Below are 71,774 nucleotides of genomic sequence, written 5' to 3' on the forward strand. Positions count from 1 at the left end.
AAGCGGCTCATTTGGGCTAGGCGAAGCCAGCACGGGGGGAGAGGTCAAGTACTTCTTGAAGTCTTCAAAGGCTTCTTGGGCTTCCGGGGTCCATGTGAAGTGGTCGGTCTTCTTCAGTAGCTTGAATAAGGGCATCCCTCGGAGGCCGAGTCGTTAAACGAATCGGCTGAGGGCCGCCATGCATCTGGCCATCTTCTGGACGTGTCAGAGCTCGCTAGGAGGCTTCATGTTTAGTATGGCCTAGACTTTCTCTGGGTTTGGCTCGATGCCTTGTCGGGATACGACGAAGCCAAGGAGCATGCCGGAGAAAACGCCAAACACACATTTCTCCGGGTTTAATTTCATCCTGTAGCGTCGGAGGTTGTTGAAGGTTTCCTCTAGGTCGTCTAGTAGGTCATCCTTTTTCCTCAACTTTATGACCACGTCGTCGACATATGCTTCCATGTTTCGCCCGATCTAGTCATGGAGGCAACCCTGGATAGTCCGTTGATAGGTTGCCCCTGTGTTTTTTAGACCGAATGGCATCGTGATGTAGCAGTATGCGCCAAATGGTGTGATGAAGGAGGTCTTCATCTGATCGGACTGTCTTAGGCTGATCTGATGGTAGCCCGAGTAGCAATCAAGGAAGCTAAGTAATGCACAGCCAGTCATCGAGTCTACGACTTGGTCGATGCGCGGTAGACCAAACGGATCCTTAGGGCATGCCTTGTTAAGGTCTGTGTAATCCACACACATTCGCCATTTGTTATTCTTCTTTTTGACTAAGACGGGGTTAGCCAACCAGTTGGTGTACTTGACTTCTTTGATGAAGCTAGCCGCAAGCAGTTTGGTTAACTCCTCCTTAATCGTGTCTTTCCTGTCTTGTGCGAAGCGGCGAAGGTGTTGCTTAACTGGCCTAGCGTCGTCTTTTACATTCAAGGAGTGCTCAATCACTTCCCTAGGGACTCCTGGCATATCAGACGGTTTCCAAGAAAAAATATCTTTATTATTTCGACGGAAAGTGATGAGCGCAAGTTCCTATTTAGAATCTAATTGAGTTCCTATAAACGTAAATTTAGACGAGTCGGCGGGGTCGAGAGCGATTTGCTTCTTCTCGTTGGAGGTGATCTTTGCCACCTTTTTAGATGGTAGATCGTCGTCCTCCATCTTGCGAGTCGAGGCTTCGTGTATGTACTCTCGGCCGGCTTGTTCTTCACTGTGTTGTGCAATCTCGCAGCTTTCCGCCTCGCAGCTGAAGGCCTGCTTGATGTCGCTGCGCAAGGTGATGACGCCATGTGGTTTGGGCATCTTGACCATGAGGTAGGTGTAGTGCGGGACTGCCATGAACTTCACCTGCGCAGGCCTGCCGATGCTGGCATAGTACGTCGTCTCGAAATCAGTGACTTCAAAGTAGATGTTCTCCGTCTGGTAGTTATCCTTTGTTCCAAAGGTAACCGGAAGAGTAATCTATCCGAGTGGTGTTGCTGATAGCCTGGGAATGACCCCGTGAAAGGACGCATTGCTTGGGCATAGCTCCGTCCTCGGGATCTTCATGTCGTCGAGCGTCTTGGCGATGAGGATGTTGAGGGCGGTCCCTCCGTTGGTGAGGACGCGCTTCGCCTTGAGGCTTTTGACGACCAGGGCTAGCACTAGTGGGTACCTGTCACGCCCAGAAATTTACACCAAATTTCTGAACAATAGCATGCATTAATCTCGGTACCTGTCACGCGCTTCTCTTGATCACTGCATTCCAAAAGATTCAGCTTCTTTTCGATTGCATGTAGCCAGTCATTTGCTTCCATCGGGTTGGTTGTGCTCGCAAACGTCGGTGGTCGAACTCGAAGAAACTCTGATAACCTTGACTGTGCTGGCGGTGGTCCTTGGTGTTGATTCTGCTGCTGATTCATCAAAAGCTGCATCACCTGTTGGTGTTGTTGTTGCATCTGTTGCATCATCATGGTCATCATCTGAGCCTGGTTGGCTAGAACTTGGGCAATCGTCGGGTCCTCTTGTTGCGGTTGTGGTGATCCATTGCGTGAACCTTCACGGTTTTCTTGACTTCCAGTTGCTCCATTGTTGTTGCGGTTACTGTTCCTTGTGTTCACCATCTGAGCAGACGGGGAGAACAAAGGGGAGGAGAAAATCAAAGGGGGTTTTCTTGAATTACTCGACTGTAATTTTCTGATCTTGATTAAAACACTTAGAAAGAGCACTCAACTCCTGGTGGTACAACCATAACGCCTCCACTTGCTATGGTGAACCGCTAACCCCAAAACAAACCTACACACACAAAAACTACCAAGCAACGACTAAAAGACGATGCTAGGGTAACGTCTACGGCTCGAAATGGCTGCGACGACTGAAGAAGCAACGGTTGACTCTTGAACGACTCCATCTTCAACTTGAGAGCGACGCTTGGAGTAGCGCAGACCTGACTCTTCACCTCTGGAAGAACTTGACTCTTCGGTCTTGACACTTGACCGGAAGGGGTTGCTGACGACTGCTGCGACGAAGGTACGGGCTCGTCGATGGGATGACACACATCTATAGCGAGATCAAGGTTTGAGAAGCAAGTATGCTCACTAAATTTTCAAAACCAAAAGACTCGACACCCTTTTTTTTTGCAAACGACTCAAATTTTGCAAAACCTAATGCATATGACAGAAGGCTCCTAGGGTTTCCATTTGGCTCATCCTACGGTCAAGATTGGCTCTGATACCAACTTGTCACGCCCAGAAATTTACACCAAATTTCTGAACAATAGCATGTATTAAATCTCGGTCTAGGCATCAGCCCGAGTACACACTATGACAAATCAATACACACTTCCACGACTTAAAAACAAGTAAAAACAATTATCTATCGAAATGCAGCGGAAAAGGAAAACAAACTAAACCATCTAATCTTCAGCTTCAGCTGGTGAAGATGGCTCCACACCACAGGCACTCTCGACGGCGGACTGAACCTTACTTCAACCTTCGGAACAACCTTCTTCTGACACAGGCTCTGGCACTTGCTCTGGTGGGGGAAAAATTAAGCAAGGCTGAGTACAAACCACCGTACTCAACAAGTAACACCCAAGAGAGGAAGAATAATGAATGCAACAGGGTATCAAGGATAGGCTAAGGTTAACTTGCACAAAAGCTGCAGTAATTTAGCAAAACAGTAGATAAAATAGACTGAAATAAAAGTAAAGTAAACAATTAAAATAACCATCCACTGTCCAACGTTACCCCACGTTGCAACAGGCCCAGACCGCTGTCGAACATTACACCACGTAGCGACAGGGTCAACCCTCCGCCCAACGTTAAACCACGTTGCGACAGACCCAAACCACTGCCAACGTTACACCACATTGCGCAGGGTCAAACCAGTTCCAAGATTAATAAAATTATTAAAGGGGTTCAACTAATCCCAGTGAATCTGTCAGTTCGCCCAATAACCGCGGGCATGGCTATTCGAATAGTTTTACTCTGCAGAGGTGTACAACTTTACCCACAAGATATGGCTGCCAAGCATGTTACCATGCCCCAACGTATCACCACGATACCTCAGTACGGAAACCATGATAAGACCTTTCACCTAACCCTCCCTAGACAATCGCACCACACTTCAGGTTTCACCCCCTCCTTTACACCAAGTCGGGCAGTCCCCTCTTGTGCCTTGGTAGATCCGGAAGCAGGAGAAGCTTTCGTTACACCACGATTGCCCGTCCATACTCCATCACGCCTACCCTTGCCTGGGTACGTCGAATAGGGACAAGCTAGATTACGAGTCTCACCGTTGCCCATTCTAGCTTGTGGTTAGTACGTGTAAGACCTTCAGGGTTTCCTGAGAACCGGTCCTTAATTGCCATGGGCACGACTCTCAAAACCATGCACCCACAGCCCACCATAAGCAATATTTTAGTTGTATTAATCCACCTCGGGAAATGAATAGTGATAACAACCATTGAAGGCGTACCAAAGTGCAACAATAATTAAATAATAATTGGTGAGCTAGTTGAACTAAGCATGGCTAAGCATTGACTAACCCTAAGTCTAGTCAAATTAACCCTGGGATGACAATAATAATGAATGGGGATCAACGGATATATTGGTAAATGCCCAATAGATAAATACAATAAATAGATTTGCATAAAACAATGCATGGTTGAATGTAAAAGCGGGGGATTTTATAAACATAGGTTCAATATGATCAAAGAAGGGTGCCACTTGCCTTGCTTAGACCCACGAGGAACTTCGGCGACGACTTCGGGAACGAACGGCGCTGCGACGGGGTCAAAACCTACGACAAACAAGGCAAAACAAACAAAACGGGCTAAAAAACTACTGAAACAGAGAAAGAAACTATTTTTAATGGATTCTTGACATTTTTCTGGATTTAATGAAACTTGAGTGGACCTAAACGGAGACTAGATGAATTACTTATGAATTTTAGAAGTTTTCTGGGTTTTTTAGCTAAACAGAAAAGTCCTAAATCAATTATTGCGCAATTAATGGGGCTGCTGACGTCAGCGGAGGAGAGAGGAAGCTGAAGGCTGACAGGTGGGGACCACCTGTCGGTGAGAGAGAGGGGAAATGGGCGGCTGACACGCGGGCCCGGGGAGGAGAGAGAGGAGGCGGCTGGCGGGGTGGCGACGGACGGGTGGGACCCGTCGGTCGGCGACCGTGGAACAGAGAGGAGGGGAGCGGGGTCTGGCCGGGAGAGGGAGAGGGGCGGCGACGTCCGACGGCGGTGGACGGCGACCGGCGGAGGACGGCGCCCGGCGACGAGCGGCGCGAACCGGCGGGCGGCGGCGAACGGCGACGGCAGCCGGGAAGCGGGAACAACGGCGTGCGAGCAGCGGCGGCGGGAGCGGTGGAGACGGCGAGGGCCGAGGAGAAAGGGGAGGTGGCGATGGCGATGACCGGCGGCACGAGGGCGTCGTCGTTGGCGACACCGACTGGCGACCGAAGGGCGACGACGGCGTCGGCGAGGAGGAGGCAGAGACCGCGGCGGGGCAGAGCGGAGGAGGGAGAGGGCGGCTGAGCGGCGGCGGAGTCGAGCGGAGCGGCCAAGTGGCAGCGATAGAGGAGAGGAGAGACGGCCTCGACGGCGGCGCGGGGCAGCGACGGTCGGCGACGGCACGACAGCAGAGCGGCGGTTGGTGGTCGGCGGAGGCGAAGGTGGTGGTGGGCGGAGGGGTGACGGCGACGCAAAGATGGCGATTGCGACGAAGTGGGGAGCGGCGGCGTGGAGACACGGCCGAGAGGGAGAGGGATCGGGGCGGCGCGGCGGTGAGTTAGCCAGCAGCGCGGCAGGCGGAGGAGCTCAGCGACGGTGTCGCGAGGGAGAGGGGGATGGGATGCGGCGTTCAGCCTGGGAGGCGGCGACGGCGCAGCAACGACGGCGTCGGCGACGACGTCGGGCGGCGACAAGCGGGCGGTGACGGTGACGACGGCGCGACGACGGCGACCGGTGTCCGACGACAGCGCGTGGCGCGCGACCGAGCGCGGCGCATGGCGACGACGACACAGCGGCACGGCGACGGCGGGCGGGCGCGGGAAGCGGCCATGCGGGAAGGCGCGGGTGGCGCGAGGATAGCGTGACAACGGCAGAGCTGAGCGACGGTCTGGCAGGGGCCGCCGGCGACTGGCGGAGTCTGACGACGACGGCGCGGGGGTGAGCTCGGAGGCGATAATGAGGGAAACGGGAGAGGGAGAGGGGAAACGCTCACCGGCGGCGACAAAGAAGGCGACGCGTCGGCGAGGGCGAGGCGGCGGTGATGACGCAGACGCGCGGCGGCTGGCGACGCGCGGCGACGAGATCGGCCGACGGCGTCGAGACGACGGGCACGGCGGCGGGAGGGACGAAGGGGCGGCGACGACGCTCGGCGACCACCGGTGGCGATGAGGGCCGGCGGAAGGTCGGCGAAGCCGAGGCGGAGGTGGTGACGCGGGTGGGCGGCGACGTCCAACGGCCGACGGGGAAATCGGCGGCTGACGGCGACGGAGGGGAGCTTCGGGCGGAGAGGGGAAAGTGGCGGCGGGGCGGCAGCGCGAGGATTTTATAGGTGGTGGCGCCGGCTAGGTCGGAGCGGCCGGTGGAGACCGAGTCGACGACGCGGCGAACTCGGCGGCGACGGTTGCGGCGGCGGCGCGAGCGGAGGACTCGGGGCGGCGGCGGACTCGGCTGGCGCGGCGCGACGCGGAGGCGGGGCGCCTGGTCGCTGACAGGTGGGCCCCACCTGTCAGTGGCGCGAGGGGAGGAGGGAGGCGAGACGGACTTCGCCGCGAGCGCGGGCGGGCGAGCGGGCGAGCTGGGCCGGGCGGCGGCCCAGGCGGAGGCGCGCGCGGGCGGAGGAGCGGAAGGCCGGCTCGGCTGGGCCGGCCGGGCGGGGAAAGGTGGGCCGGCTCGGCTGGGCCGGCCCGGGAAGGAGGAGAGGAAAAAGAAAAAGGAAAAAGAAAAGGAAGGGAGGAAAATTGGACTTCGGCCCAATTTGAGAAGGAAGGGAAAAAGAAAGGAAAAAGGAGGGAAAAAGGAAAACCCCACTTTTGCCGAGTTTTAAATTAATTTGTTTGGTCAAATTTTATTGTTCTGCAATTTGAATTTAAATCCGGTTAGTCGATTTGCGAGCCTTGATTTAATTGATTTAATTCCTTGTAGAGGGATTTTTCCTGAGTTAATTAAGCCAATTGTTATTTACGAATTTCTTTTACGATTTTAGGCTTGGGATAAAACTCCGGGCGTGACACTTCAACCTTGGGAACAACCTTCTGACTGAAACTCTGGCACTTACTCTAGTGGGGGAAAAAGTAAGCAAGGCTGAGTACAAACCACCGTACTCAACAAGTAACACCCAAGAGAGGAGAATAATGAATGCAATAGGGTGTCAAAGATAGGCTAAGGTTAAATTCCACAAAGCTGCAGTAATTTAGCAAAACAGTAGATAAAAAAATAGTCTGAAACAAAAGTAAAGTAAACATTTAAAATAACCATCCACTGTACAACGTTACACCATGTTGCAACAGGCCCAAACCACTGTCCAGCGTTACACCACACTGCAACAGGGTCAACCTTCTGTCCAACGTTAAACCACGTTGCGGCAGACCCAAACCACTGCCAACGTTACACCACGTTGCGCAGGGTCAAACCAGTACCAAGATTGATCAGGTTATTAATGGTTCAACTAATCCCATTGAATCTGTCAGTTCGCCCAATAACCGCGGGCACGGCTATTTGAATAGTTTTACTCTGTAGAGCTGTACAACTTTACCCACAAAACATGGCTCCCAAGCATGTTACCATGCGCTAACGTATCACCACGATACCTCAGTACGGAAACCATGATAAAACCTTTCACCTAACCCTCCCTAGACAATCGTACCACACTTCAGGTTTCACCCCCTCCTTTACACCAAGTCGGGCAGTCCCCTCTTGTGCCTTGGTGAATCCGAAAGCAGCAGAGGCTTTCGTTACACCACGATTGCCCGTCCATACTCCATCACGCTCACCCTTGCCTTGGTACGTCAAATAGGGACAAGCTAGATTACGAGTCTCACCATTGCCCATTCTGACTTGTGGTTAGTACGTGTAAGACTTTCAGGGTTTCCTGAGAACCGGTCCTTAATTGCCATGGGCACGACTCTCAAAACCATGCACCCACAGCCCACCATAAGCAATATTTTAGTTGTATTAATCCTCAACAGGATACTAATAATGATTACAACCATTAAAGGTCTATCAAAGTGTAACAATAATTAAATGATAATTGGTGAGCTAGTTGAACTAAGCATGGCTAAGCATTGCCTAACCCTAATTCTAGTCATATTAATCCTGGGATGTCAATAATAAAAGGGAATCAACGGATATATTGGTAAATGCCCAATAGATAAATACAATAAATAGGTTTGCATAAAACAATGCATGTTTGAATGTAAAAGCGGGGGATTTTATAATCATAGGTTCAATATGATCAAAGAAGGGTGAAACTTGCCTTGCTTAGACCCACGAGGAACTTCTGCGACGACTTCGAGAACGAACGGCTCTGCGACGGGGTCAAAACCTACGACAAAAAAGGCAAAACAAGCAAAACAAGCTATAAAACTACTGAAACAGAGAAAGAAACTATTTTTAATGGATTCTTGGTATTTTTCTGGATTTAATGATACTTGAATGGACCTAAACAGAGACTAGATGAATTACTTATGAGTTTTAGAAGTTTAACTTTGTTTTTAAACTAACCAGAAAACCTTAATGAATTATTGCGCAATTAATGGGGCTGCTGACGTCAGGGAGGAGAGAGGAGGCGACGCTGACGGGTGGGGTCCACCTGTCGGTGAGGGAGAGAGGGGAGGAGAGGCTGACGGGTGGGACCCGCCGGTCAGTGAGGGGAAACAGGGGAACGGGGAGGGAGGTTCGGCCGACGGTGGCGACCGGCGGGCGGCGGCAGCGGCGGCGCATGGTGACGGCGCACGGTGCTGCGGCGACTGCGCGATGACGCGACGACGACTGGCGGGCGACAACCGACGATGGCGCGCGTCCGGCGGCAACAAACGAGGGGCACCGCGGCGGTGCGACGAGGATACCGGCGACGGCGCACGGGACCGGAAGGTGACGACGAGCGTCGGCAGCAACGGCACGGCGGCCGCAAGGCGACAGCGACGACCGGCGAAGGCGCGGCGACAACGGGGTTGTGGCGCATTCGCCCGACGCCGATGTGGTGAAGGGAGGCTCGACGGTGACGACGCGGAAAGAGAGAGAGAGGAGAGGGGATGGCTCACCGACGACAACGGAGGGCGGCAGCAAGTTGACAAGGATGAGGCGGAGGTGGGGACGCGGACGAGCGGCGGCTTGTGACGTTCGGTGGCGAGATCGGCCGACGATGTCGAGACGACGGGGTACGGCGGCGGGAGGGACGAAGGGGGCGGCGACGATGCTTGGGTGCACACCGGCAGCGACGGAAGCCGGCGGGAGGTCAGCGAGGTCGAGGCGGCGGTGGCGACGCGGGTAGGCGGCGACGTCTGACGATGGCGGCGGAGATCGATCGGCAGCGGTGAGGAGGTCGGGCGAAGCGACGACCGGGTGGCGAGAGGATGCGCGGCGCTGGGGATACTCACCGGCGACGACAGGGGCGGCAACCAGTCGGCGACGGCGAGGCGGAGGTGGTGACAGTGCTCCGCGGTGACGACCGGTGGCGAGACGCGAGATCGATCGGCGGCAGAGGACGGGGCAGCACGGCGGCGGCGATTGCTTCGGGCGGAAAAGGTGAGCGGCGGCGCGGCGGCAGTGAGGATTTACAGCGCGGGGCGGCGGTTGTGGAGTCCACGGCGCGCACGCGTGTGGCTTGCGGCGGCCGGGTCGGACACGGTGATAGCGGCGGCGGCGGGCGGCGTCCGGCTCGGACTCGGCCAGCGCGGGAAGGCAGCACGGACTTCGCGCGGCGTGGGCGCGGGCGCTGGCGCGGGTGCTGGGCCGAGCGGCTGGCGGCCCAGGCGGACGGGAGGGCGCGCGGGAGGGGCGGCCGGTCGGCTGGGCTGACCGAGCGGGGAAATGGGCCGGCTCGGCTGGGCCAGCCCTGGAAGGAGGAGAGGAAAAAGAAAAAGGAAAAGGAAAAGGAAGGGGAGGAAAATTGGACTTCGGCCCAATTTGAGAAGGAAGGGAAAAAGAAAAGAAAAAGGAGGGAAAAAGGAAAACCCCACTTTTGCCGAATTTTAAATTAATTTGTTTGGTCAAATTTTATACTTCTGTAATTTGAGTTTAAATCCAGTTAATCGATTTGTGAACCTCGATTTAATTAAATTAATTCCTTTAGAGGGATTTTTCCTGAGTTAATTAAGCCAATTATTATTTACGAATTTCTTTTAAGAATTTAGGCTTGGGATAAACTCAGGGCATGACAGTACCGCCCCGGGTGAGCCACTCGGTCAGGATGATCCGAGCGGGTGAAAGTGATCGGCACCTCCGACCACCGTAGGTACTGGGGGATGTCCACCGCTATGGTGTTGATCTCCCTTGATTCGAGCTTCTGCTTCTGCTTGGACTCGTATGCGAGCGGGCCACCAAAGATATGGTTTAGCTCGGCTTGCGGGTCCTGGAAGTCGGCATCGTCTTTCTTGTCGGTGGGCTTCATCTTGCTCTGCCCGGCAGCCCCCGACTAGCTTTTGGCTAACTGTTCTGCGTAGTGACACATCAAAAAGCAATCATTGGCCAGGTGGGAGGACTTCAGATGGTAGGGGCACTTGCTATTCATGACCTTGTCATGGCCAGACATCTTGGGGCGTTGGATCGGTTGTCGGTCTGCGATGACGACCAGCTCCTCGGGATTACGTTTCCATGAGTCTGAGTCCTTGTGCTCCTTCTATTTTCCTTTGCCCGACGGCTGTCCTTTCTCTTCGTGCTTATCTCCCCGTGATGCGGACACCGCATCGGTGGCCGCTGCGTAGGAGTTAGCCATGTCGAAAAGATCTTTGACGATGGTCGGCTCTTTTCTGGTAAATTTTGCGATGAATGGTTCATCACGCACCCCCTTTTGAAATGCGACGATGACCACGTCATCTTTTATGTCGGGGATGAAACTGCGGACCTCTGAGAACCGTTTGATGTAGGCCCGTAGGGATTCGCCTTTCCTCTGTTCGACTTGGTACAAGTCGTACTTGGTCCTTGGCCTTTCGTACGTGCCTTGGAAATTGGCGATGAATCGGTCGCGAAGCTCCGCCCATGAGTCAATGGACCGTTTGGGGAGCCCCGACAACCAATGTCCAGCCGAATCATCCAAGGCTACCGGTAGGTAGTTGGCCATGGCTTTCGTGTCGCCTCCTACTGCCCGGATGGCCATGGAGTATACCGTGAGCCATGCTTTCAGGTTGGTAGAGCCGCCATATTTCTTAATGCCAGTGGGCTTGAAACCAGTCAGCCAAGTCAACTGACTTAAGTTCTTAGTGAAGGCCGGAACACCATCTATCATGTCTATGTCAGAGCTCTCGGGTGACCGATGCCTAGACGCCTGGCTATGACTTCGGTGATCCTGGTCGTGGTGACGGTCCTCCCGACGTCGGTGTTCGAGCTTTCGGCGGAGGTCGACAGAATTTTCCTGATTGAGACGCCGCTTCTCAGCCCTGAGCTCCTAGCGTTGCCAATCTAGTCGACGAATCTCGTCGTCGATGCGGCGTTGCCTTTCGACGGAGTCTCTCCTCCGAAAGTGTCGGCGCACTCTGCTTTTGCTATGCGGCCTAGAACCAGTCGGCTGCTGGGAGACGTTCGCCCGAGACATAGGAGATCTGGACGACTGAGCCTCCGAACGAGCGACTGGGGTACCTGTCGTGCGCTGGAGGGAGTGCTGGATTGCAGCTGTTGTCACCATGGCCTTGACCTTGTTTATGGTTTCCACCACATGAAGGTCTGGCTCTGGGAGCTGTTGGATGATGTCGCCGACTAGATCGGCCACTGCGCAGATGTTCTGCTGGGGTGTCTTGAAGACGTCGTGTCCGTCGACCTGGGTCTGGAGGAGATCACGCTGCATCTTGCGAGATTGGATTCGCAGCGCGGCGTGAGAGTGTGTTGCTTGTCATTCCTTTTCTTCCTACTCCTTGCGTTCCTTCTCTTCCTCGAGTCGGCGCTCTTCTGCTAGTCGGGCCGCCTCCTCCTCTTGCCGTCTGGCTACAGAAGAAGGCGATGTCGGCTTGCTAGGGGCGAAGACCTCTTGGGGTGGCAAGAAACTTCTAGTGCTACTCCGAGTCTCGGAGGCATTGCCTAGAGGAGTCAGCGCCGCCTCGAGATTGGTTTCGACCTCCATCGGTATCGCGCCTCGGCTGGCCTGTCGGTCCGAGCTAGGGGAGAGCATCTCGGTGTCATGTGACCTAGATTGAATCTAAGTTTGACCCAATGCCTCCTTATTGGGCTCAAACCGGCAGACCTTCTCGTTAGAGTCGGAGGAGCTCGAGTCGGTGTATGACAATGCACTAAACTGGTCGATATGAAGACGGATGCCGCCGAACTTGAAGGTCGAGCCCAGCGGGAACTTCCTCTTCATGATGTTCGAGTTGAAGTCCATCGAACTTCGCTGAAAAGAGATTTAGATCAAAAAAAGAGAAAAGATAGCGCACCCCCTACCTGGCACGCCAATTGTCGACGATCGGTGTCGGCAATAAACTTATAGGGTGGCTACCAAGCTCGGAATTCGATGGTTAAGATGAAGAGGGAGACGATTTACCTAGGTTCAGGCTCTCGACTTGGTGAGATAATACCTTACTCCTGCTTGGCGATTGTATTCCTCAGATGGATTTCCCTTGCCCTCAAGGGGGGCACCCCGTACCCCTTATATAGCGGGGGAAGGGTTAAAGATATGATAGAGTCCTAATCTAATAAGACTAAGATCTATCCTAATTTGGTTACGGCTTGGGTCTAAAGTACACGGCATGCAATCCGGTACGCACCAGACTCCTAGCGGATACCATACAGATATAATCTCCTTCCTATTTGGTACCCCATTGACCGTATGTATTTGTATAGTCTCCTGATACCCCCGGTATAGGTATCCCACAGTAAGCGTTTTTAGAAAAATATGAAATTACATGTCCTAAAAGGATAGCAGCCTTGTAAGCATTTTCAGATAAATAGACCATGACAACCCCGCCGCACCCCCGTCCTCCACAACCCCACCGAGTCAACAGACAGAACCCATCCAAGGCATAGAGGCGGGCTAGGCAGTTCAACCCCTGACGATGATGTCAGTGCTATAGGCTCAAGATGACCTAGCTCTAGAGACGGTCCTGGCAGGTCGTCCGTCGACATCGACGGCCACTGAACAACTCGAACCTCAAGGTAAATTGTAGAACAAATTTGCAACACATGATAAATTTGCAACACCAACTTCCTGTCTATGTTGCAGATGCGCCACAGGAACAATAGACCTCGATGTCGAGGGGAACTAGTACAAGTAGGTCGAGTAGAAACCCTCAGACACAAAATAAATGGCTGACCATAGTGCAGGTCATAAGGGAGGTCGATGCTAGTGGTAGGCCGACCGCGTCGAGAGTGTGATAGGAAGATGGTCTAACTTCTGCGGACTGGCGCCACGTGACAATTTCGGCATCCTACATAAGGATATCGGGAAGGTCTCAGAAGCAGAGAAGGAGCGAGCTTGGATGGCGATGGAGAAATGGTTCACAATTCTGGATGAAGCAAAAGACAGGCTTAAGCGGAAGGCAATCTAGAAGATGGGTAAAGCTTGGAAGAATTGGAAGTCCAAGCTCCTAAACGAGTATGTCATCCCGTCCACCAATCGTACACCATTAGTCGAGTATCCTCAAATTACGGATACAGTGTGGGAGCAATTCTGCCAAATGAAGAACACCGACAATGTTTAAGGAGTCAAGAGAGGCACATCGCCGACTACAACAACGAAATAGCAACCGCATCATCTGGGCACGGCCGGCTACATCGGCAAGGAGCAGATATGGGCCCAAGAAAATGCAGCCGCTGCAGCTGCGAATGTTCCTACCCCGTTCTCGGACATTCCAGAACTAAGAGCTCGCAATTGGGCAAGGGCAAGGGGTAAGGTCAACCCCGACGGCTCCATCACATTTGAGAACAAAAGTGATGCCGTCATCTATCAAGACTTGGTAGGATCACACCTTAGCCTAAGTAATTACCATTTGTACATGGTTAATGATTCTAAAAACCTTTCTCATTTTTTTCTAGTTGAATTTGGTTGCTGACAAGCCTTAGAGAGCGAGGTAGAGTCTGCGTCGAAGATGCGCGAGGATGACATTCTAACAAAGGCGCTCGAAACCAAAGAACATCCTTGCCGGATGCGGGGAATCGGCGTTGACGTGCCCTGGAAGCATGGCCTGCCACAGTACAGCTCGCAATACAGGAAACGAAAAGTCTCCAAGGAAGAGGGACGCTCGTTTAAAGGCTGAGCTTAAGGTGGAGGTTATTGAAGAACTGAAGGCAAGCATGGACGCCAAGGTAGAAGAAAGGCTTAAACAAGTCCTGGCCGACATGAACATAACCCAAGGCACACCACAAGCTGTTCATCCAACTCGCCAGGCACATCATGACGCGAGCCCTATCCCTAGTAGGAGCAGTTGTGCATCCACGGAGGTGCCGGCCCTAGGTCTCCATGTCGCAGCACTAGCGGCAGTGGACAATATAGAGGTAATGTGCCCTATTGTTAGAGCAAATGTACTCCAACACCTTTGCACGTTCAAATATTAATTGCAAACTTTGCAAATGCAGAACGTAGCGCAATGTGCCCTACTAGTGAGGGTGCACCCAACTTTTGCTCCGGAAGTCACTGGGGGCATGGCTTTCAAACCCTCGGTAACAGAAAAGTTCCATGGCGCAACCATGCTATCTGGGTATGCCAAGGTGTCCATCGATTCAGTAAAAGATAATTGGTCAGCCTATCCACTGACTGTGCCCCCCAACGATGAAATCATGACTTTTGGCGATGCGTGCAAGACATTCATATAGTGGCCGAAGGAAGACATAGTTGTCAAGATGACTCCTTGTCCAAGTCGACCTACAGAGCTCACACCTCCCAAGTCTCCCAAGTCAAAGCTTTCTATCAAGGCTCCGCGTGGACCGACAATGTCGTTACCGCATTCACCGGATGCACCTGATATGGATTTGAGAGATATTACTAAAAACATGGCTCCGATCAGGACCACAAGAAAGGGCAATAGCTCCCCACCAGTTGTCAAGGGACCACAGAAACATGACTGCGTGGACGCTAAAGGCAAGGGGAAGGTCGAGGAGTCGATGCCGGCACCCAAAAGGGGGAAGGCTGCAACTTCAGCGGGGGACACCAAATCGAGGAAAGTCCAGAAGGCGCTAGCCCAATTTGAATTGGGCAAGCCATTGGTGGACGACCATCTGTTAGTCATGATGGGCATTGCTTGCAGAGAGCTACATAAACAATACATGGAGCTAAACAATGCCAAGCGGAAAATGAGGAACTCATCAATAGTAGGACATCACGACCACCAGCCTTTCCTATCGGCGCCCGCCTATATAACTATTGGCTTTGATGACCTCTTCGACTTGTTCAGGATTCGGAAGTTGGACACAGGTCTTCTAAAATGCTACTTCTTTTAAGTGCAAAAGTTACTCCTTCTGATATTAATGAAGTATGTCCTACTTAAGTTAGTGCTAATATGTACATGATTTAAGGTTGTATTGGATCAAGAGTCGTTGCCTTGGTAACCAGGGTGGGTTCCTTAATCCATCGATGATCAACGAGGTTAATTTACGGCAATGCTTCAACGACGTAGTTGAATATGTCAACAGTTGTTTATGGGCCCACCAAGACAAGGAGTACATCATATGCGCACACAACCAACAGTAAGAACCCAATACCATCCGTGTATATCAATTCTGAAGTTACGGTTCTTAGTGCTAACACTAGCTAACCACCCTGCAGGCAACATTGGATTCTCCTAGTTATCATACCTAAATGGAGTAGGGTCGTCTATCTTAACTCCAATAAGGCCAAAGAGTATGATTTCACTGAAATTGTCACGCCCGCAGTTTTGTCCTAAGCCTAAAATCGTAAAAAGAAATTCGTAAATAACAATTGGCTTAATTAACTCATGAAGAATCCCTCTAAAAGAAATTAACTCAATTAAATCAAGGCTCGCAAATCGACTAACTGGATTTAAATTCAAATTACAGAAGTATAAAATTTGGCCAAACAAATTAATTTAAAATTCGGCAAAAGTGGGGTTTTCCTTTTTCCCTCCTTTTTCCCTTCCTTCTCAAATTGGGCCGAAGTCCAATTTTACTCCCTTCCTTTTCTTTTTCCTTTTTCTTTTTCTTTTCCTTCCTTCCCGAGCCGGCCCATTTCCCCTCGGCCGGCCCAGCCGACCGGCTTCGGCCTCCTCCCCGCGCGCGCTCCGCCTGGGCCGCTGCCTCGGCCCAGCTCGCCGCTCGCCCGCGCCGCGAAGTCCGTCGCCGCTCCCACCTCCCTCGCGCCACTGACAGGTGGGGCCCACCTGTCAGCGACCGCCTCCCCGCCTCCACGCCAGCCCGCGCCGCGCCGCGCCGAGTCCGAGTCCGCGCCGCCGCCGCAACCGCCGCCGCCGAGACCGCGTCGCGCCCGACTCGGTCTCCAACCTCCGCCCGCCCTAGCCGGCCCCGCCACCCTGTAAATTCCGAGCCGCCACGCGCCGTTGCCCACTTTCCGCCTCCGCCCGAGCCGCCGCCGCGCTGTCGTCGTTCGCCGCCGCCGGTAGATCTCGTCGCTAGCCGCTGGTCGTCGCCGTCCAGCTCGATCTCGCCAACTCGCCCGCGTGTTCGCCGCCGCCGGTGAGAGTCCCCTTCCTCCCCCCTCTCTCTCTCCCCCTTCCCGGCCATGCATCGCCGAGCCGCATGCCGTCGCCGGACGGGTGCAGAGCTCGTCCTCGCCGCCACTCGCTGCAGTCGTTGTCGCCTACACGACGCCGTCGTCAAGCCGCCGCCGCCCGTGGCCGTCCGCACCCGCGCTCTGTCACACCCCAACCCTAGGAACCCCCCCTAGGTCGGGCCTGTGCTCTAGGACATCAAGACTTCCCTCACACAACCAACACCCATGTCTTTTCTGCGCAATTTGTCCTCACCCAAATGACTCACCCAAATGACTTCCCGGTCGGTCACCCATCCCAAGATTGCTCCAGGCCAAGCACACTTAACCTTGGAGTTCTCTTGAGATAAGCTTCCGAAAAAGAAGTTACAAAGTATCTATCAAATCCTATTAAGGCTTGGGCTAGGATGTTACATACACCCACCCTCAAAGGACCCGACGTCCCCGTCGGTCCAACATACCCACACTTGGCCAAACAACCAGGAACGTTCCCCTCTTGGCCATGTCCGTGTGTCCAGGTCCGGCCCATGTGCCATGCCGTGTCCCCGCAGGGCCCACGCGCCATGCGCAACATGCCCGCGCCCCTGCGCCCACACGCGCCCGCCCACACGCGCCCGTGAAACCGCGAGGGTCGGCTCTGATACCATTCGCTGTGGACACCCCAAGTATTATAACATCCAATGTCCAACATGACTATCACATACTATTGGAGGAGTGAGATCCACACACGCATAAATAGCCACTCGTCCTCAATGTGTCCATGATCACGGTTGACAACCTTCTGTTATAATAATCGGAATGCCGAGTAGTGAGCGCAAGACATAACCGTAAGGTAGTTTGCCAGTCTACTCCGTCATATGCCCATCAACCACTCGAAGGTAGCGACTAAAAGCATACCCCAGTGACTCGATCCAAACCGCTATCTCCGATTATCTCAAGCGATCAAAACCCGTTACTCATGCTTAGCTAGTCCCCAGGAATGCGACTAGCCTCACATTTTCATCGTAAGCAATTAATAGTCATAACAGTACCATATCATGGATAATAAGTGGCAAGGTACATGATACAACATAGGGTCCAAGGTCCCAACATACACAGAAGGAGTAGCAGCGGAAGACTCAAATAAAGCTCATAAGCATAAAACGAAAGCCGGCGGTGCCACAACCCCACAAGGGCAAACCAACCGGGCAAGAGCCAAGCTGCAAGAGAAGGGATCACTCACTGCCCTCGCCACCCCCGGCAGAGCAGTGACCACACAAGAAGCACAACTCATACCCGGAATCCTCACCTGAAATTGCAGACACCGGATTAAGTACAAGATTGTACTCGCAAGTCTTACCCAAAACTATATATAAAAGGAGAGAGGAGTATGCAAGGTTTACCTTAACCTAAGCCATCTAGGTTGCATAAAGCCAATTTTATTGAGCAAATAACAGTAAAAGTGGTTAAGTAATAGTAAATATAACATCATTTTAACTTATTGACAGCAAGTATACAATTCTGAAATGCATAAGCAAAAGAGTCCAAACGGCGCTCTCACCAACAACAAGGGACTACCCAAGTCCACACCATCATGGCACAGCATGCCAACACCACCATCAAACACAAACTCATCCATATTAATCCACACTTGATGCTAACATAACTGACTAACACATCAAGCAATGTCCATAACCGAGGACGCGGCTATTCGAATAGATTATACTCTGATCAGAGGTGTACAACTGTACCCACATGAAATGAACAAGGATCAAAAGCTACACACCCCGTCGAGTGCGGTACGCGAGTGATACAAGCTCATTACATGTCTTTCCTAATCCCACCCCAACCACCTATACCACGCCGGGGTTCCCGACGACTTAGTCACGTGCCTGTGTGGTGTGACCAAGGCGGGCGCACCACGCGGGAGGCACCCCCGGCCAACATAGGCACCCGAGGCCCTCCAAAGGGCTACCTGCCCTCACGTCTCTCCAACGTGGTATAAATAATCACAGTAGAGCTACTAAAGAACAAGCCGGTCCCAAATAAGGCATGTGGTAAGTACGAAGGGTGCTTGAATAGATGTCAAAATGTTCGGTCCTTAACGACCCAGACGGGGCTACTTGCATCAGGGGAAACCAACCTTCCTTCATCACCCTACCACCCGTCCAAGTCCAACATATTTCATCAACCATAATTTAGTGTAAGTGCTCAAGTTTTATGCCCATTAGTACAAGTTGTCTATACACCACAAATGATAGTACTGTCAATCCTTATACTTCTATTAGCATTAAGCATGGCTAAGCATGAATGAAGTAAACAAGCCTAACACTCCTATATGGTGGTGACAAGGGATAAGGTCAGCAATATAACAGGGAATAAATGCATAATTAGGATCTACCAATTCACCCAAAACAGACGTTTTAACATCTAGGAAACACATGCATATATAGGTATAGTTTTGCAACCAAAGATATTTATAGAGAAAGCATAGGTTCTATATGCTTAGGTGCTTGCCTTCCTGCTGAGGGTAGTCACTATCCTCCTCTGGATATGGCTCGGTACTCTCCGGATTCTCCAAATCTACCGAAAAGAAGCAATATGCGAATAAGAGCCAAATAAACATGCACATGCGAAATGACCAATAAATCATGAAATAAATACAGTGAGTAGAGCACATGTTAACTTGAATTTAGGTGAAAGAATCACTAGATTATCACTTATTGTTTAGGAGATATGAAAATGACAAGCCTTCAGGTCAGATAATGACAGCTCCAAAAATAATTAAGTCTACTTTAGAGCATTACAAGTAACTTGCAACTCAAACCAAGTTTTTACATGTATAATTATTTTTAGTGGGCAGTACATCATTCACAGGTGCTAAGAAAAAATATTCCACAGCTTTATGTATTGTCATTATTTATTTATGGATCTTAGAAGTTAAAATCATGGGAATGCTAAATACACTCCTAAACATGATTTAAGGGGAGTATTGTCAAGCTTATTTTCACAACAGCAAAGAGTAACAAAATATAAGCTTAACAAAATTGGTTTCACAATTTTAGCTTTTACCAATAATTTCTTACGAATCTATGAAGAGCTAGACCACACAAGGGAGACATATAGCTATTTATATTCCTACAGAGAAAAATAGTAAAAAGTTGGTCATTTTTATTTTACAACAATGAAGAGATCTGTTTTATGAAGCAATAAGAATTTGTTTCACTGAAATCGGAGTTCATATGAATTAGTTATGGATTTTCAAAGTTCACTCATTTTTCAGCCAAAACAGCACGTGTGGATGGCTCGATCTAGTGCATGAATGCCAAGAGCATCACATGCAAGAAAACATACATTAAGGACTTGATTCTACTGCTAAGAAGACACTTTTCAGCTTGAGTTGAAGAAGCTGAAAACTCACCAAAACAGGGAAGCAAAGACACCGAGCTGTTGTCACCGAAGAAGAGAAAACAGCTTGCAGCCTGCTACTAGCCTTCAAATCTTGAACCGGTGACCTATGGAGGAGACTAGGAATGCTCAGCATGATGGGGAACCTAAGAGAGTAGCTATGGATGGGGAAGAAAGCTCACCAAGAGGAGGAAAACAACTGCTGCTGCTGCTGCTCTGCACCAAGCAGCAAGCTCCTCTTTTCTTCTCGATCTCCCTCAGCAACCGATGCATGTGCAGGCTATTTGGATGGATGGAAAGCTTACAACCTTGGGGATCTTGTGGTGTGACATGCAGGGCTGGATCCTTGCATTTTTGTGAAGATTTGGGGAGGAGGAAAATGAGGAGGGAGCTTAGCTCATGGAAGAACAGAACAGCAACAAGAACAGAATGGGAGGGAGATGAAGGGGTTTTCTCTGCCCCTCCCCCTTAAATCCTGAGGTGGGAGCACGCCCAAGAGGGTGTTGTGGGGGCTAAAGAGACACCCAAGGTCAATGACAAGTGGGCTCAAGTCATGGCTGTTTAGGAGGGTGAGAGAGGTGGGTGAAAAATTGAGTATAGATTCACTCTTGCAGTTTTCAGGATTTATTTTATTTCTCTCTCTTGGTAAATTCAATTTGATTAAGCTATAAGAGTGTGAAAAATGTGTGTTTTGGTGTTGAGATAGATTGAGTCACCTAGTTTCCATTTTTGAAAGTTTCACACATAAATCCCAAGTATTTTAAATCTGGTGAAAAGATGAATTGGGTTAGGCTGAAACTTGGTTTGAATTTTTAGGAGACCTAAATAGAGAGTTAAATTCAACAAAATTTATATTTAGTGATGATAAGTAAACTAATATTTGAATAAAATATTAAATATGTATACTTCTGTTCAGGTTATTGCTCAAATAGAAGTGGTTTCAATTTTACCGATTAGAGTTAATTTTGTTATTGCATATGATCAAATTGCAATATAGTAAATATGCAATCTAAAGGACAACAAATGAATTTATAAATACCTGGTTATGAACCTAGGGCTCTTACACGCTCGTCGCCGGTCGTCGCCGTCGTGCCGTCGTCGCCGTGCACCCGCGCTCGGTCCCGCGCCACGCGCTGCCGCCGAACGCCGGTCGTCGTCGTCGCGCCGTCGTCGCCGTCGCGCCGTCGTCGCCGTCGCCGTGCGCCGCCGCCGTCGCGCCGCCCGCAGCTCCTGCTGCCGGTCGCGCGCTCCCCTCCTCTCTGTTCCAGCCTTGCTGACGAGTGGGCCCCACTCGTCAGTCGCCCCCGCGCCTCTCTCCTCTCTCTCCTCCCCGGGCCCGCGTGTCAGTCTCTCCCTCCCCATCTCTCTCACCGACAGGTGGTCCCCACCTGTCAGCCGTCAGCCTCCTCTCTCCTCGCTGACGTCAACAACCCCATTAATTGCTCAATAATTGATTTAGGACTTTTCTGTTTAGCTAAAAAACCCAGAAAACTTCTAAAATTCATAAGTAATTCATCTAGTCTTCGTTTAGGTCCATTCAAATTTCATTAAATTCATAAAGTTGTCAAGAATCCATTAAAAATAGTTTCTTTTGCTGTTTCAGTAGAGTTTGTGCCTGTTTATTTATTTTTGTGCTTTGTCGCTTAGATTCGGACCCCGCCGAAGAGCTGGTTTACTTCGAGATCGTCGCCGAAGTTCCCCAAGGGCCAGAGCAAGGCAAGTGACACTCATCTTTGATCATATTGAACCCATTATTGCAAAATTCTCCGCTTTACTAATTCAAATATGTATTGTTTTAATTAAAGTATTTACTGTATGTTATTTTCCGGGTAAACCTTATTATTATGTCGTTGTTTATCCAACTTTATACATTGCTAAACCAGGGGTAACTTGATTAGAGTTAGGCCTAGGTTAATGCTTAGCCGTGCTTAGAACAAGTAGCTCATGGGATCACATTTAAACATGCTTAGTTTTGAATAGCTGAGATATTGATTCATTACCCGGTTCAGGCTAATGTCAACTAAAATATTGATAATGGAGGGCTGTGGGTGCATGGTTTTGAGAGTCGCACCCATGGTAATTAAGGACCGGTTCACGGGAAACCCTAGAAGTAATTAAGTGCTAACCACATGCCGAAATGGGTAAGTTGGGATTTGAAGCATGACTTCGAACTATTTGACGTACCGTGGCAAGGGTAGGCGTGATGGAGTATGGACGGGCAATCGTGGTGTAACGAAAGCCTCTGCTGCTTCTGGATCTGCCAAGGCACAAGAGGGGACTGCCCGACTTGGTGTAAAGGAGGGGGTGAAACGTGAAGTGTGGTACAATTAAATAGGGAGGGTTATGTGACGGGTCCTATCACGGTCTCCTTTCCGGTATACCATGGTGGTATGTCGGCGCACGTTCAAGTGTAGTGGAGTCGTGTCTTGTGGGTACAGTAGTACACCTCTGATCAGAGTATAAACTATTCGAATAGCCGTGCCCACGGTTACGGGCGAGCTCCCAGCCTCACTGTGATTAGTGAACCTTTAATAACTTGAGTAATTGGTTTCTCACTCGGGACTACTGCAACGTGGTGTAACGTTGAGTAGTGGTTGGGCCTGTTGCAACGTGGTGTAATGTTGGACAGTGTTGTGGTATTTTACAACTGTTATTTTACTTGTGCTTTACTATACTCAGTTACCTGTATTTCTTTTAATCTCTGTTATTTATTTAACTGCTGCTTTACTGCAACTAACCCTAGCCTGTCCTTGTTAATTCCCTATGCATCATTTATTTTCCCCTTTGTCCGTGTTACTTGTTGAGTACGGTGGTTTGTACTCAGCCTTGCTTAACTTTCCCACCCCAGAGCTAGAGGTCGAGTCCGATGGAGGTGCCTCTCAGGAGTGAGCTGTTCCGCCGTCGAAGCGTTGCCTGTGGACTGGAGCCGTACCCGCTGGAGCTAGTCTACCTTTTTCTTTCCGCTGCATTTTTGCTAGAATAGGTGTAATTTTCAGTTGTTTCTAAGAACGATGGTTATGTAATCAACATTGTCTTTTTGTGTACCCTGGCTGGTCCTGGACAGGGAATTTAATACACCATTAAGTTCAGAAATTCGTGTGAGGAATTTCTAGGCATGACAAGTTAGTATCAGAGCCTCCTTTGACCGTAGGATCAGCCCAATGGAAACCCTAAGAGCCCTCTGCTTTTCATGTTTGTGCATAGTTTGAAAATGGGTTAGTGTTTTCCAAAAGCGTGAGTGATTTGAAAAGACAAAACCCCTTTGGTTGAAAAGTGTGAGTAAATCGATTTACGGGTAAAACTTTATTTACTTTGTTTCTTTTATGATTTATTTATCTTGAAATAAAATTTTGCATCTATTGATTCCTTATCCTTGTGTTATTTAGATGGCTGACCACCCTTTGTACCATCGTGGAAACGGAATGGCTAGATTCGTGGCAGAGTTGGCAAGAGTCTCGTTCACGGCAGGATACCCCTATGAGCCGGAGTACACTACGATCCATCCTCTTGAAGGCGAGTTTCCCCACCGAGTCAGATTGGAGCTACATGGAATCCCCGGTTTCCTCCCTAACTTGGAAGCAGAAGGAGCCGGAGGCACGCATGAGCATGCCTGCCAGGAAGCTGCGTACAGTCTGATGACAACGCTCAGGGCCAGGCACGAACTGACGTTTCGGCATTCGGCTTACCGGTATCACCCTGGTCGTGGACCCAGTTCCATGGTTAATAGGTTTCGGTCTGCCCGGAGTGAGCAAGACCCTACCTTCGGTAGGATGTGCACGGTGCTGCAGGGCCTCGACCAGATGCATCACGATCTCCACGAAGCGTCCAAGGCCTTGAACGACGCCAAGCTCACCCAGATCGTCCGTCTGCAAGATGAGATCGACCGATTGAAGAAGGAGAATGCCAGGCTCAAAGGACTCCCAGAGCCCAGTGGTGCAAGGCTTCACACTACGACAAGGAAGCGAACCCGTGGGCCGCCCAGAGTTCAGTCTTACCCCGGTGCCCCGGATGAACCAAGACCTCTGATGCAGATCGTGCCAACTTCTCCGACCCCAGTGCCCGAGGAAGGTGTCTCCCCTTTCAACGCGGCAAGGAACCATAACAGGATCGTCTCAGTCTCTAGCAGCAGCGAGTCCGCTTCTGGTGAAGGTGAAGATGGTCTCCCTAGCAACTCCAGGAGCCGTTCTGAAGACGAGGAAGAAGATCCGTCCCCTATCGTCGACCGTCGCTCTCCTTCCGTGCCCTAGACGTTGTCTTTAGCTTCGTTTTAGTCGTTGTGTGCTAGTTTTGGTGTGTTAGGTTTGCTTCGCTTGGGGCTAGTGGTGAACCATAGCAGTAGTGGGGTTATGGTTGTACCGCCAGGAGTTGTGTGGTTTTTAAGTGTGTTTCTTAAGCAAGACAATTACAGTTCACTAATTAAATAAAGCCCCTGTTTGCTTAGCCGTTTCTTTTTCTTCTTTCTCTTTCTGTTCCCCGCTTCCGCAGATGGTGAACACCCGCCACGGCAACCGCGACACCGACTAATCCAGCACAGGAGGACTGCCCCCACCGCCTCCACCAGAGAACCCGTCACTCGCCCAGATTCTTGCTAGCCAAACACAGATGCTCGCTTGGATGATGCAGCAGATGCAACAGCAACAGCAGCAACACCAACAAGTGCTACAGCAGCTCTTGAATCAGAATCAGAACAACCAGCAACAGCATGGACCACCCCTAGTGCAGTCCAAGTTACCAGAGTTTCTCCGTGTTCGTCCCCCGACCTTCTCAAGCACTACCAACCCCATGGAGGCAAGTGATTGGCTCCATGCTATCGAGAAGAAGCTCAATCTACTACAGTGCACTGACCAAGAGAAAGTCTCTTTCGCCGCACATCAACTGATGGGTACCGCCTCTGCTTGGTGGGATAATTTCCTGGTTACCCGCACCGCTACCACGGAAGTGACTTGGGCAGAGTTCTGTCTTAACTTCCGCAAGGCCCATATCCCTGACGGGATAGTCACATAGAAGAAGCGTGAGTTCTGCGCTCTGCAGCAAGGTACCAAGACAGTGACAGAGTACCTTCATGAGTTTAATCGCCTAGCGCGATATGCTCCCGAGGACGTTCGCACTGATGCCGAAAGACAAGAAAAGTTCCTCGGAGGTTTGGAGGATGAGTTGAAGAAGCAGTTGCTTTCGGGCGACTATGCTGACTTTGAAAAACTAGTGGATAAAGCCATTCGTCAAGAGGACCAGCACCTCCAGATGGATAAGAAGAGGAAGGCCTCACAGTTCAGGTCTAACCAGCCGCCTCCTCAGAAGCCCCGGTTCCACACCGGCCCCCATCCTCAGAATCAGCAGCACGGGCAATCGACCTTTATTGTCCGCCAACACCGTCCCTACAACCCCAACAACTTCTCCAGTGGCTCGTCCCAGCGTGCTCCACCTCAACGTGCTCTCCCTGCACCAGCTCCCCGGCAACAGAACGCTCCTCCACCAATAGCTCAACCTCCTCCAGCCAGGAAGGATGCAGGTGCAAAGCCTGGAGTGTGCTACAACTGTGGCGACCTAGGTCACTTTGCCGACAAGTGCCCGAAGCCGAAGCGCAGCGGGCAGAGATTCATGCAAGCTCGTGTGAATCATGTCACCGCCGAAGAAGCACAGGCTGCGCCAGAAGTAATATTGGGTACGTTTCCTGTCAACTCCGTACCTGCTACAGTACTTTTTGATTCTGGTGCTACACACTCTTTTATTTCAAGAAAGTTTGTGGGATTGCTTGGGTTAAGAAGGGAAAAGTTAAGAAACCCGATGCGGGTTAGTTCTCCAGGGCATAGTATGTTTTCGAACCTTTATAGCCCTAATGTGCCCATAGAAATCCAAGGGACATCCTTTCTAGCCAATCTCATCCTTCTCGAATCTAAAGACCTAGATGTCATTTTGGGAATGGAATGGCTTACCAAGCATCAAGGAATGATTGATTGTGCCAAGCGTACAGTCACCTTGACCAGTGAAGGTGGTGAAGTGGTGACTTATCAGTCGCCGGAGTCAGTGTCAATCAGTACTTGTTTGAATCAGATGGAAGCTGAAGAGCAACCCTCGGAAACAGTCAAAGATCCGAAGAAGTTGGAAGACATACCAGTGGTTTGTGAGTATCCGGAGGTCTTTCCAGATGATCTCACAACAATGCCGCCAGAAAGAGAGATTGGGTTCTGTATCGATTTGGTACCAGGAACTGCGCCAATCTATAAGAGACCCTACAAGATGGCAGTTAATGAGATGGCAGAAGTGAAGAAGCAAGTGGATGAACAGCTTTAGAAAGGTTACATCCGACCGAGTACCTCGCCTTGGGGTGCCCCGGTTATCTTTGTTGAGAAGAAGGACAAAACTAAGAGAATGTGTGTGGACTATCGTGCTTTGAACGATGTTACCATCAAGAATAAGTACCCTCTGCCAAGGATTGATGATCTGTTTGATCAGTTGAAGGGAGCCAAAGTTTTCTCCAAGATCGATTTGAGATCAGGGTATCACCAGTTGAGAATTCGGGAAGAAGATATTCCCAAGACGGCATTCACTACTCGCTACGGCTTGTATGAATGTACGGTAATGTCGTTTGGACTTACTAATGCCCCAGCATTTTTCATGAATCTCATGAATAAGGTGTTCATGGAATACCTGGATAAGTTTGTGGTTGTCTTCATCGACGACATTCTTATCTACTCCAAGTCAGAAGAAGAGCACGAGCAACATTTGCGGATTGTGCTAGAGAAGCTAAGAGAACACCAGTTGTATGCCAAGTTCAGCAAGTGCGATTTCTGGCTGCACGAAGTGAAGTTCCTTGGCCATGTGATCAATGCGCAAGGTGTAGCAGTGGACCCCAGTAATGTGGAGTCAGTAACGAAGTGGACCCCGCCTAAGACGGTTTCCCAGATCAGGAGTTTCTTAGGACTTGCGGGCTATTACCGCCGGTTCATTGAGAATTTTTCAAAGATAGCCAAGCCAATGACACAGTTGTTAAAAAAGGAAGAGAAGTTCAAATGGTCAAAAGAGTGCGAAAAGAGTTTTGAAGAGCTCAAGCAAAGGTTAGTTTCGGCACCCGTGTTGGTTTTGCCAGATCAGATGAAAGACTTCCAGGTTTACTGTGATGCGTCCAGATCAGGACTTGGATGTGTGCTAATGCAAGAAGGAAAGGTGGTTGCTTACGCCTCTCGCCAGTTGAGACCTCATGAGAGTAACTACCCGACCCATGATTTGGAACTAGCAGCTGTAGTGCATGCCCTAAAAATTTGGCGACACTACTTAATCGGTAACAAGTGTGAAGTGTATACGGATCATAAGAGTTTAAAGTATATCTTTACACAGCCGGATTTGAATCTCCGCCAGCAAAGATGGTTGGAATTGATCAAGGATTATGATTTGAGTATCCATTACCACCCAGGCAAAGCAAATGTAGTTGCAGATGCTTTGAGCCGGAAGAATTACTGCAATACTGCGGTATCAACGGAAGTTTGTGAGCAGCTACAACAGGAGTTTGAACGACTAAATTTGGGTTTAGTCGAAGAAGGTTTTGTGGCAGCCCTAGAAGCGCAACCCACTTTGGTGGATCAAGTTCGCCAATCCCAAGCAAATGATCCAGAGATAGCCGAGCTAAAGAAAAATATGCGAGTCGGTAAAGCTCGAGATTTTTCAGAAGATGAACATGGGACAATCTGGATGGGAAACAGGTTGTGTGTACCAGATAACAAGGAGTTAAAGGAGTTAATACTCCAAGAAGCTCATCAGATCCAGTATTCTATTCACCCCGGGAGTACCAAGATGTATCAGGACCTCAAAGAAAAGTTTTGGTGGGTTAGTATGAAGAGAGAAATTGCAGAATATGTCGCCTTGTGCGATGTTTGTCAACGAGTCAAAGCAGAGCACCAAAGGCCAGCAGGATTGTTGCAACCTCTCCAGATTCCAGAATGGAAATGGGAAGAAATCGGGATGGATTTCATCACTGGTTTACCAAGGACTGCTGCTGGTCATGACTCGATTTGGGTAATTGTTGATCGATTGACAAAGGTCGCTCATTTCATACCAGTTCACACTACCTACTCGGGGAAAAGATTAGCCGAGATTTACTCGGAACCGTGTGATCAGATTCTGCAGAGTTCAGTGGAGTCACCACTCAGAAGAAGAAGCGACATGGGAAAGAGAAGATGAGCTCAAGGCCGCCGCCCATCTGCACCTCTTCGCCAGTACCTCCGAATCTCGGGGTCGAGATTCCGTTTAAGGGGGTAGGTTTGTCACGCCCGGAGTTTTGTCCTAAGCCTAAAATCGTAAAAAGAAATTCGTAAATAACAATTGGCTTAATTAACTCAGGAAGAATCCCTCTAAAAGAAATTAACTCAATTAAATCAAGGCTCGCAAATCGACTAACTGGATTTAAATTCAAATTGCAGAAGTATAAAATTTGGCCAAACAAATTAATTTAAAATTCGGCAAAAGTGGGGTTTTCCTTTTTCCCTCCTTTTTCCTTTCTTTTTCCCTTCCTTCTCAAATTGGGCCGAAGTCCAATTTTCCTCCCTTCATTTTCTTTTTCCTTTTTCTTTTTCTTTTCCTTCCTTCCCGGGCCGGCCCAGCCGAGCCGGCCCATTTCCCCTCGGCCGGCCCAGCCGACCGGCTTCGGCCTCCTCCCCGCGCGCGCTCCGCCTGGGCCGCTGCCTCGGCCCAGCTCGCCGCTCGCCCGTGCCGCGAAGTCCGTCGCCGCTCCCTCCTCCCTCGCGCCACTGACAGGTGGGGCCCACCTGTCAGCGACCGCCTCCCCGCCTCCGCGCCGCGCCGAGTCCGAGTCCGCGCCGCCGCCGCAACCGCCGCTGCCGAGACCGCGTCGCGCCCGACTCGGTCTCCAACCTCCGCCCGCCCTAGCCGGCGCCGCTGTCACGCCCAGAAATTTACAACAAATTTCTGAACAATAGCATGTATTAAATCTCGGTCCAGGCATCAGCCCGAGTACACACTATGACAAATTAATACACAGTTCCACGACTTAAAAACAAATAAAAACAATTATCTATCGAAATGCAGCGGAAAAGGAAAACAAGACTAGACCAACTAATCTTCAGCTTCAGCTGGCGATGACGGCTCCACACCACAGGCACTCTCGACGGCGGACTGAACCTTACTTCAACCTTCGGAACAACCTTCTTCTGACACAGGCTCCGGCACTTGCTCTGGTGGGGGAAAATTAAGCAAGACTGAGTACAAACCACCGTACTCAACAAGTAACACCCAAGAGGGGGAGAATAATGAATGCAATAGGGTATCAAGGATAGGCTAAGGTTAAATTGCACAAAGCTGCAGTAATTTAGCAAAACAGTAGATAAAATAGACTGAAATAAAAGTAAAGTAAACATTTAAAATAAACATCCACTGTCCAACGTTACACCACGTTGCAACAGGCCCAGACCGCTGTCGAACGTTACACCACGTAGCGACAGGGTCAACCCTCTGTCCAACGTTAAACCACGTTGCGACAGACTCAAACCACTGCCAACGTTACACCACATTGCGCAGGGTCAAACCAGTTCCAAGATTAATAAAATTATTAAAGGGGTTCAACTAATCCCAGTGAGTCTGTCGGTTCGCCCAATAACCGCGGGCACGGCTATTCGAATAGTTTTACTCTGCAGAGGTGTACAACTTTACCCACAAGACATGGCTGCCAAGCATGTTACCATGCCCCAACGTATCACCACGATACCTCAGTACGGAAACCATGATAAGACCTTTCGCCTAACCCTCCCTAGACAATCGTACCACACTTCAGGTTTCACCCCCTCCTTTACACCAAGTCGGGCAGTCCCCTCTTGTGCCTTGGTAGATCCGGAAGCAGGAGAAGCTTTCGTTACACCACGATTGCCCGTCCATACTCCATCACGCCTACCCTTGCCTGGGTACGTCGAATAGGGACAAGCTAGATTACGAGTCTCACCGTTGCCCATTCTGGCTTGTGGTTAGCACGTGTAAGACCTTCAGGGTTTCCTGAGAACCGGTCCTTAATTGCCATGGGCACGACTCTCAAAACCATGCACCCACAGCCCACCATAAGCAATATTTTAGTTGTATTAATCCTCAACGGGAAATGAATAATGATAACAACCATTGAAGGTGTACCAAAGTGCAACAATAATTAAATAACAATTGGTGAGCTAGTTGAACTAAGCATGGCTAAGCATTGACTAACCCTAATTCTAGTCAAATTAACCCTGGGATGACAATAATAATGAATGGGAATCAACGGATATATTGGTAAATGCCCAACAGATAAATACAATAAATAGATTTGCATAAAACAATGCATGTTTGAATGTAAAAGCGGGGGATTTTATAAACATAGGTTCAATATGATCAAAGAATGGTGCCACTTGCCTTGCTTAGACCCACGAGGAACTTCGGCGATGACTTCGAGAACGAACGGCGCTGCGACGGGGTCAAAACCTACGACAAACAAGGCAAAACAAACAAAACAGGCTAAAAAAATACTGAAACAGAGAAGAAACTATTTTTAATGGATTCTTGGCATTTTTCTGGATTTAATGAAACTTGAATGGACCTAAACGGAGACTAGATGAATTACTTATGAATTTTAGAAGTTTTCTGGGTTTTTTAGCTAAACAGAAAAGTCCTAAATCAATTATTGCGCAATTAATGGGGCTGCTGACGTCAGCGAGGAGAGAGGAGCTGACGGCGGACAGGTGGGGACCACCTGTCAGTGGGAGAGAGGGGAAACGGGCGGCTGACACGCGGGCCCGGGGAGGAGAGAGAGGAGGCGGCTGGCGGGGTGGCGACTGACGGGTGGGACCCGTCGGTCGGCGACCGTGGAATAGAGAGGAGGGGAGCGGGGTCTGGCCAGGAGAGGGAGAGGGGCGGCGACGTCCGACGGCGGTGGACGGCGACCGGCGGAGGACGGCGCCCGGCGACGAGCGGCGCGAACCGGCGGGCGGCGGCGAACGGTGACGGCAGCCGGGAAGCGGGAACATCGGCGTGCGAGCAGCGGCGGCGGGAGCGGCGGAGACGGCGAGGGCCGAGGAGAAAGGGGAGGTGGTGATGGCGATGACCGGCGGCACGAGGGCGTCGACGTCGGCGACACCGACCGGCGACCGAAGGGCGACGACGGCGTCGGCGAGGAGGAGGCAGAGACCGCGGCGGGGTGGCGCGGCTCGGAGCGGCGGCGGAGCAGAGCGGAGGAGGGAGAGGGCGGCTGAGCGGCGGCGGAGTCGAGCGGAGCGGCCAAGTGGCAGCGATAGAGGAGAGGAGAGACGGCCTCGACGGCGGCGCGGGGCAGCGACGGCCGGCGACGGCTCGACAGCAGAGCGGCGGTTGGTGGTCGGCGGAGGCGAAGGTGGTGGTGGGCGGAGGGGTGACGGCGACGCAAAGATGGCGATTGCGACGAAGTGGGGAGCGGCGGCGTGGAGACACGGCCGAGAGGGAGAGGGATCGGGGCGGCGCGGCGGTGGGTCAGCCGGCGGCGCGGGCGCGCACTGGTGTGGGCGGAGGGAGCTTAGTGACGGCGTCGCGAGGGTGACGGTGATGGCGGAGGGTGGTGGACGGTGGTGACGTCCGGCAGGGAGGTGGCGAACGACGGCCCCAGGCAGCGTGGCGACGACATGCGACGCGGCGGCGAGGGTCGGGGAGAAAGAGGAGAGGGGAGACCGGGGCGGCACTGAGCATGGCCGGGGAGAGGAGGAGGAGCGGCGCCGGCGACGAGCGAACGGCGGTGGCGGGCGGCGATGGCGCGGCTCGGCCACGGCCACGACGCGACGAGCGCGACGAAGACGGCAGGTGGAGGGGCGACGAGCGATGCAAGGCGACGGGCGGCATCGCACGGTCCGGGGCGATGGCGATGGCGCCGGGAGGTGGAGGCGGCAGCGGGCACCGGCAGCGAAGGATTGGCGACCGCGGGGTGACGGCGTCGCCGGGTGGAGATGCGGCAGCGACGCGGCGGTAGCGCACGACACCTGGCAACGGTGCGGCGGCGAGGGGACCCAGCGACGGTGGAAGAAAGAGAGGAAGAGAGGAGGGGAGGGCTCACCGACGGCGACGGAGGACGGCAGCAAGTCGGCGAGGATGAGGCGGAGGTGGAGACACGAACGAGCGACGGCTTGCGACGTTCGGTGGCGAGACCGGCCAACGGCGTCGAGACGACGGGGCACGGCGGCGGGAGGGACGAAGGGGCGGCGACGAAGCTCGGCGACCACCGGTGGCGACGAGGGCCGGCGGAAGGTCGGCGAAGCCGAGGCGGAGGTGGTGACGCGGGTGGGCGGCGACGTCCAACGGCCGACGGGGAAATCGGCAGCTGACGGCGACGGAGGGGAGCTTCGGGCGGAGAGGGGAAAGTGGCGGCGGGGCGGCGGCGCGAGGATTTTATAGGTGGTGGCGCCGGCTAGGGCGGAGCGGCCGGTGGAGACCGAGTCGACGACGCGGCGAACTCGGCGGCGGCGGTTACGGCGGCGGTTGCAGCGGCGGCGCGGCGGAGGACTCGGGGCGGCGGCGGACTCGGCTGGCGCGACGCGGCGCGGGCGCGGGCTGGCGCGAAGACAGGGTTTCGGTCGCTGACAGGTGGGCCCCACCTGTCAGTGGCGCGAGAGAGAGGAGGGAGGCGGCGCAGACTCGCGGCGCGGGCGCGGGAGCGGGCGAGCTGGGCCGAGGCGGCCCGACCGGGAGGAGGCGCGCGGGCGGAGGAGGCCGGAGCGGAAGGCCGGCTCGGCTGGGCCGGCCAGGCGGGGAGAGGTGGGCCGGCTCGGCTGGGCCGGCCCGGGAAGGAGGAGAGGAAAAAGAAAAAGGAAAAAGAAAAGGAAGGGAGGAAAATTGGACTTCGGCCCAATTTGAGAAGGAAGGGAAAAAGAAAGGAGAAAGGAGGGAAAAAGGAAAACCCCACTTTTGCCGAGTTTTAAATTAATTTGTTTGGCCAAATTTTATACTTCTGCAATTTAAATTTAAATCCTGTTAATCGATTTGCGAGCCTCGATTTAATTAAATTAATTCCTTTTAGAGGGATTTTTCCTGAGTTAATTAAACCAATTGTTATTTACGAATTTCTTTTTACGATTTAGGCTTGGGATAAAACTCCGGGCGTGACAGCCGCCACCCTATAAATTCCGAGCCGCCGTGCGCCGTCGCCCACTTTCCGCCTCCGCCCGAGCCGCCGCCGCGCTGTCGTCGTTCGCCGCCGCCGGTAGATCTCGCCGCCAGCCGCCGGTCGTCGCCGTCCAGCTGCGTCACCGCCTCCGCCTCGCTGTCGCCGACCTGCTGCCGCCCTCGTCGCCGCCAGGGAGCCTCCCCAGCGCCGCGCACTCCTTCGCCGCCCGATCGCCGCCGTGTCCGGTCTCCTCACCATCGCCAACCGATCTCCGTCGCCACCGCCGATCTTCCGCTCCTACCTGCGTCACCGCCTCCGCCTCGCTGTCGCCGACCTGCTGCCGCCCTCGTCGCCGCCAGGGAGCCTCCCCAGCGCCGCGCACTCCTTCGCCGCCCGATCGCCGCCGCGTCCGGTCTCCTCACCGTCGCCAACCGATCTCCGTCGCCACCGCCGATCTTCCGCTCCTACCCGCGTCACCACCTCCGCCTCGATCTCGCCGACTCGCCCGCGTGTTCGCCGCCGCCGGTGAGAGTCCCCTTCCTCCCCACTCTCTCTCTCCCCCTTCCCGGCCGTGCGTCGCCGAGCCGCACGCCGTCGCCGGACGGGTGCAGAGCTCGTCCTCGCCGCCACTCGTTGCGGTCGTTGTCGCCTTCGCGACGCCGTCGTCAAGCCACCGCCGCCCGCGCCCGTCCGCACCTGCGCTCGTCGCCGGTCGTCGCCGTCGTGTCGTCGTCGCCGTGGACCAGCGCTCGTTCCCGCGCCACGCGCTGCCGCCGGACGCCGGTCGTCGCCGTCGCGCCGTCGTCGCCGTCGCCGTGCGCCGCCGCCGCCGCGCCGCCTGCAGCTCCCGCCGCCGGTCGCGCACTCCCCTCCTCTCTGTTCCAGCCTCGCTGACGAGCGGGCCCCACTCATCAGTCGCCCCCGCGCCTCTCTCCTCTCTCTCCTCCCCGGGCCCTCGTGTCAGTCTCTCCCTCCCCCTCTCTCTCACCGACAGGTGGTCCCCACCTGTCAGCCGTCAGCCTCCTCTCTCCTCGCTGACGTCAGCAGCCCCATTAATTGCGCAATAATTGATTTAGGACTTTTCTGTTTAGCTAAAAAACCCAGAAAACTTCTAAAATTCATAAGTAATTCATCTAGTCTCCGTTTAGGTCCATTCAAATTTCATTAAATTCATAAAATTGTCCAGAATCCATTAAAAATAGTTTCTTTTGCTGTTTCAGTAGAGTTTGTGCCTGTTTATTTATTTTTGTGCTTTGTCGCTTAGATTCGGACCCCGCCGAAGAGCCGGTTTACTTCGAGATCGTCGCCGAAGTTCCCCAAGGGCCAGAGCAAGGCAAGTGACACTCATCTTTGATCATATTGAACCCATTATTGCAAAATTCCCCGCTTTACTAATTCAAATATGCATTGTTTTAATTAAAGTATTCACTGTATGTTATTTTCCGGGTAAACCTTATTATTATGCCGTTGTTTATCCAACTTTATACATTGCTAAACCAGGGGTAACTTGATTAGAGTTAGGCCTAGGTTAATGCTTAGCCGTGCTTAGAACAAGTAGCTCATGGGATCACATTTAAACATGCTTAGTTTTGAATAGCTGAGATAATGATTCACTACCCGGTTCGGGTTAATGTCAACTAAAATATTGATAATGGTGGGCTGTGGGTGCATGGTTTTGAGAGTCGCACCCATGGCGATTAAGTACCGGTTCACGGGAAACCCTGGAAGTAAATAAGTGCTAACCACATGCCGAAATGGGTAAGGTGGGATTTGAAGCATGACTTCGAACTATTTGACGTACCGTGGCAAGGGTAGGCATGATGGAGTATGGACGGGCAATCGTGGTGTAACGAAAGCCTCTGCTGCTTCCGGATCTGCCAAGGCACAAGAGGGGACTGCCCGACTTGGTGTAAAGGAGGGGGTGAAACCTGTAGTGTGGTACAATTAAATAGGGAGGGTTATGTGACGGGTCCTATCACGGTCTCCTTTCCGGTATACCATGGTGGTATGTCGGCGCACGTTCAAGTGTTGTGGAGTCGTGTCTTGTGGGTACAGTAGTACACCTCTGATCAGAGTATAAACTATTCGAATAGTCGTGCCCACGGTTACGGGCGAGCTCCCAGCCTCACTGTGATTAGTGAACCTTTAATAACTTGAGTAATCGGTTTCTCACTCGGGACTACTGCAACGTGGTGTAACGTTGAGTAGTGGTTGGGCCTGTTGCAACGTGGTGTAACGTTGGACAGTGTTGTGGTATTTTACAACTGTTATTTTACTTGTGCTTTACTATACTCAGTTACCTGTATTTCTTTTAATCTCTGTTATTTGTTTAACTGCTGCTTTATTGCAACTAACCTTAGCCTGTCCTTGTTAATTCCCTATGCATCATTTATTTTCCCCCTTGTCCGTGTTACTTGTTGAGTACGGTGGTTTGTACTCAGCCTTGCTTAACTTTCCCACCCCAGAGCTAGAGGTCGAGTCCGATGGAGGTGCCTCTCAGGAGTGAGCTGTTCCACCGTCGAAGCGTTGCCTGTGGACTGGAGCCGTACCCGCTGGAGCTAGTCTACCTTTTTCTTTCCGCTGCATTTCCGCTAGAATAGGTGTAATTTTCAGTTGTTTCTAAGAACGATGGTTATGTAATCAACATTGTCTTTTTGTGTACCTGGGCTGGTCCTGGACAGGGAATTTAATACACAATTAAGTTCAGAAATTCGTGTGAGGAATTTTTGGGCGTGACAGAAATCATCAAAGCCTTAAATTTGGCTTGGGGCCCATATTTGGCAAAGGGTGGTAGGCACAAGGACGGCACGAACGAACTTTATCATGACACCAAGTTCGCATGCGCAAACAGATCGGAGACCAATGTGGGTTCCATGTGTGCCACAACATGTCAACACTTCTAAGAGCGGTGAAAGATTTCGACCCTGAGGTTGTTGCTAATGGCAAAGCTCATTTCGACATTAACTTTATTCTTCTAAGCATTTTAACGCCTGATTTATTTAACAGAAAGGTAAAGGTAGCACGAAGATTATACCTATCAACCCCCTCGCTATCAGAGGAGAATTGTGCACCTTCATTCTTGCCAAAATAATTAACAAGAAAGGACGTTTCCACGCCACTTAGACATTTGAACTAGTCTAATTCATTGTGATGTACAAATTAACCATTAACTTGTGATGTACATATGAGCACAATACAACTTGTCCTTGTTTTTATGTTTCTGTGCTATGGAATGCAATGTAATTTACTCATTTGTATAATATTACGGCAGTCTGCTAAATTTTTGTCAGTTTTATTCAATTACTAATTACATTGGACTATTCAATTGGTTTCTCAATTTTAAATACGACAGACATACATGGAGATTCACAACGACATGATATATGCAAGGTATGATTTTTTGGCTTTCATACATTTTGCTGGGCAAAGTGCGGCCATTTCAATCGTATATGTTGGGCAATATGTTGATATAGATGTGCGATTTGTACTGTCATATATGAAGTTGTGCAATATGTCAAGTTGGAGAAAATATGTGAATTTGGGCAATATGTGACTTTATTTCTTGTGATTTTTACTGCCATGTATCTGTGTATTTTTAGAGGGCATGGCTAGCGAATCCTGAGGCTAGCCAATTTTTAGCATTTATAGTTTTCTGAATTTAACTCATCACTGATGAGTTGGTATTAAAATCCGTCATAGGTAGTTACTACTCTGGCGTGTTCTCACTCACAGACCGTCACAGGTGTGTTACATGTGACGGGTCCTACCTTTGGGTCCGTCACAGGTGTGTTACCTGTGGCGGGTCCTAACTAGCCTAAGGGTTCCAGCGATCGACACCTCTGACGGGCTGACAAATATAAATCCGTGAGAGGTGGGAGTCACCTCTGACGGCACCCGTCAGAGGTGACTCCACTCACCAGTGACCACTAATCGCTGGCTATAGCTAAAACCGTCATAGGTGAGGATTTGGGTCTGTCACAAGTGACCATATCCAATGTAGTGATCAAGTATCATACCGATCGGTACCATGATGATAATTATTGGATACTAGCTGATATAGACCGAACGCTGATTAAGTATGACATGCAAGGACAATAAACTAGGCGTGAGAGACAGGAGAAAGATGAGCAGTGGCAAGAGTCTCATTGCGCCATCCAGCCACATCTCCTGCCGCGTGCCTCCTCCGTGCGCTCCCGCTTTGTTGGGGCCATCTCCCGCACCGTTAGCACATCACATGCATTGTCATGCCACGCATACTCACGTATGCATGTCTGCATGCGTACGCACCAACGACATGCTTTGCTTCAATCTTTTCAGAGACCATTTATGCATGAAGCAATTATATATATCAAACAATTATTCTCCAAAATAGAAAAAAAAAGAGACTATCTCCTAAATTACCGATGTATCGAACATCGGCACCTGCCTCCGGCCATTGATCAGAATGCCTCCATCATATCCGTCCCAAATGGATGAACAATATTCCGTCCATTAGCTTTTTCCATTTTTTATGTGGTGGGTTTAGTATATTTAAAATTTTTAAATATGTCATATGAAGTAATAAAGTCAAACTTTATATCAAAATTATATAGATTGACAAGATATACAATTTTGTAGTCGACAAGTTTATCATGTAATATCGTTTCGATATCCAAATATTTATTAGAAAATATCATACCTACATTCATAACTCAGATATATGTTTCAAATGACTTTCAATGAAGACAATGCTATATAAAACTTATAGAATATGACAAGATCTATAACTTTGGAGTTGATCACCCTTTCATCTATAATTTATTTAGTCTCAAATATTCTTAACTAGTTTCGTACTAGTTTCGTATGGTCTACATATAAATACAAATACTTTTTGGAAGAGCACTTTAATTTACCTGCAAACCGAGTTCTAGCTTAAAAAAAATAAATGGTTAGGATTTTATTGCATCTCTCACGTGCAAAAGGAAGTTAGATGGGCTATTTATAATATTGACAAATGATGTGTTCAAATATCTATAAAATGAAATACGGAGTAGATGATAAAATATACGTACAGGGGCCGAGCGCCATCAAATTTCAATTAGTAGTCAATGTGCACGTCCTCGACGGGGTTTACTGTATACCAACAGATTTTTTAATTTTTAATTTTATTTAATAAATAATTTACAAAATTATATTTCCGTCTCTAGTGCCCCGCTGAAGGATGACATGGCAACGGGAGGGAGCCCAGTCGTTTTTGTTAGCAAGTGTTAAGCATATTCATTCCTTCAATTTTCCCATAGATTTTCCCATAGGCAAAAGGTAGGAATTAGAAAGTTGGGTAAGTCGGAAAGTTGGATTCCGGTTACTTTCAAAGTAAACTGAGGCATGTGTTTTCCTTGGATCCAATGTATTGGTTGCGATGACGGCGCAATGGCAGTTTTGCAGTTTGGCCGTGGCATTGGGCTTTTTAGTTGGCAAAAATTGGAAGAAATATGTTCACGAGGGTTCGACCTCTGGTTTCCTAGATAGAAGAAGGTGACGGTGATCACTGAGTCATCCAATAACTTATGATTAAATAATTACATACATTATACATATATGTATCAAACCACGGTTCAATCGCCTGTTCATGTTTGGACCCTCCCGGTGCAAAATACCCGGCCACCGTCAGCGGCCATCCTTGGCGGTCTTCCCGCCGTTTGCCACGTCATCTTTCCGCCCTCTAGGAGGGCAGCGGGAGGTTAGATTTGTAAATTTTGAAAACAAAAATATAGTTTTACAAATTATTTATGAATAAAATTAAAAAAACTATACCAATAGATACACATTTGGAATTTTTGGCCTAATATGTTGGGCTCACTTAAGCCAAAAACTAATTCCTTTACTCTCTATCTATATTTTCTTAGTTGACTATGCCACTGGTAGAGCGAGAGACTAGAGTGACACGCGAGGCATGACAATAATGACTGATTTCTCACTGTCCAATATTTGCTCGTTAAGCTACAAATCTGGCCTTTGGCCTCATAGATTTCTTCTTTGTTGTAGCACCCACCTCCTCTCCCTCATGATGGACAATGGAGGATGCTCCCCTCTCTGTTCTTGGGATGGGACACCACTGAACTAAATTTCCGTACAGAAGCAAGGACCCCCACTCCAAGAAACCACCCAAATTTAATCATAAATTTAACTTTTTTGATAGACAATAGAGAAATAAACATCAGTCTTAGACTTCAAAGAAGCTACAACTATTTGTTACAAAATTTGTAACCAGGCAACATTACTATTACAAGTTTTTCAATAAATTACCTGACTAAGTAATTAATCAAATAAATTATGGCCAAAAATCTTAAATGATCAAAATACATCCATGGTTTTAAGTATGGTTAACAACTCTTTACCCATATGTGACCCAAATTACAAGTTGACGAGTCAAGTTTGTGCCTCACAAACACTTGGGTTGCACACAGTTGGTGAAGGGATATTTGTAGACTACAATAGTGTAATTTTCTACCATAAAAACCAAGAACCATGCAAGCAAAAAATCATAAACTTGGGCTGCACGCAGCTAGTGAAGGGATACATGTAGGCTATAAAGGTGTAAAACATAATTTTCTACCATAAAAACTAGAAATCATGCAAGCAAAAGATCATGGATCATTACCACACAATGCACTGTGTAGCAGAAGAAGATGCTAATAAGAATGCGCGTCGATGTAGAGTAAGTAGTCAATCGTTATAGCCCGACCTTCTCCTTCAAACGCATAAACCTCACGGTGCAACTGCGTTGATCAACACCACAATCTAGTGGTGCCTCTACTGGTATCCGCACGTCTAGGAAAAGAATGTCGTGAGCAGATGTGCTAGCGTCCGAGTGCGGCTAGGGTTTGGCTCGACGGGAGGAAGGCTAGGGTTTTCTTACGCACTGAGCTAGCCTCCTCGCCCCATATATAAGGCCAAAAATTAGGCCACCAAAGCACAGAGGAGTTATACTTGGACACCTATTCGAAATGATCCTATATTTTATCAACATTCAATTCTCCTATTCCAGTCCATTAAGTATGTGACCCAAAGGTTCATCAATTGCAACACAAAAATGCTTTTTGGTCCATGTGCCAACAACGGCCCCTAACAGAACATATTGACCCGTTGAGCAAACATAAAGATCACATCGACTGAGCCTATAGTGTATCTTTGTATTAATCCCTTTGTCTCATGCTATCGATTAAGCTTAAGGCTAGATATGTGCCACCATTTCAATAGCTCATTCATTAACTCAATCCTATAATAGATTACTTAACTTATGATTGACTCCTCAATCACCTTTGGCGTGGCCATGCACTACCACAACATATAACAACAAGGGGCCTATAGAAATCTCTCCAATGAAGGGGCAAATTCCATCTTGATTATTCATATCCTACTACATATTCAATGGCACGCCCAAAGACTACTTGTATAACTACCTAGTCACGATGTAGCGTTTAGTAGTCCCTAAGCAATCCACTACACATGTCGGGAATCATGATAATCTCAAGTCTAAGGATTGTACATCAATACTCAATGAGAACACTGATGGGACATCACATATAGCTTTCGCAGTGTCCCATGTTGGACCTATCCAACATAATATTCTCCAACATGTGTCCACATGATCAATTTGGTATCACCATACAATGAGCAGTGCATAGTTTATAACTAGAGAAGATGTGGTTTTGTGATTGCAAGGTTCAGATCGTGTTGATGGGAAGCCAAATCGTGTGTGTCAAATCTCCACCAAATTTAGAGTTATCAATACCTATTGGAAGATTGGGACCTACTTTCCTGATCATACGCGTTACGAAATCAGGGGTCAACACCAAGCCATATCATCACATGAACTTTTTTTATTGTGCTTTGTCATATAAGTGCATATGTCTCATCTCATATTCATGTGTATGCACAACTATAGGGAGGGCTCACTCTATATTTTGTCCTCTCTCTGTTTTGATGCATTTATCCTTCCAGCTCTATGTGAACTCTCTATTTTATATGAAGTTGTCGTCTATACAAAAGAATACATTGATGCATCTATAATCAATAATTTTTGTAATTTTTATTTTTCTAATTATAACAGACGAACTTTATGGGACCAACCTCTTTACACATGAGATGGCAGATAGATCACTCGCAGACTTCGTATATGTTGATATAAAAATCCAATAGTTGACGATGGACCCTAATAACAAGGATAGAATACATGGAGATTAATCTATATTTATCACTCCTCTCTACTTACATATATAGTGGTGTATTCGTGTATGTCATTTTCCATCCCATTGGCTTGTTTATGTGAGACTAATGTTTTATTTGAGCATTGTATTGTTTAATCTTTTTGTCGATGATCTAGGTTGGCAATATATGTGGGGTGACTAGCGAGGCGCAAAAATCGATGGTTAGATGAAGACACAGGATTACCCAGGTTCAGACTCTCGACTAGCGAGATAGTACCCTACTCCTGCTTGCTGATTGTATTTGATTGTGGACATATCAACTAGGGAATAGCCGATCTGAATATGACGCGCCCCTAAGGGGTGCCTGGTACCCCCTTATAGTGGAGGATATGGCTTACAGATATGGTAGATTCCTAATCTAACAAGACTAGAATCTATCCTATGGATACGACTAGGTCCGGTGTATGCAGCATGCAATCTGGATATTACCAAACTCCTAACTGATCCGGTACAAATATGATTGCTTTCCTATTTGGTAACCGCCTGACATATATACATGTATAGTCTACGGATACCTCTAGTACAGGTATTCCACAGCAACCCCCAGAGTCGTACATAGTCACACAAATCATCTGTGTAGATTATTGATCATCAGACGTATCTTCGCACAATATGCTTAACGTTGTCTGAGTGCTTCGAGCCGAGCACTTTCCAAGTGATCCCAAGTACTCTGTAATGATTGTACAGGTTAGGGAGGCTCCCGAATGAAAGAAAAGGATAGGTGTATCTAAGATGCACCTATTAGGTGTAGCCTCCGACTCTATGCTTAAACGCAAAACAATTAATTAAACATAGAGTCTATTAAAAATTGTATGAAATATTAGGGGTGTAGCCCCGACTCTATGTTTAAATGTGTAACAATTAAATATAGAGTCTTCTATGGACTGTTATCCAAAGGTATACTCGAAATATCGAGAGTCCCGATTTGAGCAGCACTGTTCTGAGTGCTTACCAACTCGAGTGGTTTTCAGCTTGGGTTGCTTTCTCCGAGCAGTTTGAACCCGAGTGGTTTGGAGATAAATAATTGTCGTGTTCACTCAAACAAATAATTATAATTATTTTGCCCGGGTGGTAGGTTATGCTAACCAGCTTAACTGTTACAGCTGAGTAGTTAGTACCGAGTAGATTCGGGTTCACTCAACGTTTAGGCACAGGTTGAACAACGCACTTAGGTACCTTGGGCGTATCGAACAATAAATGTGCAAAAATAGTTTTAGCCCTATTATATGGGCGCACCGTTGATTCCCTAAATGTGAGAAATCACAAATTTTATGTCACTGTTTGGGATAACCATAAAACCACAACATTTTCATTGACATGCTATTAACTATTCCAGCACCGAGCTTTACGCATCGACCCGCAAGGCCCACGGAGGGACACAGAAACACTTAGTCGTTTTTTGATATTTGCAGCCGTTAAACCACTTTATTCTGGCGATTTTTGGCAAAGTTGCGACAGAGCACTCAGGCCGCAGTAGCCGGTCTCGAGGCCTGACCAAAAACAATCGAGGCTACCTGGGACCGGTTTGCTTCTGCAACCTTGGCATTCTTCAGGTCACTAGAAACTATGGCGACTAGCTCTAGCTCTACGCTAGCCAATGAAATCCTCAACAAGCTTAGAGAGGTACCCGGGCGCGTGGCCGACGAGACGAGGAACACGATGAAGGTTGTGACTTGCCAAGCCTTTGCCATAATGAAGTTCCTTTACTATCGGGTAGTTTTCTTAGCAACCATCAAAGGATTTATAGCCGATTGCGACTCAACGAAGGCATTGGCGCTAATGGAGGAGGCTAATGAAAGTGCATCTAGGCCCTTAATTTGTTTTGGTGACACTACAAGAAATATATTGTTTTTTGACGTATTTAGTATGAGAACAGGATATAATGTCACCGTATCGTTCGTTCTGTTACACTATGTAATAGGCATTTCAATTTAATGACAATAAAAAATCATATGTCACAACAAATGTAAAATATGTATTGCAATATCACCCTGTTTATGTCATAAGGCCTATTTTGTAATGTCATAAATATATGATAAAGGTTGTGTGTCACAAAATACTTAATGAATTACTGTTATTTTTGTGTCCATGTTGGCATCACTATAGCCATAATTGTTTTTAGTAAAATAATCCATGTACTAATAATTCAAATATCCTCAAATTTTACCCTAATTAAATTCAGCCTCTAATGCATTTTTATAAATTATTTAAAAAAATGTTTACGCCCGAAACGTATTTAAAATTTCTTAAAACAAAAGAAAGAGCATTTTTCCTATACTTGAGGAGGTACAATGAGGTACCACTGTTTTTTATATCAAATTTGGTACTTTCTAGTACCTAAGGTACCAAGAGATACCAAATTTTATATAGAAAACAGTGGTACTTATGGTACCTACTCAAGGATGGGAAAATTGCTCCAAAAGAAATTGTGTGTCCAAATGTAATTAAAATATTTTTATAATACTACTTGTGTCTCCAAATGCTTAAATAATTTTTACTAGAATTTTTAGATCATTTAAACTAATTTTGGTTGATTAAAACATTTAACGATAATTCAATAAAAAGAAAATATTTTTTCATTCCCCTCCTGAATAGGCCATTTATATAGTCATATAGCAAAATGACTAAAACAAAAGTTGTAGGTATTAATCATTTATATAACTTTATTGTTGATGACTTTTTTCAGCTAAAATCATTTAGTATTTAAAAAAAATTTTCGAACTTGTCATAATTTAAAATTTAAATTCAAATTATTGAAATAGAGTCATACAGAACAATGACCAAAAAAATTGTAGATATTGATGATTTATATAATTTTATTGTTGATGACTTTTTCAGTTGAAATCGTTTAGTATTTGAAAATATTGTTTGAAGTTGTCATAATTTGAAATTCAAATTGTATATAGGTCAATTAAACTCATATTGAGAAATAACCAAAATAAAACAGGTAGATCTCAATAAGTTATACAACTTTTGTTTCTGACAATTTTTTTACATAAATTCATTTGGCAAGATAAAATTCGATTCGAAAATTTAATTCTTTGAAATTATTTCAAAGGAGGGAGGCCTAATAGACTTCTTAGATAAGGATGGGCAAAGGGCTGGCCTGGCCCATAACAGGCCTTCTGCTCCTCCCTCACCGAGAAGTCCATTTTACCTCTCTCCTTCAATTAATTTCAAAATCTTAAACCTCCGAATCGAAATTTATAATATTAAATAAACTTTTGTGAAATAATTGTAAAAAACAAAGTTGTATAATTTATTGAGATCTACCTATTTTATTTTGGTTATTTCTCCATCTGAGTTTGATTTACCTATATAAAATTTGAATTTTAAATAATGACAACTTCAAATAATATTTTTAAATACTAAATTATCTCAACTAAAAAAGCATCAACAACAAAGTTACTTTTAATAACTCATCAATATATATAACTTTTATTTTGGTTATTTCTTTATTCGACAAAGTAATAATAACATTGTTCATAAAATGTATATGTGTCTCTTATAGTTTATAAACAATACAAGAGATATGTACATTTTGTACTGCTTTGTCGGATGACGAAATGAACCAAATAAAAGTTATAGATCTTGATGAGTTATACAACTTTAATGTTGATGACTTTTTTAGTTGAAATAATTTAGTATTTGAAAATGTTGTTTGAAGTTGTCATAATTTAAAATTCAAATTTAAATTATTGAAACAGAGTCATATAGCAAAATTACCAAAACAAAAGTTGTATATATTGATAATTGAGTGAAGTACACCAGCGGTCCTTAAACTTGTACGCATGTGTCATCTAGGTCCCTGAACTCTCAAAATACATTTTTGGGTCCCCAAACTTGTTTAGGGTGTCATATAGGTCTAAATGGGCTTCGACCCGCTCCATCCGCTGATGTGGCATGCCATGGTGACGCCTACATGTTTGTGGGACCATGTATGTCCCACATGTCAGTATCTCTCTCCTTATTCATTTCTCGATTCCTCCACTCCTTTGTTGTGCTATCTCGTTCCCTTCTCACATGTGTGTGCACCCGAGTGGGAGATAGCTGGCCCGTGACAGCGCGGGTGGTGGCCGGGCGATGTCAGCGCCACGTAGACGCCACCGTGGCATGGCACGTCAACGGATGGAGCGGGTCGGGGCCTGTTTGGACCTATATGACACCCCAGACAAGTTCGAGGACCCAAAAATACATTTTGAGAGTTCAGGGACCTAGATGACACATGCACACAAGTTTAGGGACCGCTGGTACACTTCACTCTTGATAATTTATACAACTTTGATTTTGATGACCTTTTCAGTTGAAATCATTTAGTATTTCAAAATATCATTTAAAGTTGTCATAATTTGAAATTCAAATTCAAATTATTTAAATAGAGTCATATAGCAAATAACCAAAACAAAAGTTATATATAATGATGATTTAGACAACTTTTGTTGTTGATGATTTTTTTCAGTTGAAATCTTTTAGTATTTAAAAATATTGTTTGAAATTGTCATAATTTAAAATTCAAATTTTATATAGTCCAATTAAACTCGGATGGAGAAATGATCAAGAGAAAAATTGTAGATCTTAATGATTTCTACGACTTGTTTTTGATAACTTTTTCAGACAAGTTGATTTAGTATGATTTCTGTGTTTTACTTCAGAATGGTACAATAAAATAAAAAGAAAAAAAGGTTAAACAGAGATGGAGTGAAACAAGGCCGGTTACGGGCCAGCCCATTTGCTCCTCTCTCGTCGAGAAGTCTGTTCTGCCTCCCTTGCAAATATTAAACCTTTGAATTAAATTTTATCATACTAAATGAATTTATGTGAAAAAGTTGTTAAAAATAAAGTTGTATAAATTATTAAGATCTACCTATTTTATTTTGGTTATTGCTCCATCTGAGTTTGATTGACCTATATAAAATTTGAATTTCAAATTATGACAACTTCAAATAACATTTTCAAATACTAAGTAATTTCAACTAAAAATGTCATCAAAAACAAAGTTGTATAAATCATCAATATCTACAACTTTTGTTTTGGTCATTTTTTTCATATGACTTTGTTTCAAGAATTTGAATTTGAATTTCAAATTATGACAACTTCAAACAACATTCTAAAATGCTAAATGATTTTAACTAAAAAAATCATCAACAACAAAATTATATAACTCATCAATATCTATAATTTTTATTTTAATCATTTCTTCATTAGACAAAATCATAGTAGAAATGTTCATAAAATTTACATATATAAGACATACGTACATTTTGCGAACAAAGGTGCAAACCTCTTTATCGGATAAACAAATGACTCAAATAAAAGTTATAGATCTTGATGAGTTATACAACTTTTATATTGATGACTTTTTTAGTTGAAATCATTTAGTATTTAAAAATATTATTTGAAGTTGTAATAATTTGAAAATCAAATTCAAATTATTGCAACAGAATCACATGGCAAAATGACCAAAACAAAAGTTGTACATTTTGATAAGTCATACACTTTGTTTGTTGATGACTTTTTCAGCTGAAATCATTTAGTATTTTAAAATATTTTTAAATTTGTCATAATTTGAAATTTAAATTTTATATAGTTCAATCTAACTCGGATGGAGATATGACCAAAAGAAAAATGGTAGATCTAAATGATTTCTACAACTAAATTTTTTACAACTTTTCATACTAAATTTTATTTAGTGCCATAAAAATCGATTTGAAATTTTTGATAAAAATTTTCCCTCCTCACCGGTTCAAAATCTTTATCTTACCTACTACTCCCTCTGACCCAAAAAAACGAATTCTCCGGTTTTCGTGTCCAACGTTTGACCATCCATCTTATTTGAAAAAATTTTAAAAAATTAGAAAAAAATTAGTCACACGTAAAATACTATTTATGATTTATCATCTAATAAAAATAAAAATATCAATCGTAAAAACTTTTTAAATAAAACAAAGAGTCAAAAATAAAAAATAAAAAATTAGTTTAGTTTGCGACGGCTCTCTTCCCCCCGATATTTTCCCGTTATCGTCGGCCTTTCTGTTCCTCTCTCACTCTCTCTCCTCTCCCTCTTTTTCTCTTCCTCTCTCGGTGCCAGCGGCGCAGGGGATGGGTCGCGGTGGCCGGCGGCGCGGGCGCGGCGTCGCGGCGTCCGACAGCGCAGGCGCTGTGTCGTGGCATACCTTCTCCCCTCTCTCTCACTAACCCTGGCCTCCCAAACCTTCTCCCCTCTCCCTCTCCTCTCCCTCTCACTCGCTCCCTTCCCGAACCGGATCCATGGCAGGAATGGTGTCGTCTCCGGATCCATGGGTGAGGGAGTACAGCGAGTCGTCCAGGCTCGCGGATGATGTAACCTCCATAATTGGTGAGAGAGGGTCGCTCCCGCAGTCTGGCCCGGAGATCATGCGCCACACGTCGGGGATTCTGAGGAAGATAACCATTCTCGGCAGGAGGCTGGATAGCTTGGAGGCGCTGCTCTCCAGGATTCCTCCGAAATTGATGTATGGTGATGCTTCTTTCGTAGTACGACTACTTGTCTTCTGCTTGCGTAGTTGCGTGCTACTACTAATATGGGTTGTTCATGAGATGGTGTTGGAATTGCAGTTTTTAGCTTGTAGAAATGTTGAGGAATTAACGCCGTTGGTCACATGTTTAACTTAATTGAATTCAACTAGAGTTGTTCTTGCTTTTGCACATTGAGATATCCACTTTCGATTGTTGTGCTTCACCTGTTGGGTCGAACACTAGATGGAGACAAAATGAATTAGTGTTGGTTATTATTGTGTGCCTGGTGTTCAGACTTCATTACAGCAGGCACCGTGACATATTTCTCCCTATGTGCGACGCATCCTCCGGATTATGTTTTCTTGCACACACACAAAAAAGCTTCGACCGATATTCAAGCTATTCTCTTGTTATGCAGCACAGACAAGCAGTTGCATAAGCGGCAGGACATGCTTTCAAATATGAAATCTAGAGCAAAGCTGATGGCTACAAGTTTCAACATGTCAAACTTTGCCAACAGGTGTGTTCTTTCTTTCAGAATTTAATGCACAATTCTCATATATCAACTGCATGGTTTTTTTCCTTTTTCTCTCGAAATAAAGACACTGCAGTTTGTTCAGAAGCATATTAATGAAAATCTTTGTTTGTCCATAGGGAGGATTTGCTTGGTCAAAGTAAGAAATGAGCTGATGATATGAGTATAGTAGCTGGGTTGGATAACCAAGGAATCATTACCCTTCAGAGGCAAGTTAGGAAAGGTACCAATGTGTGCTTATTACTAGTCATAGTAATATTATATAATCCAAATTCATAACTTTGCGTACATGCTAGTTTCTGTGGCTTTTATGCCTGAAGAACATCTGGAATTGCAATAGATGGAATCATTCTTTCTGCTTTGAAAGTTGCAGTCCACATTTAGATCTTTTTTAAATCTTACCGCATGTATATTAGTGAAAAATGTGAAAGAATTGAAAAAAATGCAATCTTCCATTCTTTGAGAATGAACTCTCATTTTGCACTCCATTTGCTAAAAGAATCTTTTGTTTACTTTGCAGATATGGAAGATCAATTTCTCAAATAGCTTGGTTTTGCTACGCAATTTTTTGTTGCTTGCCGTGGAACTATTGTTTGATTCTGGAAGCAGAGATGAATTCTTTTGAATATGAGATTGTATAGTTTATTAGGTTAAATATGAGACGAACCATTATTTGAATTTTGTTGTATTCTGATTGTATCTGTTATTAGTTGAATCCGAGATGGTATTTGTCATCTATGATGTTACGAGAAATTAGATTGAATTTGGTGGGCCCAAATTTAATGGGTCTGTTTTAGTAGGCTTTGATTTGATAGTTTGGTTGACAAAATAGGCCAGTTGTAAAAAAAATAATTGGCTGCTGTTAAAAAATTAATGGCCTATCAAAAAAATAATAGTTCATTAAAAAAATAATAGGTCATCTAAAAATATTTGCTAACGTTATCTGCCACATCATCGGTGACATGTCATCACACACATGAAAAGGAACATGTTGGCAGCCGCGTGACAACTATCTGTGATGTTTAATTTCGTCACAAAGATTGGGCATGATTGGACTGCATGAGCCCAAACACATTTTATGACGGTTAATAAATGTCATAAAATCTTTATACGTTTAAATCTATTGTCATTAACTTGTGACATAAAATTATATAGATCTCACATAACAAATTTGTAACGGTGGTTTTTGACATTATGATTTACGTCAACTAGATGTCACAAAGTTTATATTGTGACATAAACTCTATGTTTTATGACATAAGTACGACATCGAAAAACCACACATATCATATAGTGTGATTAATGACCATCAAATGATGAGGACTAATGAATTTTGTGAGATTGTGAAGGTGTATCCAGTCCTCATGAGAGAATTTGATGTTACGCCGCCCACGTTGCAAATAGAATAAAATCGGTATATCCGTGTTGGTGTGTGTATTTATTTTAAGTTTGAGTTAACTAGGAATGACGCACTATAAAGAAGGGTGCGCAAATGAATTCTATAAATGAATCCGGTGCTCGGAAATATTTTTGAAGTGGATCTTTCGCTCTCTTTTTTAAAGTTATGTTGAACTTATGGAAGTTCCGAAGAAAATCAGTTTCGGTACTGTAGGATTCACGAAAGTTCCAAAGAGAGCTTCGAAAGTTTCGAAGATGACAGAATTCGGTTCTGTAAGAATCACTGAAGTTCCGAAGAGAGCATCTTTTGCCCCCAACGGGCAGAAAATGAGTTGGGGTAAATACCCCCTCCCACCCCCAAGCTAGAGTTGTTGCTCACATTGTTGATTTATTTGACCCTTGGCTTGATTTCTTGATATTAACTTTGAGCCTTGCTTTCTCACTTTCTTCTCTTCACGAATCTAAGTGATTTGGATTTTTTGTGTGAGAGAGTTAGTTGTTTTGAGTTGGCTTGAGTGCTTGGAGTTGACTTCGTGAGAAATTTCTTGAGCACTAGATTCATCCCCAAGAACTCGTTGCAAGCTTGTTACTCTTGGTGGTTGACGATGTCTAGATGGCTAGGCATCGTTCCTAAGCAATCTTGTGAAGTTGGCATATTAAGCTCAACCTTGGTCCTTTTCGACACATGCTCAGGTTGCATTGATACGAGTAGAGTCCTCACTATCACTCCTTGTCTTTCTTTGTGGTGATGGTGATAGATTTTGTTGACTTTTATCTTAAGATAGAGATCGAAAACACAGCTGAAGGCGAAGCTTGATTGCTTCCAGTAGCCTTCCATGGGTGGTGTGTTCCTAGGCAAGGTGGTTATACCTCTCGTCCCAGTTAGAGATTTTTTTCGAAGAATATCCAATTTCTCCAGCGCCTTTTTATAGGTATCATCCACAGTGCACATCCACTTGGAAAAGAGGATAGGCGACTACTCCCCAAGACGCCACACATTCCGGATATGGCATAGATGTTGACCGACAACAAATGGATGTATAAAAAATGGAGTAATAACACATTCGTTATTGTAGATATTACGTAGTCGTATAAATACCTCACGAGATGTATCTTGAAGTGTTGCCTCTTTGCTAGCTCGAAGGTGGTGGGACTTGAATGCATGTCTGACACTGCTCTTCCCTGTCTAGAACGTGGATCGCTGTCCTCTAATCCTTTTGGAACCAATGGATCACTTGCTCTTCATGGTGTATCGGCTTCTTAGGAAAGCGTAGTTGTTTTAGCAGGAGCTTTAACTGCTCCACGTAATAGCCATGGTGGCTCTAGGGGAGCGCTCTTGGGTTTTCTTTGAGGAGTTCTCTATCCTGAATGGAAAGATTAAGATGACCATAAGATGTTAGGTGCTCTGATTTGAAGGGTATATACCTTGGTTTCATAGGCGCTAAATCTTTGAGTAGTTCATATTGTTTCTCCTTATTATATATCACCAACAAATAAAATTTATATATATTAAGGTGGTGCCAAATCTACTGTTAGCATCAACACATCATGGTCTTATCTATTAAAATTTAGGAAATAATTACATCCATTCAAAAATAGCCAATCTAATTACGCAATGAATAATAAAAGTAATATGATATTCAAAGGACAAATTATATGTTATGATTGATACCAGCTAAGTTAGCTTCACCGAAAATATTGGGAGAAACAATTTAAATGTGGTAGTTTATAAATTCACAATCTGCAACGAAGCGCGGGCAAACATGGCTAGTATGAAGAAAAAGTGATTAAAATTTAACTAGATTTGAAGAGATGAGAGGGCCTCATGTTTAGCTTAGGTCAGGTTGCGAGAGAGCAGAGGATAACCAAGATAAACAAGTGGAGCCGTGCTAATGAGATTGGGCTCAACACCGAGCCCCTTTAGCACCTTGCTATATTAGTAGCAACCTTGATATTGAGCTTGTAGTGCTCACTTGTGCCTAGAGAAATATTTTTTTTAAATTTTTTATTTATAGAAAAGTTATTTCAAAGGGTAAAATGTTAAAAAAAATTATCTACCGTCTCCAGTAAATTTTCTTCCAGTTGCGCAGCGCAACCCGCAACCCAGCCGCAAGGCCAAAAACCCCAGAAGCGCTAACCCCAAAAGCCCAGACTCGTCTTCTTGCTCCGGCCTCCGCCCTCCCAAATCCACCCACCCAGGAACACCAAGCCGCCCTTCCTCCTGCTCCTGGAGCTCCGCAGGTGAGCGATTCTGTCCCCCCCCTCCCCTCCTCTCCCCCTCCCCCTTCTCTTCTACATTACATGCATTTCTTTGAGAAGGGCGAAATCAGTACTCGGTTTCTTGGGGATATCTTCTTGTTCTTTCCCCTTTTATGCGTCCTTTCTTGTTGGTGCGGTGTGCTTTTGTTTGGATGGGTTTTGTGTGATCGTGGAGTTCTAGGTGAATTTTCCACCATAGGGTGGAGTTCTTTTGCCTTCTTGGCTATGGTTCTTGGAGTCTTGGGCTCTTTACTTATTTTTTTTCTTCCACCACCATTTTCTGTTGTTCTGTTTCTTGTTCTTCACATGCTTCCCCCTTTCTTCTTCTTCTAGGGAGCTGGTGGTATTTTCGTTGAAATTTCAGAGGGTTTTGTTTCTTGCGTTTTCGAAGTTCTCAAAGGGGGGGGGGGGGTTCTCCAGGGGCGAAACATTTTCCTTTCTTTTTTCTCCTTACAGAGATGGCGGCCTCTAGCAAATTTCGGAGGAGTTTATCTGTCTCCATTATCATTTTAGTAAAAAAAAGGGCAAATTTTCTGTGTTTTCTTGCTTTCTTATTGAGCTTTCCTTGGAATTTATTTCTTGCCTTTTCTTCTCTTCTCTTTGTGCATCCACACATTTGTGGTAAGGATGGTCGTCTGATTTCGACTTGCTTGAACAAAAGGTTGCAGCAGCAATGGTGTGGAGCTCGCTTCTGAGGTTGTAGTTATGCCCCGTATGTGCCTGCGTATTTTGCCTTTCATCATTCCCAAAACCATTTTCCCGTTTTCTTTCATGTCATTGTTGGAAGATTAAGAATGCTATCTATTCAATAAGGGCCTAGTTCTGTGAGGAAAAAAACCATTTAAGACTTCTGAATGCAATATAATTGTTACTTCTGAATGACATCTAAGACTTATTATTTCCCTCATGTTTATGTGCATGTGCTCTTTCTTCCTAATGTTTTATCTGTGCATGCCTGAAATATAAAATTTATAAAATCCAGAGTAATTATGTAATCATTCTATATGTGTGTAGGGATATGACTGTCATTATATATTTTTTCCTTTGATCTGACAAGGTGATGGCGACATTTGTTGGGATGCATGGTTTGAGATTTTGTTTCCCAGAAATTGGATGCTCATTGGAGTGCCTTCTTCCATTGTATAACTAATTTTCCCTTGATTATGTGTGCCAGTCAGCATTCTTGGGTTGTGATGAATTTTGTATTATGTTGTCATATTCCCTGAGTTTTGCTATTTGCAATTTACTCGTGCAGTGTACTATTGACTGTCCATGTACCTATGGTTTCTTAACTTTTATTTTGTAATCATAACGGCTACTCTGCTTTCCCAACTTCTCTCTGTTGCTCGACTGAGACATGGGATGACTGGCTTTTTTTCTTGAGGGAGAGTTATGCGAAAGATAGATAACCAGTTTTCAGACATGTCACCCACCTAACTGTGATTATATGACCTGACTGGTAAATTATATGGCAACAGGTGGTGATACACGACCCTTATACCTGACTGAATATATGGACTCGTTGACATGTTTTTAGAACTCATATTATGTGCCTGAAGAAATTTATTTATTGAGACGCTCCCAATTATAATCCAGTACATATAATGTGAGTTGGATCGAGTGCATGAATAGTTAGTAAAGGCCTTAGCACAACATTTTTCTTTGGAAAATGCATGTGCAAATAGGTCGAACCTTTGTGGAATAAAGCTCTATATTTCTTCCATGCAGCCATGTTTTGCATTTTAATTTTCTCATGTCTAGAAGCTAAACTTAAATGTTGAAAGAAGTGAACATTTTTTATTTAAAATGCAGCATTTTGTTGCATGGAATGTAAGCCTGGAGTGCAATTGCTATAAGGTAGCTAGCACCTGTCTTTATGTGATTGTACTCATTGCTTAATCTTGGCTGTGCTCTCCTTATTCAGTGATCTTTGTGCAGATAAACACATTATCCCAATTATGGTTGCTGCTGGCTACAGCGGCAACCCACGTCATTGTCATGTTGAAGAAAGAGATGATAAATGTAGCAGCCCAAAATTACAGCCTGATTTTTCTGCTGATGAAATATTAACTTCTACTAGTGGTGATTCTTCATTGGCTCATTTGAAGCTTCGTCATCTATGGTCAAGTGTACAAGATTTTGTTGTTGAACACGTATCATCGAAGGATCTTGATTTGTATGGGAGCAAGGAGCTTCTTGAATCAAATAGGTTCCAATATATGGGCAACAATGACTTAAGGGATATTGTATTATATAGCTTACATGCATTCTTTAAGACTGCTGTTGAGATGATATCCTATGAAGGGCATACTGAAGATGCTGTTGTTGAAGCCATTGTGGACTCTGCGCTCTGTTACCAGTTTGACGGACCTATCACTAAGATCGCAGAGAGCGCACGGACATTGCTACAGGGTGGTAAAGTGGTTGGCTCTTTCTCAGGAAAGAATCTTGACACAGATTTGCACATGCTGGGCTTTTATATTCTTAGTTGTGCATCAAATTTGCTTAGGAAGTATTTTCCATTCTTCACTTGGGGTGATGCATTATGGTGCATTCTGCTCTGTGACATGGATCTCTCTATTGCTCATGCATTTCTAACTGGTATGAATGCTGTTGCAAGTGAAGAATCGGAAGGGCTTGAGGTGAACGGTCAGAATCTAAATGAGTCATCAGGATTGCATGGTTGTAGTGCTGCAGAATATCTGAGAGAATACCCACTGTCTCGGTCTTTAGCAATGCAAAGGATGTGGTTCAGTACTTTGACAGATTACATTGTATCAATTAAAAAGTCTGCAGGTAAAGATCAAGTTGCTTCTTCTGGTCAAGGGCAGGTTGATTCTTTTGGTCAAATGCAAAAGGCTTCGTCTTTGCCTAGGACTGCTGTTCAAAATAATAGAAAATCAGCTAAAGGCACCAGTAGTAAGGGAAATTCCATTAAATCTCTTCCAGACTCTAGAAAGGACAAGGACTTTTGGGAGAGCTTCCAACTAGCGAAGAGTTGTGGCAAAACTTCTTCAAGAAAATTAAAAGATAGTAGAAATGTCTCTGCATTTCTTGAATCTGCTTGCAGCACTTTGACAGGCACAACAAAGGTAGCTAATACAATGGGCGTGAAGTCAACTACATTAGTTTCAACTCTGCCTCTTTCTAGCCTTTCTTCAGTCAAAAGAATAGATTCACCAACAGTAGTTTCAACCCCACCGCTTCCTTTTCCTGTTAACCATGCCTCCAGCTCATCATATAATCAGTCAGGAACCAAGCATCAAACTGTACCTAATGGTTTCGTACACTTCACTCTCCCGAAAACTCCTGCAGATGGGTTCGACTTTTATTTCTCACATGATGGTATGCAGACCGCTTGGGTTCCAAAGGATAGGACAGAAGAGCTGGCTCTTGATCTGATCCGACGTTTGGGTGAGCTAAAGCTGGAGTTCAAAGTTTGGACAGATTGGGCTAGTGATAGGGTGATGCAGTCAACAAGTAGGTTGGCAACTGAAAAAGCTATTCTAGCATCTCTGAGAAAGGAAGTGGAAAAGGCTGAGGACTGTGGTGTCTTTAATAGAAAGAAGCTTGAGGAGACAGAAAAAGCAATAGAGAACACTTCTCATGAGCTTGATCGTGCTGATTCTCGTGTACTGGAGCTTGCAAGTGATATTTCATGTTGTAGGCTTCAGAAGGAAGCTGCAAAGTTACAGGAACAGCGGTCAGATGCAAGTTGTGCTGACATATTAAGGAAGAAAAATGAATCCCTTGAGAAACTTAAGTCTGTGGGGAAAGAGAAGATTCATTTGCAGGAGGAGCTTGCTGCTGAAAGCAGTAAGGTAACTAAGCTAGAAAAAAATCTTGAACGTGCTAAAGGATATATGGATAGTTTAAAGGTGTGTCATTTTCACACAATGTCTTTCCTAAAAGTTAATGTTGTCAACAGAATGTTTTTAGTTATGCGCTCATTTATTACTTGATTTGATGTAAAGCCGATTTCTTATGGAGTTTTAAGATGATAATTCTAATGTTTGATTGTTTGGGATATCTTGGTTTATACAAATCCAATGTATAGTTTGAATAGATACTTACCAAATAACAATACCTTAAAATCGTCTAATCTACCCGTCCTGGCACCCATCAGACGATAATCGTCTATCAGGCTGATTAGTCTACCCTAGTCGGTCCTATGTGTTTGTAACATTAGCATTGTTAGTTTGTTACATTCTGCTCTTTCCTGTATGCTTACCTTGTTTATATAAGATGATCTAGATTACTGAAATGTTTTCATTCAATAAAACACCTTCCTATAGTATAATATATTAGTAGTGTAAAGAAAAGCAAGCATCAATATTAATTGTCCCCTCTCCTTAATAGTACAATACTTGGGATTAACTGACGTTTAATCGGATGACCAGCTTTCTGATCAGCTCGAGTTGATTGTACCTAATCAGAGTTAGGGGATCGATCAGGACGGTTACTTGTGATCAATTGGATGATTAGATAACTTTGATGCTTATCTTATCAACATTGTTTCCTAAGACTGTTGTTTAACCTCTTGTTCCTTTTTTTTAAAAAATTGCACATAAACTTCAGAAAAGGTGCCAGGAAGGAGAAAAGATGGTTGAGGAAGCTAAGGAACAGGTTCACTTTGAAAAGAATGAGCTTCGGCGGATTGAGATGTCAGCAAGAACAGAGTCCAACCTTCTAATACTTAATGCACAAAATGAAGCGCGGGGGTTGCAGGCTAATATTAAACACCTTGAACAGCTGGTGCACGAAAGATTGGAGTCTCTGCATCAATCCATGAAAGAAGTGGGCAGTAGTAACAACTTTTGGATCATTCCTGAGATTGCGAATCATCCAGCACTTGGGCTTGAATCTGTGCGGCGGGAGCAAGAATGTGTCATGTGTATGGAAGAGGAGATTTCAGTAGTTTTTCTCCCATGCCGGCATCAGGTTGTCTGTGTGGGGTGTAATCAGCTTCATCAAGACCAGGGCATGACAGACTGTCCATCCTGCAGATCTCCCATCAAGAGAAGGATCTGTGCTCGCTTTGCTGACAGCAGTTAGGAGGGGGTGGGTGGATGTACATCTGGGGAAGAAAAACTTAGGTATACAGTTCAAACCTTTTCTTTTGGGTAAATCAAAATTGCAGTTAGGCTTAAAAACTGTTTCCTGCTGCTGCTAAAGAGCAGTTCACTGCCTTTTGTCAGCTCTTGAAATCAGTTGATTGCATAGCAGTAGAAAACAATGCAGTCAGTGAGAAAGGATAGTCATTTTGCAGGCTTACTTCCTAGGTGATACTTAGGCATGGTGGTGATGCCTGGCGGCCTGTCCTCATTTTTTGTAAGGATGGCTATCATACTTGATGATGCATACTGTTAGTAAATTGCCACCAGCTGGTGGCATTCGCTTAATCTGCGTTGTTCCCTTGTTTTGCAATTTTCCAATGTTTGGGTCGAATGGTGTTAGAGTCGCCCTTTGGGACCGCCTGATGACTGATGATCTTCAAAGCTAACAAAAATGAAAGCCTTGCTAACTATGCCTATGCACATGACAGAATGATGAGATCGCACTGTGCATGACACACTCGGTTGACCACCTAGGTACCATATTCACCTAACATGTTAGGCTGGTCTGAGTCTTTTCCTTTTCGCTGAGAAACAGTGCATATTATACGGTATGCGGCTAGCATTTATGTAGTTTTTCTCATTTTCATACGATAGCAGATATAGGGGTCTTTTGGCTTTTTAAAAGAAAAAAAAAGGAAATAGGACGTATTCGCTTAATTTCTAAAACTGAATTTAATTTAATCAAGGGTTGGTAAGATTCTGCGCGTTGAATGAGAAAGAGAGAGCTTAGCCTTCTCGAAGATGCTGTCCATTCCTAATAAGATGCCGTCCATTCCTAATAAGATGCCCCATTTGACTTTTCGGTTAGGTCTGTTCGTTCTCGTAATGTTGTTTGAAGGCTAGATAAATGTGGCTTTGTTAAGATCAATAACTATAGCTGATGTGATTTGAATTTATGCAAAAACAAAGTCACGAAGGTTACTAAAGTAGGCAAAGAAATTGTTGAAGATAGAGATGAGCTTGAGAGAAATTTTCTTATTTTTGCAACAATACCATGCTAAATTACTTGGAAAGAACGGTAAACTAGAGAAGAAGATAGCTAAGCCGGAAGAGAGGTTAGATTGTAGTATGGCAGGTAGTCAGGTAAGGGGACGAAAGATAGTTGTCATTAAGAATGAATACGGATCCTAGTTGGTGATGCCACCATAGGATGGAAATTGGACTGCCTAGATCAGTGGCACGCACTGTTCAAAAATACTGTAACAAAATACTGTAGCGAATATTACTATTGACAATACTACTGCAGTGACCGTTGTGTATCGTTGAACATCAAAATGGATTGCTCAGATTGTGTGTAGTTCTTATAATGTAAACTTAATGACTACATGTGTTCTTGTGGTATATTCCTTTAAGAATATTATAGCTAAATAATATATAATTTAATTATGGTGAGAAAACACAATGCAATCCTTGTTCTAATAAACAACAGACATCCAATTCAATCAATGGAGCAATAGAATCTGCATGCTTCATGTGTCCAATCACTAGAGCACCTCCTATATAGGTCCAATATACACATGCTCAATTGTTCAAAGTTCTTGTCCAATTACTGAACAACTGTTATATGGGTCCAATGTACATAGGCTATATTGTGCAGGTGCTAAAACTCTCTCTCGATCTTTTATGTTCCCTGATAGGCTACTCTTAGGCTGTGTCACAGTCAAATATTGTATTATTTATAACCTGAAGGGTGATTCAGGCTGTGTTCTTTCGATAGATGATAGATGAAAAATTATCTGATTTTTTATAGTTATTTAATAATATAAATGATCAAATTAACTAATAAAAAATAAAAATCTAATCTAATATAGTAAGATGATGAACTTATATATAAAAACTTTCTTTTTTTTGTAAAAACTATCTCGTTTAGCAATTTGAGAAGCATACGTGCAAAAGCTCATGAATAATCCAGCTCAAAATAACACAGCCTTAATCACCATGTGAGGATCCTAGGCTTAACTTTTGAAATGTTTATGTTGAATTGATTAATTTATCATTTTCACTAACTCATTTCTTACGCAATGCTGGAAAGGATGGAACAGACTTTACGAACAATTACCATGCGTCCAAGTGAATAATTTTCATTTCTTGATTGATAATGATACGGTGATAAATATTTTTTGACTATAAATATAAATATTATTAAGTTAGATTTGTTTGATATAGTGTTGAGCACTGCGTATGTGGTTGCTTGCGTACGAGATTAATCATATGTGCATGTCTCACTAAACTTATTGGAGTCATGCATCACTGCAACCTAGTTAGCCCTTTGGGGGATTTCCCACCTATTATAGTCAAACTAATAAAAATAAATCATTGATAAACGCGATCACAATTATTTAGGACCGCTAGCTATATGACTTCCTGCTCATTCTAATGCTATTATTAGATTAGAGAAAATAATAATATGTATGAAATGATTTTATATCAGACACATGTCCACTAGCTTTTTTTACATCTGAATCATGTCTCCACGCAGTCACAAAAATAATGTGCCTCCTCTCTTAAAAAAACAACATCATCCCTATGCCTAACTTTTTTGCATGCATGCATGTATGGAAAGCACTAGACAACTTTCTCTCTCCACATCCTAGTTTATTTCCCACATGCGTGTACAGTGGCAAGCATGCCATAAGTTTGTTTGTACCCTCTTGCCCTCTGCATGTATTTACCGCATAGAGACAAGTGCATGATAAATTTCTAGGCCTTGAATATCGCTACAAATGTTCATGCATCATATTATATAAATATCGATTGGTCACATTCTATAAATAGTACACAGTCCGCGGGTCTCTTTCTGTAAATAGTAGTACCATGCTAAAAAGAATAAATCGACTTTACATGTGGAAAGTATTCTTATCACTAGTTTTCCACTCCTTTATTAGGTGTCACTTGATTAGCCATTAAAATATTTGAAAACAAGTAACGAGATAGATTGATATGAGATATAACACTTAACAAATGTGGAAGTTCAAAATCGACTCCCACAGGTCGTAACAAAGTTTACAAATTTAACTACAAATGTGAGCATACTCATTTCAGTCTAATTTATTTTTTTGTCATAACTTGTAATAAGTTGAATTAGAACTTTTATATTTATGGAGTGATATATCTCATATTAATCCATCTTATCATTTTTTTAGTTTTCTGATAGCTATTTAGATAACATGTAAGAAATGAATGAATGTCCAACCTAGGGATGAAAATTCATCTCCACTTTAAGTGTGCTAAAATATTGAATATTAATTAAAAAAGTTATAGTCAAATTGAAAATTTCCGCAAACAAATTGAGAATTTGTATAGATTTCCATTGTAATAATAATAAAAATACTCCGTCTCACACACTGATGTAGAAAGAGCTATAGGTGTTTTTGGTGCCATGCTCATGGTACAACTTATTGATTTGATTTAGATAGTCATGACCTAATATAGAGGTGATAATTCACTTATTAAATAATTTTCCTCAAAGCTTCGGCTAAGTCAATAGATCGGCTAACAACTATTGCATATCGCACCTCTCCCTTTTACTTGTCGTAGACCATGCAATCCTAAATGGTTGGTGGTGCTATTTTATTTTTTTTGCAAATGAAGCAGTTATATATATATATATATATATATATATATATATATATATATATATATATATATATATATATATATATATATATATATATATATGATGGTTAGGTTCTACTGCTCCTTATTGTAAGATCATATTTATAATTAATGTTTTATGATAAACAATTGGCTTGCGAATTGATTTATTAATAGAATTTGGTTTGTAAATTTTTAAGGTGTCGGTGTGAGTGCGGGTGTGACTAATGTAAGTCATGTTGCAATGTCTGCCCTAGAAACAGTTGTTAATCTTTATGTGTGCATGTATCTTGTAGGTCAATAACGATCAGCAGTGGCGCGATCATGACTAAGATTAGGGAGAAGCGGAGGTCCAGATGATCAAGGATGCCGAGTGATGATATTGAATACAATGTGACACATAATGAAGGAACACCGTATGGGGATGGATGTGTAATGGGCTTCACATATTGTGTGCGCAAGTGGCTGAAAAAATTAGTAGGAAAATTGGATGGATGAAAATTGAAGATGGGTTGATGAAGAAATAAACAAGAGAGAGAGAAAGACATGCTATAGTACGTCAGGGTATCGTAGTATGCAATAGACTCTACATTGTACATAGGGTGTGTTTGGTTGTCTGTATAATCCAAGCTTGGTCTGTATCCTCTAGTATGGTTGCTCTCGGCCTGGATAGAGTCATGCAATTGGTTATGTTTGCTTGTCTGTATGAGTTTGTTCTGAATGACTTGAGATACTATTTGGTTGGTTGTATCTCTAGATGCTGTATGTAGAAGATGGTGTTTGGTTGGATGATTTCAACCCGAGTTTAGTCATGTGATGGTTGAATGGGAAGGTTATTACATTTTTCATTAGAACAAGATATATTGTGAAGTGAATGAATTATCAAATCAATTTTAATTTGAAGAAAATCTTTATATAATTTAAAATTTGAACAACCTATATTGGCTTTTCCTGTCCTCTACTTGACCAATATTTTGCGTTTTTGACCAATATTTTGCCACTGCATTTTTCTATCACAGGAGACTTTTACCCTCGAATGGTGCATTTGCTCAAACTTTTGCAGTGTATTTTCCTATTACAGGAGATTTATCAGTAGGCTTTATACACTTAAACACTTCTTAAAATTTGAAGGAAATACGTATGTTGATTTTATATCCTTTTTTTGAGGCAATGTTGATTTTATTTCCTTTGGAATCTGTTTTAACACTGAACAGTAAATCATAGTTTGCATCAACGTTTGACAAGCCTATGATGAAACTGTGACGTAGAAAGAATGTACACAGGATCATAACATAGGGGTTGTTTAGATGGGACTAAACTTTTTAGTTCTATGTCACATTGAATATTTAAACACTAATTTGAAGTATTAAACATAGACTAATAAAAAAACTAATTTCATAAATGAGTGGTAATCCGCGAGACAAATTTTTAAGCCTAATTAATCCATAACTAGAGCATGTTTACTGTAGCATTACATAGACTAATCATGGATTAATTATGCTCAGTATATTCGTCTCGCGAATTAGTCTAAGATTATTGATGGGTTTATTTAATAGTCTATGCTTACTATTTATAATAAGCGCTCAAACATTCGATGGGACAAAAGACTAAAAATAAGTATGTGTCGTGCAGTGCAACTGTGCAAATTGTATCTACATCAAGTAAAATTTCTGCGGATCATAGTTCGAAATTGCGCCAAGAACATGCATTACCTAATGAACTCTACATTACCAATAAGATTCAGGTAACACTTGAATTCAGCAAATACCCAGAACGAATTTTAACCTTCAGCAAGCTTCCAGAACGAAAGGTTAAAAAATTAAGTCGATCAATTGATATACATTGAACATGAAGTATCCAGAACAATGATAAAAATTCAGTTGATCCCTTGATATACACTGAACATCTATCAGGATGAAATTCAGTCTATCGCTCGATATACCTGAATTCTGCATTGATGAGACATGCGATTTCTGTATTCATGGTACAAGAAACAGTGAACTTTGAACTCGTTCCTGCAAAAGAACTCATCTGCACAAAAGAATGTCTCGGCGCGGTGACGTCCCTGGCGAGCACCGGCGTCGGCCGGTGTTGATGGCAGTGGGAGGCGCGGCGTGCTGCCTGGTGACGACCGGTGTTGGAGGTGGTGCTGACCGAGTTGGAGGCGGAGGCAGCACGCCTGACGACGACCGGCGGCGGCGCGCCTGGATCTAGCGTGGATGGCGACGTGAAGGAGGCGACGGTGAGCTCGAGAGGCGACGGGAGGAGGCGGCGATGGTGCCGCCGCAGCCCTCCGCCGCCATCTGCCGCCTCCCGCATCTCCCTCTCCTCTGGCGTGAATCTCGCCTCTCCTCCTCCGGTGCCGCCCGCTTCTCCCCTCGCCGCTCGGCTTCTCCCTCTCCTCCGTCGCTCCTTGCTCCTCTCTCGGCTGCTCGGCTTCTCCTTCCTCCCGCTAGATCTGGCGATGGAAGAGTTGGATCAACGAGCTACCAGCGACGGAGTGCGGGAGGCATTGGATCAGGGGGCTGCCGGCGATGGGTGAAGGAGGCCGGTGATCTAGAGCCGGCGGAGGCGACGACTGCCGTGCGGAGAAGGAGAGGCGACGACGAACGCTCTGCTAGCGAGAGCAAATGCGGGTGAGGGAGCTGAGGGGACGCGCAACCCCCTCTCCCATCTTGCATCCGCTCATCTGCGCGCTGCACGCGCCCAGCCCGGACGGGGAGGGAAGCTCAACCCGAGCGTTTCTCCTCAGCCTGACTGGGGAGACGATTTTGCATGGGCGGAACCAGGCCCGGAAGACATGCAGACAACCAAACACTCCTCGATTGCATGTGTGGGTGTAAATCTGACTTGATGCAGGCTACCAAACGCATCCATACGTACTTGGTTGTGCATGGCTAGTACGTGTGTGTGCATGGCTGTTGAGCTTGTCAATATCTATGCATAGCAATCCAAGCCGTACGTGTGCAGCGGGTTGGATTTAGGTCCAATAGAAATTTGATTAATTATTGTTTATTTTGGATCCTGGACTCTAATTGAAATTAACGAGATAAGTACTACTAAGATAAGAGTCATATTCCTTGTTGATGATGAACTCTTTGATATAAATAGATACCGGGGATATGCATCAATGTGTTATTTTGTAAGATTTAGATTTAGAAATTAGAAGTTTAGAATAGTTCTTGATTTTAGATCGAAAATTTTGAGAGGAGCGCTATTGGTGTACATTGTAAATGCTAGTTGGTGCAATAAAGTCGAGATCGTTCAATCTACTTCTTCTATTTTCATATACTAGTGTTTTTCTGGGTTCCAACAGTCTGATCAGTGGCATAAGAGCGGTGTGACCAGAGTTAGCAAGGTTTCATCATGTTCATTAGTAGAGGTAACTTTTATTCCGCGAAAGATATTTAGGTTTTGGTTTTGGTTTTTTTCCTACCATTCACCCTCCCCTTGATAGATTTGTTTGATCTTGTTCGATCCTACGCTTATATATAAGATGTACCCTTTGAGTAGCTAGCTTGGGTAGTGTTATCTAGGAAGAAGAGCATGGCTGATGAGAACAACATGAGTGTTTAGGATAATCCATCCGAGGAGTTTAATAATACTCGAGAAAAATAGGAATTAGAGTTCAAGGATTTTGAAATACAAATGGCAATAGTTGCTAGCTGGTATAATACATGAATTTTCCATAGTTTGACAATTTCATTTGCTTTCATATATGAATGAATTATTGGGATTAGTTGTGTGTTAGTAGGTGGGCTCTATAGTTTGTGTAAGATCGTAATCATGATTAATATTTTGAGATAAACAATTACCTTGCAAATTAATTTATTAATATAAATTGCTTTAGAAATATTTGTGTTGTTGGTGTGAGTGTGCGTGTGACTAATGTGGATTAGGTTGCGATATATATGCCCAGAAACGGTTAGTTTGTCTCTATGTGTGTAAGTGACTTGAGGTCTACCGTGATCAATAATGAGGACCAGGACTAGGTTTAGAGAGGAACGGAGGACTAGATGGTCGGGATGTCATGTGACATGGTTGGACTATAGTCATGATCCTTGGAGGTCAACATCGATCCGTCAACGGAGGGATCGAGGATGCCGATGACGATGTTGAATACAAGATGGCACATGGTGAAGAAACACCATGTGAGGATGGATTTGTAATGTGCTTCATAAGCTGTGTGTGCAAGCATCGAAGAAATTATCAAGAAAATTGAAAGAAAAATCGATGGAGAAAAGGAAGGAAAGGAGACTGTGCGCTATAGTAAATCGGATGAGAAAGATGAGAATTTAGTTTGGTAAATTAAATCCAGTTTTAGAAAGTGTGAGGTTGAGTCCTAGTAGGACAAGGAGTCCTACTCCTAATTGGTGATGGATTTTTTTTATATAAATAGATGAGGAGTTGAGGAATAGACATAACTTTTGTAAGACAAAATATTAGGGTTTGAGAAGAGTGCTTTTCTATGCATTTTGCAAACACAGACTTGATGCAATAAAGTTGATCTACTTCTATCGCTTCTTTGGGTTGTTTTATTTTGGTGGCGGCAATGACTTCATCGAGGGTTCTTTTTTAATTCCACTAAAAAGATTTGGTTTTTCGTGTTTGTACCATTTACCCCCTCTGGTAGGCTTCGTTATTGTGTTTCGACCCTACAGTTTGTTGTGTGTTATATAACTTCTATGGTATTGTTAATTTTAATATCATAGTATTTTGTGTAGAGGGAACTATCGGTGCTCATATTTCTCCCAAGCTCCTTGTTTTTGAAGATATGATAACACTTAAGGAGTTAGATCCTGTATATGAAGTTCGGTGTGTATGTGGTGGTCATGTTGGTGTGGGGTGGTTCATATTCCCAACAGTGAAAGCCCTTCTGACCTAGTACTAGATACTATTAGAACAGATGGGGATAAGGCTGCGATAATTATAAATGCCAAGGAAAAAGCTACTGCATCACTTTTGGCACACCTAAAAAAACAAAGAAATGGAGTTTTGCATGATAATAACTTATTGCAGACTCTTTATTAACAAATGACATGTCAACAACTAAGACATTTTATATCTAAGATAAGATAGTTAAAGAGTGTGATTCTGTATTGCGGGGCATGCTTTGCTTTTAAGAGAGGTTGGCAGATTAACTTGGATTATATGATCTCCCTTGAGGATAGTTGCAACTAAATTTGTAATAGCTATTGTAGTATGAACAATATCAATAATATATCCAACTATTTGGTTGTTGTACTACTCAACGTCTTTTACTTTGGTGAGTGGATCGGTGAAATAGCATTCACAGGGTGACACAACTGCATGGATGCCATAGGATGAAGAGTTGTAAGTCTTATTTGTCATTGACCAAGGGCAACTTCTTCCTGTTGGTCCATCTTATCTATGTAGTACACTCGAGTGCTATCGCAGTGTGTGTGACGATTGTTGTGTAGCTAGGCTAGATCACTGTACGTGCTTTGATGTTTAGTATCAAGCACATATAATGTCAAATATGTGGTCTTGTTGCTATATTTCCATGTGGATGTAATATAAAGTGTTCAGACACATGCATTCTATTTGTTTTATCTGCTCTCTGTGAGTTGGTTATGACGGGAATTTGTTTTTTGAACTTTTAAATTTGGCTTAACCATGTAGATAGATGTTAATAATTGGAAAACTGATTTTTTCTAAAAAAATAAAAGTTTGAATGTTGTTTTGACAAATATTTTAGGTATGTAGATATTTTTAGTCAACCTCTTGGCAATCATGAAAAACTGGATAGGCCCTGAAAGTAGAAAATAAAAATCCCAGTAAATTATCAAATTATAAAATCAGAAATGCACATGAAAAATGACATTGATACTATACCATAAATCCCAATATTAATTTTTTATATATAGATTAAACAAGTTGTCTAATATTGCTAGTGACGGTTCAATTTTTTATCAAATGTGTTGCACGTAGAGAAAAGCTTAAAACTATCGTAAAGTCTCATATTTGTTGTCACCTTTCGCCATGCATGATGGGCAAATTTCTTTTTGTATGCATGCATAGGGTTAGAAGTGCACGACAAAATTCTACGATGTACACACACAAATGCATCAGAGATATCCATACATGTGTTGATAGGAAGGTCACGTTCTGTAAGCGGCGATCCGTGAGTGTGTAGTCTCATTCACATAAGTAAACATGCTTCCACTAAAGTTTTCCTAAATAAGTAAATAGTATTCACCCTGTAGCGTTCAGTACGTTCTTAGGACCCAAAAGCCCAAACAGACAATTAGCATTGACTATATGCTAAATTAATGGGCTACTACATCCTAAATAAATGAAGTTAGAATATTGATTATGTATACTATGATGAAAGTATAAGCACATAATGATTTAATCTATCGCGTAAATAAATCATGACATTGTAAAGCGAAAGTATGGCAGCACATAGATCAACCAACACGTATAGATCTAATCTAAACATGTATATGAAATAGCTACATACGAATAGATTAAATAGACGCATAACTAGATTAAACATAATTGACCTGTACCGAAGGTTGTTTTGAAGAGGATTGGAAGCAGCACGAACGACTCGCGGCGTAGGATGTTGACGACGGCGAGTCGCGACCGATCGACGGGGAAGACGAGCCGTCGTTGACGAACAGCAAGCAGTCGCGCAGAGCGCTTCCCAAAAACCTTATTCGCCCTCTCTCGGTGCAGGACTTCACGAGGACGATGGTTCTGGAGACCTGCTTTCTCGATCGCTGGTGCACACCGGCGAAGGGGACGGAGTAGACGACAACGGCGGCGCAGCACAGAGGAGAGGCAAACCCTAGATTATTTTTCACGTACGTTGCAATGAGGTAGCGGTCCGGTATTTATAGGACGTGTGATCAGCACGCCTACCACGTCGTAACCGAACCGGGTAACTGGGTAGGCCGCGAGTAACCTATCCGGACTCTATGCTATCTCGCGCAAGAAAGAATCTGATACGATAAGTTTCCAAAAACTGATTATCGGAATTTCCGTTTCACGCAGCAAAACAAAACTGCAAAAGAAAGCCGCATCTGCACAAGAACAAGGAGCCAATTTTGGCGGACCATTCACGTGCATGTCGCGCGCGCGCCACCCGATCCGTGCCCGAGCCAGGCCAGGCCAGGCGAGCGAGCGCGCGCGTGTGTTGCTCTATTTCCTTCTTGCTCAAGAGGCTAGAGAGCACTCTCCTATTTAAGGAGGTCTCACTCTCATAGAACTAGCAAGGTAGTACTAAATGTTCTCATGCATGCTTCCATGAGGTGGGCTTTTGTGATTTTCCTAGGAATTATTCTACACATGGGCCTTAGCCCAATTAATAATTCCAACAATCCCCCACCAAATCTCAAAAGACTTAGAGATTTGTCTGTCCCAATATACTGTTTATATACCAGTATTGCGATGGAGACCGATTAAGGTTAAACATCCACCTAGAACCCTAAGCTACACTTACTCACAACTTGAACAATGGACTATGCCTTGAATTGCAAGTTTGGTGCAAGTAAGTTTCACTCAGAGCCTTGACTGATATTAGGCTGCCAGTAGCCTACCCCGCAGGTGGAGCCTATATGTCATACTCCATGGTCTATTCATGAGCTTCCTATAAGATTCACCCAAAATCTCCATAGACTACGACTACTAGTCAAGCTCATATAGGTGTGTTCTTTCAAGATTTCTCTACAGGATAGTATCTTCGCTAATTAAAGCCAACAGAACACATTAAGGCATTGCCAACCTGCCTTGTAGCAAGAGAGTACATGCATCTTCACTTAGAGAGGGTTTATTAATTAAGAATACTCTCCTCCAGTTAACTAATGGCTTGTTCTTCCCAGGTCCTAATTCATGGGATCTCCGATCACATAGGTTGGGTTGCTACCATAGATAACTCATATGGGTCTCATACCCATCTCCTTCGATGCAGTGTCTATCACATTCCGTGATAGCCCCTTAGTAAAGGGATCTGCCAGGTTTCTAGCTGTTTGGATGTAATCCAACATTATAACTCTGGAGTTTCTCAATTTCCTGACAGACTTCAATCGTCTCTTCACATGCCTGGACGATTTCATATTATCCTTAGAACCGTTCACCTTAACAATCACAGTTTGATTGTCACAGTTCATTAGGATAGCTGGCATAGGTTTTTCAACAATTGGTAGATCCATTAGTAGATTTCTCAACCATTCTGCCTCAACAGTAGCGGTATCTAGTGCCGTAAGCTCTGCTTCCATGGTTGACCTCGTCAAGATGGTCTATTTGCAAGACCTCCATGAAACAGCACCACCACCTAGTGTGAAGACATATCCACTAGTGGCTTTGATCTCATCAGCGTCTGAGATCCAATTTAAATCACTATATCCCTCTAGCACCGCGGGATAACCAGAATAGCAAAGTCCCAAGTCCATAGTACCTTTTAGATAGCGCATAACTCGCTCGAGCGCTTGCCAATGATCATCTCCCGGATTAGAGGTAAACCGGCTCAACTTGCTCACAGCAAAAGAGATGTCAGGCCTAGGTGCACTAGCTAGGTACATGAGTGAGCCAATGATTTGAGAATACTCAATTCCTAGTTTGTTTCTTGTTCTTGCGAAGCAACAGAATAGGGTCATAGGGCGTTGGAGAAGGTTTGCTATCAATATAGCCAAAGCGATTCAAGATCTTGTCCACATAATGAGACTGCGACAGTGTAATCTAATCCCATCGTCGCCCTTAATTAGCTTAATGTTTAGAATAACATCAGCTACTCCCAAATCCTTCATGTCAAAGTTTTGAGACAAAAATGATTTAACCTCTTTAATCACCTCAATGTTTGTCCCAAAGATCAGTATGTCATCAACATACAGACATAAAATAACTCCATCGCCCCCACCATGGCGATAGTATACACACTTATCTGCCTCATTGGCTGTGAAGCCTGCAGATGTTAGTGTTATATCAAATTTCTCATGCCACTGCTTAGGAGCTTGTTTCAGACCATACAAAGATTTTAGCAACTTACACACTTTGCCTTCTTGACCTTTTACTACAAATCCATCAGGCTGATCCATGTAAATTTCCTCATCCAACTCTCCATTGAGGAAAGTTGTCTTAACATCCATTTGATGAACGAGAAGACCATGTGAGGCAGCCAGAGATAGTAGTACTCAAATTGTGGTCAATCGTGCAACAGGTGAGTAAGTGTCAAAGAAATTTTTGCCTTCTTTCTGAGTATAGCCCTTAGCCACAAGCCGAGTCTTATACTTTTCAATAGTACCATCAGGCCTAAGCTTCTTCTTGAATACCCACTTGCATCCTACGGGTTTGCATCCATAGGGTCGCTCTGTCACCTCCCAAGTCCCGTTAGCGATAATAGAGTCTATTTCACTACGGACAGCCTCCTTCCAGTAGTCTGCATCTAGGGATGCATAAGCTTCTGAAATTGACTTGGGAGTATCATCCACGAGATACACAGTGAAGTCATCTCCAAAGGACTTAGCCGTCTTTTGTCTCTTGCTCCTCGTATGAGCTTCACTGGCATCCTCCTCAATAACAATTTCATGTATAGGTTCCGAATGTTCAGTTGGAGTGACTGAACTCGGCACCATTTCAGAAGATTGTCTAGAAGTGTTATGTCCATCTTTCATTGGGAAAAGGTTCTCAAAGAAAGTGGCATCTTGAGACTCCATAATTGTACCAACATGCATGTCCGGTACCTTAGATTTAACTATTAAAAACCTATACGCAATACTATGATAAGCATATCACACGGTCCATAGTCTTAGGTCCAACTTACGTTTCTTAGGAATTGTACATTGACTTTTGCCAAGCACCCCACGTACGCAAATAAGAAAGTGATGGTTTTCTCCCAATCCATACCTCGTATGGTGTTTTGTCCTTATTTCTGTTAGGAATTCTGTTAAGTACATGATTCGAGGTCAATAATGCCTCCCCCCACCATGCCTGAGGTAGCCCCACGGTATCTAACATGGCATTCACCAAGTCAGTGAGCGTGCGGTTCTTCCTTTCGGCAACCCCGTTGGATTCGGGAGAATAGGGAGGCGTCCTCTCATGTATTATGCTATGTTCCTCACAGAATAAGTCAAATTCGTTTGAGAAAAACTCTCCACCACGATCTGACCCAAGTCTTTTTATCTTTCTGTCAAGTTGGTTCTCAACTTCTGCCTTATAGATTTTAAAATAGTCTGGAGCCTCATCTTTCTTTTTAGCAAATACACATAGCAAAATCTAGTAGCATCGTCAATCAATGTCATGAAGTATCGTTTTCTACCCTTAGTCAACACCCCATTCATCTCGCACAGATCAGAATGAAGGAGTTCTAATGGCGCCAAGTTTCTCTCCTCGGCAGCCTTGTGGGGCTTACGAGGTTGCTTTGATTGCACACAACTATGACACTTAGAACCTTTGATAATGGAAAATTTAGGAATCAGACTCATACTGGAAAGCCGAGACATCAAACCAAAATTAATATGACATAAACGTGAGTGTCAAACATTAGCCTCATCATCCACACTGCCACAAATATGGTTCACAGACTTATTGCAAAAATCAGAAAGGGAAAAGCGGAACAGGCCTCCGCACTCATAGCCTTTACCAATAAAATATCCATGTTTAGACACGACTACTGTATTAGACTCAAACACTAACTTAAATCTGTCTCTACATAGACGGGAACCACTAACGAGATTCTTGTCGATAGTAGGGACATGCTGCACGTTCTTCAGCTGCATGATCTTTCCCGAAGTAAACTTCAGATCCACCGTGCCAACACCATGAATAGAAGCATGCGACCCATTTCCCATTAGGACGGAGGAATCTCGGATGGCCTGATAAGAGGTAAACAATGAGATATCAGCACAAACATGTACATTGGCTCCTGTATCAACCCACCAATTAGTAGATTGACTGACTGAAAGAACAGTAGGAAAATTACCATACCCTGTCTCATCTTCAGTCTTGCCAATGGTCACATTGACAGAGTTAGAAGTCTGTCCAGCAGGTGCCTTCATGCACTTGCGTCGTGGGCACCTCCTAGCCAGATGGCTAGGCATACCACACATGAAGCAAGTTCTCTCTTCTTTGTTGTCATTGTTACCCTTCTTCTTGAAGTTAGTGTTCTGCTTGGCTTTGAATTTCCCGTTGTTCTTGTGAGAGGGCTTGTGCACCACATTAGCACTTGTGTCACGCCCGGAGTTTTTGTCCTAAGCCTAAACCGTAAAAAGAAATCCGTAAATAACAATTGGCTTAATTAACTCAGGAAGAATCCCTCTAAAAGAACCTAATTCAATTAAATCGTGGCTCGCAATCGACTAACTGGATTTAAATTCAAGTT

The 71,774-nt window shown here is 45.1% G+C and overlaps 3 protein-coding genes and 1 pseudogene across 5 annotated transcripts; 3 read left to right on the top strand and 1 right to left on the bottom strand.

Moving 5' to 3' along the window:
- Positions 1–17,284: 17,284 nt before the first annotated feature.
- Positions 17,285–40,100, bottom strand: LOC121054922. The gene is made up of 5 exons (XM_040525900.1): positions 40,086–40,100; positions 19,876–19,973; positions 19,707–19,800; positions 18,803–18,868; positions 17,285–17,594 (listed from the first exon to the last, which is right to left on the bottom strand). The coding sequence occupies exons 1-5, from the start codon at positions 40,098–40,100 to the stop codon at positions 17,436–17,438; spliced, it is 432 nt and encodes a 143-aa protein (XP_040381834.1). The 3' UTR covers positions 17,285–17,435.
- Positions 40,101–47,119: 7,019 nt separating this feature from the next.
- Positions 47,120–48,897, top strand: LOC102706252 (syntaxin-52-like). 3 transcript variants are annotated; one of them, XM_015843512.2, is made up of 4 exons: positions 47,120–47,526; positions 47,949–48,050; positions 48,185–48,274; positions 48,586–48,897. In XM_015843512.2, exons 1-3 carry the CDS (start codon positions 47,303–47,305, stop codon positions 48,213–48,215), a joined length of 357 nt encoding a protein of 118 aa, XP_015698998.1. In that variant the 5' UTR covers positions 47,120–47,302; the 3' UTR covers positions 48,216–48,274; positions 48,586–48,897. The 3 variants fall into 3 exon arrangements, 2 of the variants coding, with proteins under 2 accessions (XP_015698998.1, XP_015698997.1); XM_015843511.2 differs by having other exon boundaries at positions 47,121–47,526; positions 48,185–48,288; XR_001551764.2 differs by having other exon boundaries at positions 47,123–47,526; positions 47,954–48,050; positions 48,185–48,288.
- A 2,730-nt stretch (positions 48,898–51,627) lies between these two features.
- On the top strand, positions 51,628–57,124 carry LOC102706530 (putative E3 ubiquitin-protein ligase RF4). Its single transcript, XM_040526496.1, has 3 exons — positions 51,628–51,704; positions 53,661–55,600; positions 56,301–57,124. The coding sequence occupies exons 2-3, from the start codon at positions 53,681–53,683 to the stop codon at positions 56,775–56,777; spliced, it is 2,397 nt and encodes a 798-aa protein (XP_040382430.1). The 5' UTR covers positions 51,628–51,704; positions 53,661–53,680; the 3' UTR covers positions 56,778–57,124.
- Positions 57,125–63,979: 6,855 nt separating this feature from the next.
- Positions 63,980–65,734, top strand: LOC102706810 (annotated as a pseudogene).
- Positions 65,735–71,774: the final 6,040 nt, after the last annotated feature.

This window comes from Oryza brachyantha, chromosome 7 (assembly GCF_000231095.2).
Source record: "Oryza brachyantha chromosome 7, ObraRS2, whole genome shotgun sequence".
Classification (NCBI taxonomy): Eukaryota; Viridiplantae; Streptophyta; class Magnoliopsida; order Poales; family Poaceae; genus Oryza; species Oryza brachyantha.

Coding starts and splice junctions, on each gene's coding strand:
- LOC102706530 (XM_040526496.1), top strand. CDS start 53,681: ATGGTTGCTGCTGGCTACAGCGGCAACCCACGTCATTGTCATGTTGAA. Junction 55,601..56,300: donor GATATATGGATAGTTTAAAG/GTGTGTCATTTT, acceptor CATAAACTTCAG/AAAAGGTGCCAGGAAGGAGA.
- LOC121054922 (XM_040525900.1), bottom strand. Junction 19,801..19,875: donor CAGTTGTTTTCCTCCTCTTG/GTGAGCTTTCTT, acceptor TCTCCTCCATAG/GTCACCGGTTCAAGATTTGA. Junction 18,869..19,706: donor GTCTTTGCTTCCCTGTTTTG/GTGAGTTTTCAG, acceptor TCTTTTCGGTAG/ATTTGGAGAATCCGGAGAGT.
- LOC102706252 (XM_015843512.2), top strand. CDS start 47,303: ATGGCAGGAATGGTGTCGTCTCCGGATCCATGGGTGAGGGAGTACAGC. Junction 47,527..47,948: donor AGGATTCCTCCGAAATTGAT/GTATGGTGATGC, acceptor CTTGTTATGCAG/CACAGACAAGCAGTTGCATA. Junction 48,051..48,184: donor ATGTCAAACTTTGCCAACAG/GTGTGTTCTTTC, acceptor GTTTGTCCATAG/GGAGGATTTGCTTGGTCAAA.